The following is a 52,351-nucleotide window of genomic DNA, read 5'->3' on the forward strand; positions in this document are numbered from 1 at the left end:
ATAATAAATAATAAATTCATTTATAAATTCATTCATGAATTCATTAATAAAATAATCAATACAAATTAATTAATCCATTCATTTTCTAATAATATTATTAATAATATTATCATATGTACCATAATGTTTACATTGACTTAATGTTAAGTCTTTTTAAAGCTACATGTGTATAATAAATAATAAATAATAAATAATAAATAATAAATAATAAATAATAAATAATAAATAATAAATAATAAATAATAAATAATAAATAATAAATAATAAATAATAAATAATAAATAATAAATAATAAATAATAAATAATAAATAATAAATAATAAATTCATTTATAAATTCATTCATGAATTCATTAATACAATAATCAATACAAATTCATTCATTCATTCATTTTCTAATAAATAATAAATAATAAATAATAAATAATAAATAATAAATAATAAATAATAAATAATAAATAATAAATAATAAATAATAAATAATAAATAATAAATAATAAATAATAAATAATAAATAAATTCATTCATTCATTTTCTACCGCTTTTTCTCACGAGGGTCACAGAGGGTGCTGGAGCCTATCCCAGCTGTCTTCGGCTGAGAGGCGGGATGAATAATAAATAATAAATAATAAATAATAAATAATAAATAATCAATAATAAATAATAAATAATAAATAATAAATAATAAATAATAAATAATAAATAATAAATAATAAATAATAAATACATTCATTCATTTTCTACTGCTTTTTCCTCACTTTTTCCTGGGTATTTTGAGTGTGAGTAGTAAGCTGATGATACATACTCAATATTTCTGGCGAATGCAGTATGCAGTATAACTTCTCGCATACTCAAAAATCGCATACTGCCAGTGTAGACACACTGCATACTTTAGTATGAGTATGAGTTAGTATGAGTAGTAGGTAATTATGCGGTTTCGAACACGGCCTAAGTGAATAAGTATACTTGAGTGAATATAGATAGGTCAGAGGTCAGTTTCATATCTTGATGTTTTATTCGTCCGTGGTTGCAGAGGCTTGCGGTGGCCTAGTATTGCAGTACTTGAGTCTGGTGTGTTTCTCATCCTTTTTCCAGGTAAAAAAAAAAAAGGAAAGCCTGCAGTGTGCCTCGGCCATCTTTGAAGGAAAGCAACGAAAAAGCGACTCCTTTATGTCTTTGCCTCATTCAACAGCAAAAAAAAAAAAAAGGCAATTAGTTTGTCACTCAAACTGATGCTTTGGAATGTTTTCAAGTGCACGGAGCTGTGGATCGATGCTCAATGATACAACATACAGTACACGGTACACGGTACGCAGTACACAGTGTACAGTAGTGTGTGCTGCAGCCTCCATGGTGTGTATTGTAAGTGGCAACCATGGCCGACCCCCTCCTTTGTTGTACGTTGATGAATGTAAGACAACATATTTCATTCTTATGTGCTTAGGAGGAAAAAGTCCTACATTTGCAAGAAAAAACAGCATAACTATGAGAATAATAGAGGAAAAAAGTCAAAATATTACAAAAATAAATGTACATATAAACTTTTCTCATAAATCTACAACCTTTTTTCTTGGAAATTTATTTTCCTACATTTTTTTTATTTTTTATTTTACTCCATTCTCGTACATCTATGTATACATTTTTTTTCCTAAACGTACAAACTTTTTTTTTTTTTGTAAATGTACAACTTTATTCATTTACATTTTTTACATTTACCAAAATAAAGTTGTACATTTACAAGGAAAAAAAGTTCCACTTTCATGAGAATGAATATTACATGATGCCGTGTAATATTAGGACTTTTTCCACGAAAATTTACGACATTATTGTCGTAATTTTTTTATTAAAAAATTTACGACATTATTGTCGTAAATTTCAGACTTTTTTTCTTGTAAATTTCTAAATTATTTCTTTTAAATTCACGACTTGATTCTTGTACACATTTTTTTTTTTTAAATGAGATTAAAGTCAGGAGTTTCAACAAAAAAAGGTCATTGACGAGAATAAATTTGTACATTTAGGAGAAAAAAAAGTTGTAAATTCACAAGAATAAAGTTGTTCACGTACAAAACAAAGTTGTAGATTTCTATATCACAGGATAACATGTAATATTTTGTCTTTTTTTACGTTTATTTAGAAAAATGTTCTCCTAAATGTATGCTTTTTTTGGTATATTTTCACATTTATTATCAGATTTTTTTTGTAAATGTACGACTTTATGTTCATAAATGTACTACTTTTTTTCTTGTAAATTTCCACATTATTTCTCGGAAATTCAAATAATTTTTTTTTCTTGAGAAAAAAAAATAAAAATTAAATTGACAGGAATAAATTTGTCCATTTAGGAGAAAAAAAAGTTGTAAATTCACGAGAATAAAGTTGTTCTTGTACAAAACAAAGTTGTACACTTACAAGAAAAAGTCAAACAAAGTCGTAGATTTCTATATCACAGGATAACATGTAATATTTTGTCTTTTTCTACATTTATTTACAACATTTTTCTCCCAAATGTACGTTTTTTTTCTTGTATATTTTCACATTTATTATCAGATTTTTTTTTTTTGTAAATGTACGACTTTATGTTCATAAATGTACTACTTTTTTTCTTGTAAATTTCCAAATTATTTCCTGGAAATTCACGACTTGATTCTTGTACACAATTTTTTTTTTTACGTGATAAAAGTCAGGAGTTTCGAAAAAAAAATAAATTTACAAGAATAAATTTGTACTTTTCAGAGAAAAAAAAGTTGTAAATTCACAAGAATACAAGAATAAAGTTGTTCACGTACAATACAAAGTTGTACACTTACAAGAACAATTAAAACAAAGTCGTAGATTTCTATATCACAGAATAACATGTAATATTTTGTCTTTTTTTACGTTTATTTAGAAAAATCTTCTCCTAAATGTATGCTTTTTTTTGTATATTTTCACATTTATTATCAGATTTTTTTTGTAAATGTACGACTTTATGTTCATAAATGTACTACTTTTTTTCTTGTAAATTTCCAAATTATTTCTCGTAAATTCACGACTTGATTCTTGTGCACAATTTTTTTTTTACGAGAAAAAAAAATTAAAATTAAATTGACAAGAATAAATTTGTACATTTAGAAAAAAAAAGTTGTAAATTCACAAGAATACGAGAATAAAGTTGTTCACGTACAAAACAAAGTTGTACACTTACAAGAAAAATTAAAACAAAGTCGTAGATTTCTACATCACAGGATAACATGTAATATTTAGGTTTTTTTTCTATGTTTATTTACATAATTTTTCTCCTAAATGTATGCTTTTTTCTTGTATATTTTCACATTTATTATCAGATTTTTTTGTAAATGTACGACTTTATTTTCATAAATATAAGCGAGTATTAGGCCACATTGACAACAAAATAATCATACATTTCCAAACAACAAAAAAATAATAATGTAATGAGTTTATGAAAAAAAATCGCAATTTGAAGAGAATAAAGTTGTACATTTAGGACATAAAAGCTGTAAATTTACGAGAATTAAGTTGTCAAGTTACAAACAAAAAAAATTAATAAGTCACAAATATTCATATGATTTTTTCCATGTACATTTACGACAATTGTTTCCTAAATTTTTCCTAAACAATTAAAAATTATAAATCCACATTTATTCTTGTCTCTTTTTTTTGTAAATGCACAATTTTTTTTATTGAAAATGTACAACTTTATTCTCCTAATGTGTGACTATTAATACCTACAAGCGAGTATTAGGGCCATGTCAGTTTAGGAGAATTATGTTGTAAATGTCGGGGAAAAGTCGTACATTTACAGGAAAGAAAAAGCTCATAACATTATATCATAAACATCCTGAAGATGTTGTAATATTTAAAAAATTAAGTTGTAAACTTACAAATGCAAGATTTTTCTCATAAATTTACTATTTTTGGGGGGAAATGTACAACTTTTTTCATGTAAATGTACAACTTTATTCTCATAAATGTACAAAGTTGTATATTTACATGAGAAAAATGGTCATTTGACAGGAATGAAGTGACAAAAGTGGTAAATGTAGGAGAATAAAGTGTTGAAAACAATGAATGTAAGAGGAACAAAGTGTATTTCATGATGATGTGCTTTGTGGTTTTGTCTCCTTCCACACGCATACTTTGTACTTTGTGTTGCTGAAAGATATGTGATATTTTCTATTTTGTATTTGTGGCTTTATTTTGTTATTTTTTTGGGAATAAATGTGTTCCCCATGAAAAGATACGGCAGTTGTTTAAGAATTCTTTGACATCGCAAAGCGCAGCCTGACAAAAAAATGTACAGTTACAATTTTATTCTCGTAAATGTACAAAGTTAAACAAAATCTTAATATTCTGAGAAAATAATCTTACATTTACGAGAAAAAACAGTTGTAAATATACAACAAAAATAAATATACAATAAAGTTGTAAATGTACAAGAAATTTGTGAGACAAAAGTCATACATCATACAAGAAAAAAAGCATACATTTACCAGAAAAAAGTTTTAAATTTACCAAATAGAGAAAAAAAAACTTGGAGAATTGCAGGAAGAAAGTTGTAAATTTACAAGAATAAAGTTTATGAGAAAACATTGACATTTAGGAAAACAGTTTACAATAATTTACGATAATTTCCAAGAAAAGAAATTAATTAACTCAAAATTACAAAACACAAGAAAACAAAACAATAATTAATAATAATTATTATTATTATAATTTAATAATAATTTAAGTTTAAATAAAGGAACTAAAGGAACCACGTGATGTACCGTAATTTAACTGAATGAAATAAAGCATAGCGTACCATACGAAACCAAAGTAAACAGAAGTAATAGGAGTTGACCTTAGTGGGCGGAGCCGGTGACCCATCCAGGAAGTGCCTCACCGTGACGTCACGTAAGCCGGAAGTGCGAATGTCAGAAGCGGCTAGTTCAACGCTGAACAAGCTCGACAAAACATCCAACTTGGAGACGACTCTTAGGGGATTAAATCGTTACATTCAATTCGTTAAATTGTTACAGACCATATAATTGGTTGTTTAGACCCTTCGTTTGAGTTCTCGACCGTATTGTGAGTATTGTTTTTTCAACTCCCCCCCCCCAAAACCGCCTGCTATTAAAGCAGCTGCTAGCTTGAAGTTTGCTGCAGTTTGTCTTTGTCTCGGAATCACAGTCAGTTCAAGTTATGGGAGAAAAGGAAATAAGTCTCATTGACAAGAATATTTCAAGGTAAGTCTTGAATTCCAATGATGGGAAGCTACTTTTAAGAAAGTAATAAGTCACAATATAGGAATTAGTCCTTCATAGATATTAATTAATTACCAGGGAGAGTATTAATTGCGTTACTTGGGATTTAGCATTGTTGTGACACGAGCCACCGCGATTAGGCGGAGGGTTGAGCTCGTGACGTGCGATTGTCGCGTTTCGTGTGACGTCACGTCGCTATAAACGCTATTACTAAAAAAAAACACAATTGAGGCCAAAATCAAAGTTAAATCATTGTTGGAACTGGGAAATATGAAATGTAGACACTTGGAACAATGGCCAAGACATGGAAGTGCTAGCTAAGCTAGCTAGCTTTTCCAATACACAAACATACTATGTGATGATTTTGATGGTTGAAACCCAGCCATTCTCTACCAGAACCCTAGGGGGCAGTGTTTTTTTTCTTGTTGACTAGTTATTTTGCTTCCTGTGTAGTACTGCTTAACCTTCCTCTTGTGTTAGATTTCTGGTATCATTTCTTATGTTAACGGGTCGGTTTTGACCCATGTATTAAATCAGCTATAAAATACACTAAAAACAATAAGTTACCATCAAATTTGCTTCTCAGAAAAAAAAAGTTGTAAATTCACAAGAATAATGTTGTTCACGTACAAAACAAAGTTGTACACTTACAAGAAAAAGTCAAACAAAGTCATAGATTTCTATATCACAGTATAACATGTAATATTTTGTCTTTTTTTATGTTCATGTAGAAAAAAATTCTCCTAAATGTATGCTTGTTTTGTATATTTTCACATTTATTATCAGATTTTTTTGTAAATGTACGACTTTATGTTCATAAATGTGCTACTTTTTTTCTTGTAAATTTCCAAATTATTTCTCGGAAATTCACGACTTGATTCTTGTACACAATTTTTTTTTTACGAGATTAAAGTCAGGAAAAAAAACAAGCAAAAAACAATAAGTTACCATCAAATTTGCTTCTCATGTCTTGGTTACCTTCTTAGGCTTTCTCATCCATGAAAATATTGGTTTTAATACTTTTGGTGAGGGCATGTAGGCCTTTTTTTTGTCACTATACTCCTCGATTTCAATTTCCAAAAATGGTAAAATGAACCTCAAAAGAATCATATTGATAAATTGAATTATTTTGTTACCTGGCTATTACTGAGAGCTATAGAACATATCTCTTAAATCAATTAGTTTTATTTATTTTCTCATTTTAGTATTAATCACGAAAGAAACATCTATGGTGTTGGGGTGAATTTTGACCCATATATATTAATGTCAAGAAAAGGTAGAAAAAGTTATTGTTTTCAGTTACAGAACTTTAGTATCAACTGAAATCAAAAAGCAGAACAGGTCCAGATCTTGGTTCACTGGACTTCTTGCCATTCTTTCCATGATCCAAATTGTAAATGTGAAATCAGCCAATCAAATGAGTGAATTCACCTCACACGTCTGGACTTTGTTTTTCTGCCGGTATATTGGAAAAGCGGTCAAAATGAGAATCCCCTGAAGTATACATGATGAGAAGAGGAGCTGGTTGTCATTGTGTTGGCTAATTGTACACTTATGATTTCAGTTTTGGCTCAAAATATTGCTTTATAGTCATATTATTATAACCGGGTCGAAACCGACCCTATCAATACAGTGGTCATAATTTCAACCAGACCATTTTAAAATGTAGTAAAAATTATTTTTTGGGTTTTATTTTGTTGAAATAGAGTTTTCTGACAAAGTCAAAAAGCCTTGATGCAATAAACAAATGTTATGTGATTCTTTTTATGCATTAAAATTAAAAAACACAAGAGGAGGGTTAATAAAGTGCCGCATTTAGCATCGTTGTAACACTTAAAATAGTAATTCATTAGATTACACATGACTGGAAAATGATGATTATTATTGTTAACGCTATTACTCCCAGCTAGCTATTGTGTTTTGTGCTTGTTTGACGATTGCGTTTTTGACGAAGGGGTCTCCTCTTGTCCTGTAGTTTGCTTACGGTTCCCTTTCATCCCTCTGCAACGTCCCTCATCCTGCACTGCAACAAGATCCCGAGGATCGAGGGCCTGACCTCGGCATGGCACCTGAGACACTTGGACCTTTCCTCCAACTGCATCTCCAAGATGGAGGGTCTCAGCGCTCTCACATCCTTGCGAACTTTGAATTTATCCTGCAACACAATAAGCAGGGCCGAGGGTGAGCCGCCCCGTTGCGTTGTCCAGTAAGTCTGTGTTTTAACAGCTTTTCCTCGCCATCGCAGGACTGGACGGACTTGTCAGTTTAACCCGATTGGATTTATCCTTCAATCAGATTAATGACCTTGCCGGTGAGTTGAATAGAAGCTTTTAAAGGAGCAATGTGACACATTGGGTTGTGTCGGCTCATACTGTACGTGTTCACCAGGTTTGTTGCATCTTCACGGCCCGGGAAGCAAGCTGAAGTACCTCAGTCTCCACAGCAACCACCTGGGCAGCATCGACCACCTCCTGCAGTGCCTGCTGGGATTGCAAGGTCTAAGAGAGCTCCTTTTGAGCCGAGACGGCAAAGATAACCCGCTGTGTCGGTCAGCAGGTGAGGCACTGACTGTCATTACGAATAAGATGATTCATGCCTGCTGCTGTACGTCCACAACAGTGGAAACACCACACACGCTCAACAGGGGCCTAGGAAGCACCCAAAAATGGCAGAAAATGGCAGTGTTTGAGGGCGCTGATTTTTGACAAAAAAACGTAAGGGGTTAGTGTGTCGTTTTTTTCTGTTTTTTTTTTCAACTTGCTTCTAATGTACTTTTATGGTCGAAAAAATAGAGTGGAAACATCACACACACTCTAAAGGGGCCTAAGAAGCATCCGAAAATGGCAGAAAATGCCAGTGTTTGAGGGCGCTGATTTTTGACAAAAAAACATATGTCGTTTTTTTCTGTTTTTTTCAACTTTCTTCTCATGCACTTTTCTGGTTGAAAAAATAGAGTGGAAACATCACACACACTCAAAAGGGGCCTAAGAAGCATCCAAAAATGGCAGAAAATGCCAGTGTTTGAGGGTGCTGATTTTTGACAAAAAAACGTAAGGGGTTAGTGTGTCGTTTTTTTCTGGGTTTTTTTTTCAACCTGCTTCTAATGTACTTTTATGGTCGAAAAAATAGAGTGGAAACATCACACACACTCAAAAGGGGCCTAAGAAGCATCCGAAAATGGCAGTGTGTTTGAGGGCGCTGATTTTTGACAAAAAAACGTAAGGGGTTAGTGTGTCGTTTTTTTCTGTTTTTTTTTTTCAACTTGCTTCTAATGTACTTTTATGGTCGAAAAAATAGAGTGGAAACATCACACACACTCAAAAGGGGCCTAAGAAGCATCCGAAAATGGCAGAAAATGCCAGTGTTTGAAGGCGCTGATTTTTGACAAAAAAACGTAAGGGGTTAGTATGTCGTTTTTTTCTGGTTTTTTTTTCAACTTGCTTCTAATGTACTTTTATGGTAAAAAAAAAAAAAACAGGGGAAACTTCTCACACACTCAACAGGGGCCCTAGAAGCACCCAAAAACGGCAGAAAATGCCAGTGTTTGAGGGTGCTGATTTTTGACAAAAAAACGTAAGGGGTTAGTATGTCGTTTTTTTCCGTTTTTTTTTTCAACTTGCTTCTAATGTACTTTTATGGTCGAAAAAATAGAGTGGAAACATCACACACACTCAAAGGGGGCCTAAGAAGCACCCAAAAACGGCATAAAATGGCGGTGTTTGAGGGAGCTGATTTTTGACGATAAACTCAACAGGGGCCCAGGAACCACCCAAAAATGGCATAAAATGGCGGTGTTTGAGGGAGCTGATTTTTGACAAAATGTCGTTTTTTTCTGGGATTTTTTCAACTTTCTTCTCATGCACTTTTCTGGTTGAAAAAAAGAGTGGAAACATCACACACACTCAAAAGGGGCCTAAGAAGCATCCAAAAATGGCAGAAAATGCCAGTGTTTGAGGGCGCTGATTTTTGACAAAAAAAAACATATGTCGTTTTTTTCTGTTTTTTTCAACTTGCTTCTAATGTACTTTTATGGTAAAAAAAACAGGGGAAACCTCATACACACTCAAAAGGGGCCTAAGAAGTATCAAAAAATGGCAGAGAATGCCAGTGTTTTGAGGGCGCTGATTTTTGACAAAAAAACGTAAGGGGTTAGTGTGTCGTTTTTTCCGTTTTTTTTTCAACATGTGGAATAGTCGGAATCGCCAAATTGGACAAGAAAAACGGAATTTACTGTACTAATCTGGCATCAATAATATTGTTATTTGGATCGGTCAGCCCACACTGAGTAAACAGTGGAACATCTCAGCCAACAACATACATACAGACAGGGCCATCTGGTGCTTCACATGTGAATTACACCTCTCATGACGATGAATGAAAAAAAGGTCTTAAAAAACATTATTCTTAACACCGTATCTTCAAACTGGTCCTTGTTTTTGATGATGCAAGTCATCTTTTGATGCTTTGGCTTGTTTTTGTGCAGGATATCGGGAGATGATCATGCAGTCGCTTCCTCAAGTGTTGGCTCTGGATGGCCTGGACTGGCAGGGGAATCTATGCCCCTCACAGGCTGACAGTCTGTGTGACATTCCTGGGCTGGAGAACTACATGGACCTCCTCTTCTCGTCAGACGCGGTGATTTCAACGACCTCTACATGTGTAGATGATGTTTTTTTTTTTTATTCATTTGTTCCTCCGTAGGACGCTCCTCTGGCCACACCGGGCATCAGTGCAGCTCTGGAGGTTCCAGCGGCTCCGCTCCACAGACAGCTCGCCCAGCACGTCCGCATCGTCGCTAATGATGGAGCACTTAACGAAGAACGGGTGAAGAAACTGGAGCAGCAGGTGTCCCGCCTCATTCTGCAGGTGCTCCGTTTCAAACACGACTTCTCCATTCAGACCTAAGTAACCAAATGTAGTTCCTTGCTTTATTAAGGCTACAAGATATTTTTTTACGATACTGTATACAAAATAATAGATCCAATTATCCATTTATGACTTACTAAAAATGATGGAAAAATTATCTCTCTCTGTTCTGTGCCTTCTAAAGATATTAAAACGGATCAAAAGAGGCAGCTCAGAATGCACGTAGAGACATGCGTGTTCATGTCTCACATTGTGATGATGGACAAAATTCCAAAAAAATATACTTTTCCTTTCAGCACAGACAAGTATTAGTCATAATAAGGAAAACTACATGTGGTAAAATTGTATTCTAACTGAATCATTATATTTTTTAATCTGACGACAGCTGGGATAGGCTCCAGCGACCCTCGTGAGGAAAAGCAGTAGAAAATGAATGAATGATTATATTTCCTTATTTAACTCAGGCTTCTGCAAGGCACAAGTCAGATCTCCCTAGCAAAAAACTACGGAAAGCTGGGAAGGATGCAGACCACACATCGGAGAGTGATTGCGACAGTGCCAAGGAAAACTGCGGGCGCCGCACTGGGATCCCAAAATATCGTAAAAGTGCAACGACAAGGAGATCAGACAGGTGATTTCTTTTTTTTTGGAGGCGATTAATGATCTTTTCCCCCCTGTCTGGTAGGGATTTATTTCTGCATATTTCCACCTCATTTAGCCCAGTTCACTCAATATCATCAGGTAGAGGAATTAATTTCCTTCCGAGACAAGAGAGGACGTCCTCCTGTGAGTAACGATCGTGTCACTTGGGTCAACTCCCTCATCTTACTTCATCAAAAAGCTAATAACTACTCAATTCCAAGTTAGATTACCTCACCAAGGACGAGGGTCCTGCTTTTTGGACTTTTTGGGGGCAAAACAACATCAAGGTTGCTTACCTGCTGCTGGTGTCTTTGCAGCGATCAGGAGAATCTCAAGCAGAAGAGTTCAAAGTCCGCTGTCAGGCCCAGGAGGTCCCTTTCCACGAGCAAAGCAGGCACAGTGGCGTCGGGGCTAACAAGGAGGGTGCCGCCGAGAGCTTCAAGCGACGTGAAATCCAAGTTCAGTGAGGAGGAAACCTACAGGGTACACAGTGGTGGGGGATGAAAGATCAATGGTGGCATGGAAACCTTCTTTTTCTTCTTTGTGACTCTCATTTCATCTGCTGTTTACTCAGGCTATAGTGGAGGAGCGCGACCAGGAGAGGGAGAGGCGCTGGAAGGCAGAGCAGGCTGTCGTCAAGCTCACAGAGGAACTGAAGTGCCTGAAGACCAAAGCCGGTGAGGAGAAAGACCTGCAGAGTTTGGCCATGCACACCACAGACAGGTATACCCTGCACACTCCCATGTAAAATCTGCACCCTTGCACACTCCCGTGTACACTCCTCCCTTTGCCACCCCACTTTCATGGCTCCAATCTATCACACTATGACCTCAATATTCATTCATTCATTCATTCATTTTCTACCGCTTTTCCTCACGAGGGTCACAAAGGTGCTGGAGCCTATCCCAGCTGTCTTCGGGCTAGAGGCGGTGTACACCCTGGACTGGTGGCCAGCCAATCACAGGGCACATATAGACAAACAACCATTCACACTCACATTCATACCTATGGACAATTTGGAGTCATGTTTTTGGAATGTGAAAACCCACGCATGCACGGGGAGAACATGCAAACTCCACACAGAGGTGGCCAAGGGTGGAATTGAACTCGTGTCTTCTAGCTGTGAGGCCTGCACACTAACCATTCGAACGCCGTGCAGCCTAAAAATATAATCATATTCATTTTCTACCGCTTTTCCTCACGAGGGTCGCGGGCGGTGCTGGAGCCTATCCCAGCTGTCTTCGGGCGAGAGGCGGGGTACACCCTGGACTGGTGGCCAGCCAATCACAGGGCACATATAGACAAACAACCATTCATACTCACATTCATACCTATGGACAATTTGGAGTCGCTAATTAACCTAGCATGTTTTTTGGAATGTGGGAGGAAACCGGAGTACCAGGAGAAAACCCACGCATGCACGGGGAGAACATGCAAACTCCACACAGAGATGACCGAGGGTGGAATTGAACTCGGGTCTCCTAGCTGTGAGGTCTAGGTGCCAAATGTGTAAATGTGTAAATATACCAGTGTACAGTGACAGTTATGATGTCGTCACTACCAACAGCACTAAATTCATCACATAGCAACTTGTCTGTGCTAATAAAAATGGCTCTGAATAAAGAGCATTAACCTGCACCATGGGCGGCACGGCGGTCTAGTGGTTAGCGTGCAGACCTCGCAGCTAGGAGACCAGGGTTCAATTCCACTCTCGGCCATCTCTGTGTTTGCATGTTCTCCCCGTGCATGCGTGGGTTTTCTCCGGGTACTCCGGTTTCCTCCCACATTCCAAAAACATGCTAGGTTAATTAGCGACTCCAAATTGTCCATAGGTATGAATGTGAGTGTGAATGGTTGTTTGTCTATATGTGCCCTGTGATTGGCTGGCGACCAGTCCGGGGTGTACCCCGCCTCTCGACCCAAGACAGCTGGGATAGGCTCCAGCACCCCCGCAACCCTCGTGAGGAAAAAGCGGTAGAAAATGAATGAAGGAGTGATTCCATCTGGCTGGGAGATCAATCTGTATTATGATGGCAATTAGATGCATATGTCACTGCAGAAGGTCACCATGCATGAACATACCGCATCTTCATCCAGGCTGAAAGACTTGTTGCTGAAGGAGCGATCGGGACGCTGTGAGCTCCAGACACGTGTGGAGGAGCTGCAGGGCAGGTGTGGGTCTCTGACGCAGCAGCTGCAACAGGCCCGCGGCGGCGAGGAGCAGCAAAGGAATTCACTGCGCAGACTGGAGGAGATCATCTCCCAGGGAGAGGCACGGCGGGCTCAAGAGGTGAGACATTTTGGACCGGGCTTCCAACTAGATGAGCGCTGAGGTTCATGCGGTCGTTCGTTGCCTTCTCATGGTGTTCCAGCAACACATGGTTCAGATTCGCTGCCCTCTTCCCGTCACTCCTTTCAGTTGAAGCGCCACCAGGAGCTGGAGAACAAGGCGGCGGCCCTGAAGCAGGAGTTAAACATCCAGAGAGCCAACGTGTGCCAGCACAGGGAAAAAGTGCAGCAGCTGCAGGAACTGCTGGCAAACAGAGAACAAGAGCACAGGTACTCCTCGGGGGTTCCTTTTCTTTGTCGTCTTTGTGTTTGTGTGGATATGTGGCCAACAGGTTCTGAAGAGTAACCACAAAAGGACAGTAAAAGCGACTATAGGGCTGTTATTTTATGTCTTGAGGGCTCTAATGATGTTACAACCATATTTAGAAGTCAGTAAATATGTTTTCTTAATTATGAAAATAGGAATCCTACCTCATGCAAATTCACTCATCACAGTCAGGTCTGGAACCAATTAACTGCGATAAACGAGGGACTACTGTATGTCTATATATTTTATATTATTCATTCATTCATTTTCTACCGCTTTTCCTTGCTGGAGCCTATCCCAGCTGTCTTTGGGCGAGAGGCGGGGTACACCCTGGACTGGTCGCCAACCAATCACAGGGCACATATAGACAAACAACCATTCACACTCACATTCATACCTATGGACAATCACCAATTAACCTAGCATGTTTTTGGAATGTGGGAGGAAACCGGAGTACCCGGAGAAAACGAGGGTGGATTTGAACCCTGGTCTCCTAGCTGTGAGGTCTGCACGCTAACCACTCGACAACCGTGCCGCCCTAGAATTGAACCAGGGTTCAATCCTACCCCCGGCCATCTCTGTGTGGAGTTTGCATGTTCTCCCCGTGCATGCGTGGGTTTTCTCCGGGTACTCCGATTTCCTCCCACATTCCCAAAAAAAAAACAAAAAAACATGCTAGGTCAATTAGCGACTCCAAATTGTCCATAGGTATGAATGTGAGTGTGAATGGTTGTTTGTCTATATGTGCCCTGCGATTGGCTGGCCACCAGTTCGGGGTGTACCCCGCCTCTCGTCCCAAGACAGCTAGGATAGGCTCCAGCACCCCTCGCAATCCTTGTGAGGAAAAAGCGGTAGAAAATTAATGAATATTATATATATATTATTACTATATATTCCATTATTGTTTTATTATTATAAGGCATATCCATCTTTTATGCTGCTTAATCCTCACTAGGGACGCGGGGGTATGCTGGAGCCAATCCCAGCTGACTTTGGGTGAGTGTCAGGGTAGACCCTGAACTGGTCACCAGCCAATCACAGGGTATACTGCATATAATAAATGATATGATTTCAATATAACTTGGGCTTCCCAACTCTACTCAGCCGAGTCTCCTAGTTTTAGCAGGCATTACAGGATATGTCAGTCATGTTGATGTTCTGTCCACAGGAAGCAGCTGGAGATGCGGCTCCAGCCGGGCGGGGCCGACTTCCTGGCAGCGGTGGCGAAAGAAGTGGCGTCCCAGATCCAAACGCACAATCAGAGGGAGTCGCAGCTGAAGGAGACGCTGGAGGAAGGCAAGCTCGCGTACGCAGCCCTGGAGAATGAATTCCGCATGGCGCTGACCATCGAGGCTGCGCGCTTCACTGAGGTCTGCCGTACACATGACCCCCCCTCCCCACGCCATACTGTCATCCTGGATGACTCATCCAGCGTTCTTGCAGGTGAAGAAGGCGTGTGATCAAATGAGCGCAGAGCTCTCGGAGCTCAGAGTGACGCTGGCTGACTCGCAGCTGAAGGAGAAGAAATCTGCCTCCCTGGTGCAGGATCTCACAGCCGTGGTCAAAGAGCAGAAGAGCCGCATTTCAGAGCTCGTCAAAGCCAAGAGGGACACCGTAACGGAGCTGAAGGTAGCGAACAGAACTCTCTCTCAGGCCAGTACGGAGGTGCTAATGCATGCTTTTATTTCCTGTCGCTTAGATCAGTGATTTTCAACCTTTTTTGAGCCACGGCACGTTTTTTTTACATTGGAAAAATCTTGTGGCACACCACTAACCAAAAATGTTACAAAATGTCACCATGACCTCACACGTGTATCAATAAGTCTATCGGAGGAACAAGCTAGGTGTTGCCACACGACCAATATTACATTGCTATGCCAGTCTTTACACCACAGACACTCCACAGTAGCCACGTTTTTACATGACCAGTTTTTCTCTTTCCAAATGACTTTTCGGGAAAAACAATGGTATCCATATAAAGGAATATTCCAATCTCTTGTCTACATGCGCCGTGAAAATCAACCAGAATAGTCAATAGGGCATGCCCAGTAAAACGTAAACATCAACATCACGTGATACTAGCTTCCCCGAGTTGTTCTTTCACTTGTTGGAATAACTCCGTATTGCCAGTTTTTCGTCTGTCTGGTCTTGGAATTTTGTTTGAATCAAAAACAAACTTTGCTTAGTCCAGTGCCGATTGCTGGCCTCCATTTTTAAAACTGAAGAACGTCTGGATCTGCGTGTTTACATCATATCTGAGCATGCGCTGAAAGAACGCACCCGGGATAAATTTAAACAGGAAAAGATCAAATTCAATCTTGCTAATATTTTATAATTAAACTCGGGACATGTTTTATATAGATATATATTTTCTTTTTTAATAAAACTGCACTTGTGAATAAAGTATAAAAGGGTTTAGATTCTGTTCCACAGATGGCGCTAAAGCACACAAAAGCTGCTTGCCAACCGCCAATAAACAACAGAAGAAGAAAAACACCACGAAGAAGAACGCACCCTGACAACTTTCCGTTTGAGCGGGTACAAGATACCTCAATCGGATTGGTTAAAGGAATATTCCAATATTCCATCCCTGTTCAAATATACCAAATGCAATTGGAATATTTGGGTCCATATATTCATGGCTATTGACATAATATTTGCAAATGATGATTAATCAATGTTAACTATAAAAAGTGATATTGGATAATTCCTCACGGCACACCTGACGGTTTCTCAAGGTACACTAGTGTGCTCGCGGCACAGTGGTTGAAAATCACTGGCTTAGATTACTGTAATGCCCTGCTCTCTGGTCTTCCCAAAAAAAAAAGTATTTTAAATCTCCAATTATTACAGAACTCAGCCGCACGCGTGCTGACGAGGACCAGAGGGCGGGAGCACATTACAACCAGTTTTAAAGTCGCTACATTGGTTCCCCGTCCCGCTTCAGGATCCATTTTAAGATTCTCTTACTGGTTTTTAAATGTCTTAACGGCGTTGCACCTTCTTATTTATCTGATCTGCTTTTACCATATCAACCCCCGCGGACCCTGCGGTCCTCCGGCACTGGCCTTGTAACAATACCAAAAACCCACGGTGAGGCAGCATTTAGCCACTATGGCCCCCACCCTGCCGGAGAACCTCAGGACTGTGGAGACTGTTGATATTTTTTTAAAAAAGATTAAAGACACACCTTTTTAATCAGGCTTTTAACTCATATTTTTTATCTCTTTAGTCCTATTTTATGCTCTTAGTTTTTAGCTTTTAACTCCAGTATTTCCTCAGGGGGGGGGTCATCCACATCATCCTTGGGTCCCTTCGACCCGGCCGGCTGGGCGTTCCTCTCCTTTTGATGTGGGGGTCCGCCCGTCTGTTAGAGTCGGGGGGGGGGGGCCCGGGTGTGGTAATTGTTTTTAATTCTGTAAAGCACTTTGTGTTGCATGTCTTTGCAGGAAAAGTGCTCTACAAATAAAGTTGATTTGATTTTCGAACGGGTAATGGCTTTTTTTTTTTTTAATACTGCGTATGTCTTTCTGACAGAGGCACGCTCACGCTCTGGAAGCTGAGCTGGATCAGGACCGTCACCTGGGCCTTCAGGTGGAGATGCTGAAGAAAGAGAAGGCGCGGCTGACGTCTCAGCTCACGGCGCAGGAGTCTGTCATGGAAGGCCTCAGGGCAGAGAGAAAGCTTTGGGGACAAGAGCTCGCTCAGCAAGGTGGGAGGACGCCACGATTGGGGCCCGGCACACATTTGCATGCATCTCTTTAGTTTGTACTGCCTTTCTTGTCCTGTCCATCTAGCAGGCGTGCATGGAGATGGAATGTAAACATGTGCAATAACAATAGATTTGCTGCATGTCATTACTGAGTCTTTCCAACATGTTTACCAGGAGCATCCCTAGCTCAGGACCGTGGCCGCCTAGAGGCCAGGGTAGAGGCGCTGGGCGCCGAGCTGGAGGCGCAGAAGAAGCAGACTGAGAGGGACAGTGACGCCCTCAGAATCAAAGGCAAAATCATGGAGGATCAAACGGAAACCATCCGCAAGCTCAAAGAGGTACAGGAAGTGAAGCTAATATGAGTACAAAACCTGGTCAACGGGCCATCATTCCGTGCTCTCCAGACCCTGCAGGAGCGTGAGGAGCTGATCCGCAATCTGCGCGAGGAGGAAGCTCAGGCCCAGAAGACGTTCCAGCTGCAGCTCCAGGAGGAAGCGTCTCGGCTTTCGGATATGAGAGAACGCGTGGAGCACCTCAGCCTACGCAAGGAGGAGCTGATGCAGCAGTTGGACGACAAGGAGGTAGAGATGGAGGAGGTGCAACGAGTTCACAGGTACATTTTTGCAGGCCAGGTAGACAAACGCACATGTGAGGCTGTTTTGTTCAGCAGCAGTGTTCTCCTCTCTTGGTTTTATTTAGCGAGGCCAGTCAAAAGTGGCAGGAGAAGGCTGACCTCCTGACTCAGCTGGAGAGCCAAGTGAAGCGCATGAAGGACAACTTTGACGTCAAGGAGCGCTCGCTCCTGGAAGAGAGAGACAAAGTGACGGAAGCGCACAGGTCCGTTGGCAAGCGGGGTTGCGGATGGGTCTGGTGACACATCATGTTTCACGATCGCGTCATCCCACAGAGCCGCGACGGAGAAGCTACGCTGCATGGACGACGCCTTTCAACTGCAGCTGGAGTCTCTGCAGGCCGCCCATCAAGCCGAGCTGCTTCAGCTGGCCAATGATAAGCACAGCCGGGTAGAAGCAGCCAATCGGAAGGTAACCTTCTGTGTTAGAAGTGGGGCACTTCCACCCTTTGTTAGGAGCGACTAAGTTATGTTGTGCAATTGACAATTAAAAAGGAGACAAGAGAAAGAATATAAATCGATATATCCATTATTCCACCCTCGGCCATCTCTGTGTGGAGTTTGCATGTTCTCCCCGTGCATGCGTGGGTTTTTTCCGGGTACTCCGGTTTCCTCCCACATTCCAAAAACATGCTAGGTTAATTAGCGACTCCAAATTGTCCATAGGTATGAATGTGAGTGTGAATGGTTGTTTGTCTATATGTGCCCTGTGATTGGCTGGCCACCAGTCCAGGGTGTACCCCGCCTCTCGCCCAAGGACTAACGCTTTTTCTTACGAGGAAAATGAATGGATGAATGAATATCCATTATAGGGTTTGACTGCTTTTGTGTTTGTGTTGTTTACCTCAGGTGTTTGAAGTGGAGGAGGAGATGCGTCAACTGCTGCTGGAGACGGAAGCTAACAAGAGAATCACGGAGGAGAAAATGAAACGTCTTACAAGTGCACTCAAAGACTTCAGCTCATGAATTCAATTTCACATATGGCCATATTTGGAGTAAATGTTAAAATTTTAAAATGTCTATTTTTTTAATAAGTTCTTAAAGTAAATTATATTGCATTAATTATCATTTTGAATGTTCATTCATTCATTTTCTACCACTTTTCCTCACAAGGGTCGCGGGGGTCTGCTGGAGCCTATCCCAGCTGTCTTTGGGCGAGAGGCGGGGTACACCCTGGACTGGTCACCAGCTAATCACAGGGCACATATAGACAAACAACCATTCACACTCACATTCATACCTATGGACAATTTAGAGTCACCAATTAACCTTTTTGGAATGTGGGAGGAAACCTCATGCACGGGGAGAACATGCAAACTCCACACAGAGATGGCAGAGGGTGGAATTGAACCCTGATCTCCTAGCTGTGAGGTCTGCGCGCTAACCACTCGTTCGCCGTGCCGCCCCTATTTTGAATGTGTAATTTTTTTAAACTTGGCAGTAGAAAAAACACTTTATTACTTTAAAAAAATGAGTACAAGTGGTACAGATACCACAGTAGAAGATTGTTTTCTATATCTTTTAAAAGTTTGACCTGATTATTTTGTTATTTTTTGTTAGCCATATTGATGTCTCTTTGCACGGGGTCTCTCAGGCGGAAAATGCAGGGATTTTGATTAAGGAGGGGCATGGTGACAGGGAGGGCACGTGCGTGCAGCTGTTACCATGGCAACTGCAAGCTAACGTAAAGTCGGTTCATTGGGAAGAAGAAGGTCCAAACAGGTAGACCATTTTTTTTTTCCCAGGAGTAAAAGTGAAATGTTCGAGAGTTGAAGTTTTGACGCCTGGCGGCTCGTTCGGATACTTCCTATTATTGACGCCGAAATGGAGTTGGACAGGACGGGAACGGGACCCTCGACGACACCGAGTCGCCACGAGAAAAGCTTGGGGCTCCTCACCATGAAGTTTGTCACTTTGCTTCAAGACGCCAGCGATGGCGTTCTGGACCTGAAAGTGGTCAGTGTGAGCGAAGGAGGAAGATGTGTTTTGAGTCATGGTGGTGTTTTTTTATGTAGGCGCTGGACAGCTGACATGAACAAAGGGCGACCTCTCTGTCAGGTGTCGCTTTTTTGTGTTCATGTGGTATAGCTAGCCGGCGCCGCCATTACTCTTGAGGTTAAAAGTTTTAAAGGGAACAACGACTAGCGACCAAAACAGTATCTTTCTATAGCACATTTTAACCCCAAAATGTTAATTATTACAAACAAAACTTGTATTTACTTTGTAGTAGGGGGTGCCCTTGCTTTTTTGCTGTTTTAGAGTACCGTCAGGTTGACGTTCCACCATCTTTGCTGTATTAATACATCTGTGTCACGCATGCTAGTTGTACCAAACACGTCAAAAACAAAAAATTATCAGCCACCTGAAACACCAATTAATTGTTTTAAAAAGTGGAGAAAGTTTGCCAGATTGACCGCTGTGACGTCACACCGGCTGCTCCAAGCGCATGCCCGAATACAGTGCACCTTTCTGCGCCACGCCAGGTGGCTCCTCCCGCTCTGTTCCCTGGTTCTCCTGATAGTAGTGATGTGGTAGTAGTAATGTTATGATGTGTTATGATCTTTGATTTTGTCTTTCAACGGACAGGCTGCAGACAGTTTGGCCGTGAAGCAGAAGCGGCGCATATACGACATCACCAACGTCCTGGAAGGCGTGGGCTTGATTGAGAAGAAGAACAAAAATGTCATCCGCTGGAGGTTTGGTGAAGAACAAGGTGAAATGTAAGGTTAGGAGTTTGCTACATGTGGGTGCTACATGTGCATTCAAGGGGGGAGAACAATGCCAGTCAGACCCAGCACGATGCGGACCAGGTGAGGTTTCTGAAAGCTCAGATCTCTGAGCTGGAAGCCCAAGAGAAAGAGCTGGACATCCAGAGGACGTGGCTGGAGGAGACCACCAAGCGCTTGAAACACGACCCCATCACCAGCAAATATCCTTCAAGGTGAAAGGTTCTTAGGCCACATCTGTGTGCTAGTGTCTTCAAGCAGGCTTTTCTTTTATTCATTCATTAATTCATTTTCTGCCGCTTTTCCTCATGAGGGTCGTGGGGGGTGCTGGAGCCTATCCCAGCTGTCTTTGGGTGAGAGGCGGGGTACACCCTTGGACTGGTGGCCAGCCAATCACAGGGCACATATAGACAAACAACCATTCACACTCACATTCATACCTATGGACAATTTGGAGTCGCTAATTAACCTAGCATGTTTTTGGAATGTGGGAGGAAACCGGAGTACCCGGAGAAAACCCACGCATGCACGGGGGAGAACATGCAAACTCCACACAGAGATGGCCGAGGGTGGAATTGAATCCTGGTCTCCTTACTGTGAGGTCTGCGTGCTAACCACTCGATCGCCGTGCCGCCAGCTTTTCTTTTAATTCTAATTTATGCTACTGACAATATTTTCCCTTATGACTTTATTCTCCTAAAATTTCCACTTTCTCGTTGCAGTACAGCTTTTTTCTTTTCCTGTTTTTTGTCTTGCAGATTTTTTTTTAAATTTCCAACATTTTTTCCCATGTCAATTTTCTTCTCTTAATTGTTGTATTTGTCCTTGTCATATTTTGGTCCTTAGCATCCTATTAGCTAGCTAACAAAACAGCATAGCCCTAACATGATTCAAGAATTCTACATGACACTTCTTAGCCAATGCTGGACTTGCTTCATCCATAGCTTTTTCATCCATATAGTAGTCATGCCAAAATGTTGCGTTGCTGCTGGATGTTCATCTCATTTCCCCCAAAAAAAGGGAGCTTTCAGACAACTATAAATGTTGTAAACAGGTTTTCTATGTCCTAAATGTCTTATTTCTTTGATTTTGGTAATGGTAATGGTTTAATTTCATTTCAACATGCATCAGATTACAATTGAATGCATCACATAATCAGTTCACAGTTCCACATGTCCAAAAGGAGTAGGAAGAAGCAAAGCTTATTAAATCCTACCCCTCCATCTGGTACTTTTACAATCAGTAACTGTTACATTTGTTCACTTCCTGCTTTCCATAATACAGTTTAAGGTTTTGTTTTTTTGTTTTTTTTAATTAATGTACCTCATACCAAAATACAGGGTGATATTTTGACTTTCACTAGAACTTTTCCCAGAGCTGTTGTTTTGTTTCCCATAACAATATAGTATTTTTCCGGAATATTTGCTAATGCTAATGAAATGAGGGGATTTTTCGTCATCATAATAGGAGTTTATTCTCCTAAAATTGCGCCATGTTTTCTTGTTGTGATACAACTTTTTTTCTGTTAATATTTTTACTTGATTGGAGTTTATGGTAAGATGACGGCATATGTTTGAGTTGTGGATGTTTTTAGTGTTCTTGTTAAATACTATGTTTAGAATGTGGTGCGGGCCACACTTTGGACACCCTTGCCTTGACTATACATTTTTCCCGGCATCTGCTCTTTCACATGTGCTTTGCTCTCCCAAGTCTTCCTGGTTCATTGAGGCCCTCCTGATCCTCTGAAAGCCGGGCGGCAGAGAAGAAAGGCGCCGAGGAGCGGATTAGAAATAGAATGGCTGTCGTCAACCAGGCTAATCTCAAATTGCTTGTTTTTCCACTTTGTCTCGGGTGTCCCCCCTGGCTTGTAATCCTCTTTGCTTAACACGCTCCCCACTTATAAATTTGTGACGCATGAGGACATTTGCAACGCGTTCAGCGGCGACACCGTTCTAGCTGTGGTGGCGCCATCTGGGACTCAGGTGGAGGTGCCGCTGCAAAAGGTCAGTCGCTGCGACAGCGCTAATGTAGGCTTTTTGACTCATTCAGGATTTTCTGCTTCTTTTTGTGGCAGACGGGGCAGAGGAACTACCAGGTCAACCTGCGCAGCAATGCGGCACCCATCAAGGTCTTGCTCATCAACAGGGACTCAGACCGCACTGCGCCGGTGGTCTTCACCGTACCCCCCACCGACGAGCTCCGCCCCGTGCTGATCCCGCCCATGTTCGACTCCTGCAGCCGGGACTCCCTGGGCTCAGACCACCAGATGGCGCTGGCGGATGACCAGGAAGTGCTGACGCCATCATCCTCCCCTCCAGATGCACACCTAGGTAAGGGTGGGGGGGGGGGGGGTACATAAAGTGAGAGAGCATGCAGAAGTTAACATATTCACACGAGCACAGGTGGTGCTGGAGCCTATCCCAGCTGTCTTCGAGCGAGAGGCGGGGTACACCCTGGACTGGTCGCCAGCCAATCACAGGGCACATATAGACAAACAACCATTCACACACACGCATGCACGGGGAGAACATGCAAACTCCACACAGAGATGGCCGAGGGTGGAATTGAACCCTGGTCTCCTAGCTGTGAGGTCTAGATGCCAAATGTGTAAATGTGCAAATATACCAGTGTACAGTGACAGTTATGATGTTGTCACTACCAACAGCACTAAATTCATCACATAGCAACTTAACACCCAAAAGTTGCACCTGATACAAACGTGTATCAGGTACACCCTGGACTGGTGGCCAGCCAATCACAGGGCACATATAGACAAACAACCATTCACACTCACATTCATACTTATGGATAATTTGAAGTCGCTAATTAACCTAGCATGTTTTTGGAATGTGGGAGGAAACCGGAGTACCCGGAGAAAACCCACGCATGCACGGGGAGAACATGCAAACTCCACACAGAGATGGCCGAGGGTGGAATTGAACCCTGGTCTCCTAGCTGTGAGGTCTGCGCGCTAACCACCCAAACGTGAAAAGCGTAAATGGTTATTTTGTAATTTGTAAAACAACCCCAACATATTTGCATCAAAGTGAATTTTTTTTTCTCCTTGTTTTAGTGAGGAGCTGATATTTCCCTGAAATATTCTTGTCACGCCGCTTCTGCAGGGTGTCTCCATCGGCCGGTGTCAGTGTTGGAGGTGGAGCAGATGGACCTGGCTGGCCCGGAGTTCCAGTCTGTCGTGGACGTGAGCAGCCTGCTGAGACACACCACCATGGGGGAGTCCACCCTGAAGGTGGACCGAGACGGTAGGTGATGGAGGAGCAGCCCACTTCATACACAAGTATACTGTTATTTCCTCTCCCATAGAAGCTGTAGGCCTCTTGGATGAGCTGATGTCCGCTGATGGTAAGCACCTTGAACACTGTAACATGGCTGGTGTGTGTGTGTGTGTGTGACGGGTGTTTTCACGCAGGCATGGACTACAGCTTCCACCTGGATGATAACAGGGCTGTGTGTGACCTCTTTGACGTGCAGAGCCTCAACTACTGAGCTCAGGACCTCGCCTTTGTTTCCGCCGTGAAAGATAAAGTATACTCCCCAGTTTGCCTTTCCTCACGCACACACTTTACGTTGTCCACTTGGACCCACTCAGCACATACGTTGTGGACTTTTTTTTATTTATGACATTTCTAAAGTCAGTGCGTCTAGGTTCGGATGGTTTCCATGGCGACAAACCTGCGTCAAAAGTTAATTGTGGGCTTGACACTGCCTTGTCTTTTGCTTTTTTTTTCACATTTAAAAAAAAAAAAGTCATTTCAAAGAAACTGATGTTTATGTTCTCGTTTGTGGACTGGAGAAGGTCCCACCCGCCTTCATTGTCACTGAAGCTCTCGCCTCAAGTGGCCGTCACCAGACTTTTGTTACACCTGCTTGTTTGCACTTTCTCAATAAATGGGTGCAGTCTCATATCACTCCCCCTCCTCTCTATACCACAAACACAGTAAATAACATTCTTACATTTATATATATACAGTAAAGTCTCGTTATATCGATATTGTCGGGAGTCGGAAAAAATATCGATATAACCGGACTGTCGATATATCCGATCCTGCGCCGAACTGCATTAAAAGTGGGCAACAATGCGAGCAGCTTAAATCAATCTTTGCTTAAGGATTTCAATACTAAAAAAGAACACGGCGAACGGCTGCTTCCAGTCAACTTTATTTTTCACACTTCCACCACCAGAGCGCAGCACACACACACCGATTCCCGCACTTCCTGGTTCTCAGGTCATGCTCAACCCGCCCCACATAGCTGGCCAAACACATGCCTGCATGTACATATGAAAAACAGTGATTATTGCAAGCGATAAAAAGATATCTGAATACAACACAATTAAATACATGTATTTGTACGCTTGTGTCTTCGTTGGAATAGGTGTGTATGCTATGTCAGTTGGTTCTTCTGTTGTAGGCATGTGTTTGGCCAGCTATGTGGGGCGGGTTGAGCATGACCTGTGAACCAGGAAGTGCGGGAATCGGTGTGTGTGTGCTGCGCTCTGGTGGTGGAAGTGTGAAAAATAAAGTTGACTGGAAGCAGCCGTTCGCCGTGTTCTTTTTTGGTATTGAAATCCTTAAGCAAAGATTGATTTAAGCTGCTTTTGTATCGATATAAGCAGACCAAATTGGCTGGCGGGAGATGAAAAGGGCATCGTAGTAACCGGATTATCATAATAACCGGGTATCGTACTAACGGAGCTAATTATATCATAAAAGACTAGAAATTTGCCGGGAAATGAAAATAGTATCGTAATAAGTAGTAATTCGTTATAACCGATATAACGAGACTTTACTGTGTATATATATATATATATATACAGAAATGTATTCATTCATTTTCTACCGCTTTTCCTCACGAGGGTCGCGGGGGTGCTGGAGCCTATCCCAGCTGTCTTTGGGCGTGAGGCGGGGTACACCCTGGACTGGTGGCCAGCCAATCACAGGGCACATATAGACAAACAACCATTCACACTCACATTCATACCTGTGGCTAATTAACCTAGCATGTTTTTTTGGAGTGTGGGAGGATACCTACGCATGCACGGGGAGAACATGCAAACTCCACACAGAGATGCCCGAGGGTGGAACTGAACCCTGGTACCCTAGCTGTGAGGTCTGCGCGCTAACCACTAGACCGCCGTGCCGTCCAATGGATCAATCAATGAATATAATGAAAGAAAAAAAGCATGGCCAAGGGTTCTTGTTGCATAGTTTAATGATCAGTGCGTGTCACTGGGGCTGCATGGGTGCAATCTTCATTCCTGCTTTTGCGATGAAGGGGCTTTGGGTTACTCCTCTGGCTGGCTAAAGAGACGGAGAGCAAACACGTCATGAGTGAAAGACAAATTTACAAAGCACGGTAGGTTGAGTAAGAATGAGAATGTACTTTTACTAAAAGGCTGCACGCTCCTGGTCGCAGGTAGCAGTAATTGTAAAAGTATCGACGTGCAGGTCGTCCCTTCTAAGGAAAACACAAGCAGAATTCACTATCGTCATCTTTTTTTAACGCTTGCAGAGATAAAGCGCTTCTTACCCGTGGAGGAGACCGCCGTGCGTCGTCCGTCATCAAAGTGGCGGCGGCTTCCAAAGAAGCCAACGCCGTGATGACGAGCAGGACCAGCAGAACGTTCTTATACATGGCTGGTGGAGCTCGGGCCTCAGGGCTCTTATATACGGTTCTCCGGCAAGACCACTTCCTCACATCTGTAATATTTCACATCACTGGACTTTCCCAAGACCATCAAACCTCAAACACGCACGTCATTGTCTTTTCCTATTGCAACTTTCTGCCGTAATATGACTTTATTCCCATATTGTTCGAACTTTATTTAGGCTTCCTTACTACGCGCGTCTAGAAAGGTATGGGATTTGATTTTCTCATAATCTCAAAAGTGCACTACATAGCATCTTACATGACACTCTTCATTGTACGTGCGTCGACCTAGAAGTTATCCCTCATTCAATGCGATATTTAACCTTATTAGAGACCTTTAGTCATGAATTAACACCCCTATATTCACCTTTACACTCCTATTACCTAATAGAGAGAAAATGACATAGAAAAGCTGTTTACCACCTTCTAAAGACACTTTTTAAATTAAATTAAACACATTTAAATTAAACATTAAACACCCGTATTAGCCAATATGGTAGACGGACTAAGAGAAATAAGGCTATAGACGTTAGCATTGACAGGCTACTTGGTGGCTCATCAATACTGACACACAATCCTGACCCCTAGTGGCCAGTGTAGTAGAATACTACTGCAATGGTGGACTAAACGGTTGCATGGCAGACGAGCAGTTAGCACGCAGGCCTCACACCTAGGAGACCCGAGTTCAATTCCATCCTCGGCCATTTCTGTGTTGAGCATGCGTGGGTTTTCTCCGGGTACTCCGGTTTCCTCCCACATTCCAAAAAAACATGCTAGGTTAATTAGCGACTCCAAATTGTCCATAGGTATGAATGTGAGTGTGAATGGTTGTTTGTCTATATGTGCCCTGTGATTGGCTGACCACCAGTCTAGGGTGTACCCCGCCTCTGGCACGAAGACAGCTGGGATACGCTCCAGCACCCCCCACGACCCTGGTGAGAATAAGCGGTAGAAAATTAAAGAATGAATGAAGTTTTAATGCGAAAAAAAACACTCATTTGGGCGCTGCAGTGACATCAGCCTCCTTCTATTTTCTCCCTCTCCCGCTATATTTTCAAGTGAAGCTTAGTCCCAAGTTGTTGTTTTCCTCTGCGGTTGCGTACTCAATTTGAACCACACCTTGTACTTAAACGCCTTTTTAGTGTGGCGGAATGAAAGGAATTGCATCAAGGGTGGGTGGCGTTTACTGAAAGAGGAAGTGGCACAATTGGCTGTGACACCAGGAAGTAAACAAGCCACTTGGTCACTAGGTGATGCAACATTGGCTTCCTCTTTTGCTCATCTGCGTTTGATGTACAGTATTCATTATGGCTGCACTCATTTGCTTTGCTTCCATCACTTTATAAAACATAGCAAGTACTGTAATACATCCTGTCTACGTAAAAGCTCCTCAGGCCTTGCCTACAATATACTATACATATAATACTCGTGTATATATACTGTATAGAATATGTTCTACATTGTTTGGAATTTTCTACATTGCTCCTTTTCCTCCCAGCACTAGTCCTGCTCAGTGAACTCGGGCATTCCATAAGTGATGCCATAGGAGTACTATCACTCGATAGTATCACTGTACTGTACTGTACTGTATTGTACTCAGACACACAGGATGTTTACTGTCATTCTGGCCAACATTTCTCACTTTACATGACATGGTACACAGCATACACAACTTTACCCTCAACAACACTACTACTACTACTACTACTACTACCGGTAGAAGCTTTTCTGTGTCTTGTTGTCTCTTATGTGTACTATATCGGGTAATATGAGTGTACGTAAAGGTGACTATAGGGGTGTTATTTCATGTCTGGAGGGCTCTAATCATATAAAAAAGCATACTTAGAAGATGGTAAACAGCTTTTCTGTGTCTTGTTGTCTCTTATGATGTGTACTATATTGGGTAATATGAGTGTAAAGGTTACTATAGGGGTGTTATTTCATGTCTGGAGGGCTCTAATTATATAAAAAAGCATACTTAGAAGATGGTAAACAGCTTTTCTGTGTCTTGTTGTCTCCTATGATGTGTACTATGTTGGGTAATATGAGTGTAAAGGTGACTATAGGGGTGTTATTTCATGTCTGGAGGGCTCTAATCATATAAAAAAGCATACTTAGAAGATGGTAAACAGCTTTTCTGTGTCTTGTTGTCTCTTATGATGTGTACTATATTGGGTAATATGAGTGTAAAGGTGACTATAGGGGTGTTATTTCATGTCTGGAGGGCTCTAATTATATAAAAAAGCATACTTAGAAGATGGTAAACAGCTTTTCTGTGTCTTGTTGTCTCCTATGATGTGTACTATGTTGGGTAATATGAGTGTAAAGGTGACTATAGGGGTGTTATTTCATGTCTGGAGGGCTCTAATCATATTAAAAAGCATACTTAGAAGATGGTAAACAGCTTTTCTGTGTCTTGTTGTCTCTTATGATGTGTACTATGCTGGGTAATAGGAGTGTAAAGGTATCTTAAGGACTGTAGGGTTGCTATTTAATGTCTTGAGGTCCCTTTTGTGTAGCTAATAGAAATGCAGTATTAGTGAGTGTAAATACGTAAATATGAGTGTCATGGTTTATGTATGCAGCCACTGTAGCCCACAGGAGTGGATAGGAGGAGGCGGTGGTGGTGGTGGTGGTGGTGGTGGTGGTGGTGGTGGCGGCTGCTGCTGCGGCATGGTAGGAGGAGGCGGCGGCTCCTGCTGCTGCGGCATGGTAGGAGGAGGCGGCGGGGGGTCCTCCATTACCTAATAAGAGAGCCAAAGAGAGATCAGGTTGAGGAAAAATTGATTGATTTCTTTGAAACCTTGTGAAAGAAAAAGACTCCGACCTCATAGGCGCCTACTGCACAGGCTCCAGGTCTCCAGATGCAGTTGGAGTTGGGCCTTCTTCGCCACATTGGCGGCCTTTTCGCCTCCTGTACGACACATCACACATTATTGTCTCTCTGTACTTGCCACCTTCTTTTCTATTGCACCCTAAACACAACTTGACTAGTTAGGACCCTTCCATCGACCCCATGTTGACTCCTTTCCAGCATTCATGCTAACACCATAAGCTACAGTAATTCATACATTAATCCATATCCACATCAATAATCCAGAACATTGATTATTGACAGCACTAAATGACCAATAACCAAAAAAAAAAAACAATAGGAAGTGATATCATGGAAGGAATGAATGTGGTCTTACCTGGGGAGGGGAAGGGGGATACGGCGGTCTCCACGCGGTGCGAGCGTCGGCCAACCGCAAGGCCGACAGCAGCAACGCCAGCTGCACGCACAACACGGCCGTCAGCACCCGCGTGTCCATGTTCGAATCTGTGGCCCGTCGTCACGCCGCCTGCTTATAAAGCTTGTTTACATCCGTCTCCCAGACATGCTAAATGGGGTCTTCCTTTCACGTCCCTAAAGACACCACGCCTGTTTACATAACTTCCTTGGAATCTTCAAATCTTATTTTACATACTCTATCGGAATGTTATGTAAGACTTACCAGAGGATTCCACAAGAAAGGCTTGGGTGTCCAAAGTGCGGCCCGGGCAACTTAACAAGTAAAACAAAAAGGAAGAAAAAATTTAAAAATCTGCAGTAATTTAAGAATAAAGTGAAAAATATTAAGAGGAAAAGGTTTTCATCTGAGAAAGTCATAATTTAATAAGTAACGTTTTTTAAATTTTAGTAGCATAAAAGGCTACTAAGTCCTAACAACCAAAACAACCAATAAAGTTGGAATTCTTGAAAAAGTTTGAACATTACGTGAATAAAAAAGTATTATGGAAATAAAGTCTAAATTATGAAAACATTACATGAAGAAAATTGAAACAATTTGATATGTTTTTTAAAACAGCAGCAGAAAGGAAAAAACAGCAATAATTTCACCAGAAGTAAAAAAAAAAAAAAATTGAAAAATGTCACAATTTTATGAGAATAACCTTGTAATAATATACGGTAAAATAACATTAATTGCATAAAGCTGAAATATTTAAAATATATATATATTTTTTAAAAAGATATAAAAATATATATTTTTTAAAAGGAAAAAATATATATTGTTTAAATATATATTTTTTTTAAGGTGCAATTATTATTCACATTGAGGGGGGGAAAAGTTGTAAATTCGAAGTTGTAATTTTTCGAAAATTAAAGTTGAACATTTGAGATTAACATTTACAAGAGAAAAATATAGGAAAAAGTAGTAAATTTACTGAGAAAATTTGATACATTTACAAGAAAAAAAATATCTTTATCTACAGCCAAAGTTGTAAACTGATGAGGAAAAAAACTAAATTTGCATTTCAGAAATGTTGCAAAAAAAACATTAAACAAATTGCGTCACGCTAAAAGAAAAAAAAATGTACAAGGAAAAAAATATATACATTTACAAGGAAATGTTATATTTATGTGAAAGAAGTTGTACATTTAGGAGAAAACGTTTTACATTTACATTGAAAAAATGTAAATTTACAAAAAAAAAAAACACTCATTTGGGCGCTGCAGTGACATCAGCCTCCTTCTATTTTCTCCCTCTATATTTCCACTATGGACTCCTCTGTTTTAAAGGGTTAATTCGTTAATTCTGAGACGTATTTGGAAAGAAAACTATTCTTTTTTTAATGAGCAACATTTTAAAGCCATCAAGTTCCCCACGTGAAAGTAGCAGTAGAGACAAGATTGGCTTCTGGAGCTGCACAGAAGAAAAGCCAGAGATGAAATCTTGTATAAATAGTCTTGCCCTGGGAGCGTCTTTATTCCTTCAGTTGTCATAGCAAAACCACAAGAGAAATGCATGGTCACTACACGGTGACATCAGGCCTGGAAGCATGGTGGTCGTCATTCTAGGCAGTGATTGATCAGTAACATTTCTTAGTACGCAACACAATCAGGCAGATGACAGGACAACATTTGTCTTAGCATTTTCAAACAGGGCCATGGCGTACATGTTAGGGTTTGGGGACCTTTTTGGCTAAGAGAGACATTTTAAAATGTACTTTATTTCCATGTCATATGTTCTAACACCCAATATGGCTAGGGTTAGGGCCAGGGCCTGGGGTTGAGTTAGGGCCAGGGTTAGAGCCAGGGCCTAAGGATCGTGTCAATGCCAGGGTTAGGGCCAGGGCCTAAGGTTAAGGCCAGATCCAGGGTAAGGGTTCGTGCCAGGACCTGGGGCTTGAGGTTGGAGTCTAGGATTTATGCCAGGACCTTGGGTTTAAGCCAGGGTTAGAGCCAGGGCCTAAGGATAGTGTCATGGCCAGGGCCGAAGGTTAAGGCCAGGTCAAGGGTTAGGGTCTAGGGTTCGTGCCAGGACCTTGGGTGTGGGCCAGGGCCTTGGGCTTGAGGTTGGAGTCTCGGGTTCATGCCAGGACCTTGGGTTTAGGCCAGGGTTAGAACCAGGGCCCAAGGATAGTGTCATGGCCAGAGCCTAAGGATAGTGTCATGGCCAGGGCCTAAGGTTAAGGCCAGGTTCAGGGTTAGGGTCTAGGGTTCATGCCAGGGCATTGGGTGTGAGCCAGGGCCTGGGGCTTGAGGTTGGAGTCTAGGGGTCATGCCAGGACCTTGGGTTTAGGCCAGGGTTAGAGCCAGGGCCTAAGGTTAAGGCCAGGTTCAGGGTCTAGGGTTCGTGCCAGGACCTTGGGTGTGAGCCAGGGCCTGGGGCTTGAGGTTGGAGTCTAGGGTTCATGCCAGGACCTTGGGTTTAGGCCAGGGTTAGAGCCAGGGCCTAAGGTTAAGGCCAGGTTCAGGGTTAGGCTCTAAGGTTCGTGCCAGGGCCTGGGGCTTGAAGTTGGAGTCTAGGGTTCATGCCAGGACCTTGGGTTTAGGCCAGGGCCTGGGGTTGAGTTAGAGCCAGGGCCTAAGGATAGTGGCATGGCCAGGGCCTAAGGTAAGGCCAGGTTCAGGGTTAGGGTCTAAGGTTCGTGCCAGGACCTTGGGTGTGGGCCAGGGCCTAAGGTTGGAGTCTAGGGTTCATACCAGGAACTTGGGTTTAGGCCAGGTCCAGGGTTAGGGCCAGGGCCTACCACTAACCCTTTTTTAAAAAAAGTGAAATGGTTGAAGTCAACATTTAGTGAAAGTTGCATTTGTGGGCAAAACCACAAGAGTACAGTTGCGTATGGAAGAATATGTCTTGCATAAGTACGTTGTGGACTTGGGCATGAATCCAACACTTGCAAAAAACCTAGCAGCTTTCTTGAACGTGAAGCCTAGAGTACATTTATTCCTTATGATGGTGTAACCAGTACACACTAAAGTACAACTGTGATGTACATGATGTGTTGTGTGGAGAAAACACAACCACTGTAGTACAACACTAATGCATGTTCCTTGAAACACAAATACGACTTTCAACTTGTGTTTTTCATCATCTGCTGTTTTCACTTTGCATTCTCATCTTCTACCACCAGGTGGCCCCATTCCATACAAAACCTTCTGTTAGAAAGCCATGTACACAATGCCCCATGTATTCAGGAAAATATGTTTGGGTTAGACTTTGAACCTTCTAGCGGGGACTAAGATGAGTACTGCATCCTGTTCTTGACATCTTACCTTACAGTAGAACCTCAGTTAGCATCCTTCACGCCATCCCAAACGTACTAATCAGAAATAATGCAAAGCCATTCTTTCCAAATATGTTATATAACACTAAACTCTTTTTATATGTTTACGTTTCAACTGTTTACATGCAGACATTTCAAAAACAAAAATGGCGTATGAAAGGGATATGCTGCCACTCGCCACTTTTTGTGTGTCTCATTTTGAGGATGAAGAGAAAAGCAGAGACTTGTAGCATAAATTAGCCAACATTAGCATCAACCCAATAGGATGCTAACAAGTATGTTTCTGTGATGAAGAAGACAGTTGGACTCAGGCAGTGGAAGACAGGCGCCGTATTGTATGCTAACCGGAGAGTGTACGCAAACCAAGGCAAAAATGTTCGCCGTAAACCAAAACACACGTGCACGGGGTTGTACGCTAACTGAGGTTCCAGTGTCCTGTACGCCAGTTAACAAGTAATGTTCTCTCGTCAGGAAATAAGCCATGCCACCACAGCGGAACGGATGGATTGAGGCTTGCAGGATGAGAGGTCTTGGTTCGATTTCCACTTTTGTGGTCATCTGCGTTCGTTGGTTGGTTGGTTGCACCCAAAAGACGTTAAAACCTCCTCACACATTCATGACCGCAGTCATACTCTAGGCGTCTACACGACTGGTAGATGGAAGCTTCAAGGACCAGAGCAGGACGAGGTTACTTGGGGGGGGGGGGGGGGGGGCGGAGCCTATAGTAGACCGTCTCCAATATGGAGGCTTGGTGATGCTTGCTGGATGTCAATCGTTTCTTGTAAAAGTCATTGACCTTGAAAGGGGACGAACATTGGTGGATTCGTCCGCCAACACGTCTCCCACTCGTCCTCACGCACGTAACAGTTTTTCTTGGGAGTCGTGAGGGCTGGTGAGGACAAACCAGGAGGGTTACCATATGTGGGATTCACAGTGAGTCATTTTAATCACGCCCACTCCGCCACCGAGTCGCCGGTAGTTCATTCCTCCGTACAACCTGCGAACACGTCACACAGTCAAAATACAAGAAAGGTGCACATAGCATTTTATCTTTGTCAGTGTTCATACACCAGCATTTCATCTTGAGAAAACATTTATGGGCCTGCAAAGCACAGCAGTCCATCCCGTTATTCCTCTCACTTGTCCATTGTTCCTTAGTTGTTATTATGGGCCTGCAAAGCGCAGCAGCCCATCCCATTATTCCTCTCACTTGTCCATTGTTCCTTAGTTGTTATTATGGGCCTGCAAAGCGCAGCAGCCCATCCCATTATTCCTCTCACTTGTCCATCGTTCCTTAGTTGTTATTACAGGCCTGCAAAGCACAGCAGCCCATCCCATTATTCCTCACACTTGTCCATTGTTCCTTAGTTATTATGGGCCTGCAAAGCACCGCTACCCGTCCTGTTATTGTTCATACATGTTATTATGGGCCACATAGTTCTTATGGGCCAAAGCGCAGAAGCCCAACTTATTCCTCATAGTTATGTGTTATGGGTCAGTAGCCCGCCCTATTATACTTCATACTTGTTATGGGCCTGCAAAGCGCAGTAGCCCACTGTATTATTCTTCATAGTTGCTGTTATTGGCCAGCACCCCAGCTTGATGATGGGCCTGCAAAGCACAGCCACTCACCCTATTATTCGTCATACTTGTGATGGACGTGCAAAGCGCAGCAGCCCATCCCATTATTCCTCTCACTTGTCCATTGTTCCTTAGTTGTTATTATGGGCCTGCAAAGCACCGCTGCCCGTCCTGTTATTGTTCATACATGTTATTATGGGCCAGGAAAGTGACAGTAGCTAAACTTATTCCTTACATCCTATTATTGACAGCTGCCCGTCCCATTAATCCTCATAATTGGGCTGCTGCGCTTTGCAGGCCCATAACAAGTATGAAGTATAATAGAACGGGCTGCTGACCTATAATACATAACTATGAGGAATACATTGGGCTGCTGCGCTTTGGCCCGTAACAACGTATTCCTCATAGTTATGTGTTATAGGTCAGCAGCCTGTCCTATTATACTTCATACTTGTTGTGGGCCTGCAAAGCGCAGCAGTCCACTGTATTATTCTTCATAGTTGTTATTGGCCAGCACCCCAGCTTGATGATGGGCCTGCAAAGCACAGCAGCATACCCTATTGTTCGTCATACTTGTGATGGACGTGCAGAGCACTGCAGCCCATCCTTGAGGAACCCTTAAGGCCACTCTGTGCACATAACATGCTAGCTGTATGATCCCACAGGCACCGTAGAGTCCAGCAGGACCAACTGGACTTTTACTACTCGGACATTTGAGTGTAAGAAGAGAGGCACCTACCTCCAAGTGTTGGCATCAGGATCGTAAACCTCTATCGTTTTCAAATACGTCGTCCCATCAAATCCTCCCACGGCCATCAACTGACCATTCACGACCGCCAAGCCCACCTGCGGGTGCATATCAAGTACACACGTGAACACCACGTGACCACGGCAACGTGAAGTCGAACTGAAACCCCGGGCATACCCCGCTCCGTCTGGACGTCATGGCGACTACGGGAGACCACTGATTGGTCCTGGGGTTGTAACGCTCCGCACTGCTCAGCTCCGTGGTGTCGTCTCGGCCTCCGACCGAGTAGATCATGTCCTGGTAGACGGCACAGCCCAGGTGTTTCCGCCGCGTTCCCATGGGCGACACCGTGTGCCAGCGGTTCTCCTGAGGATTGTAGCGCTCCACTGGAGGACAAACGGGACACGATCATTTCAACGGCAACAAGTCCATCATCTCTGGAAAGTTCATTACCTGTATTCAGCGGCGACGTTCCGTCGGAGCCTCCGACAGCGTACAGGAAGCCTCCCAGCACAGCCACAGCCACGCCCAGTCGCCTGGTGCTCATGGACGCCACGCGAGTCCACTTGTTCTCCTTGGGGTCGTACCTGCACGCCATTCATTTTCATTCAAGGGCATTTAAATGCGTGACCGGGAAGTGCTAGAAAAGGGTACCTTTCCACTATGTTCAGACAGGAAACGCCATCTTGTCCTCCCACGGCGTACAAATAACCGCCAAGAACAGCCACGCCTACGCTTGTGCGACACGTGCTGGTCGGCGCCACGTCGCTGCTCCACTGGTTTGTCTTTGGATCGTATCTACGAACAAAAGATATCTCATTCGCTGGTGCACTCTGACAATGTATGTTTGTCTGCAGTGTCGTCATGACAACATTAAAAGACGGTCCCAGGATAGATTCCTGCTCACCTTTCGACAGAGTTGAGGTAGGAGGAGCCGTCGTGGCCCCCAACGGCGTAAAGCAAGTCGTCCAGGACGCTGACGCCGACTCCGCAGCGCCGTTTGCTCATGGACGCCACCATGCGCCACTCGTTGGTCTGAGGATCGTAGCGTTCCACGCTGGATATGGCGTCCCCGCTGCACCAGCCCCCCACTGAGAGATGAAAGATGACAAGTGGTGATGATGGCGGGCCAGGAACAGCGCATTAACATCTGCTGGGGGGGGGGGGGTTGTCTTTTGTTTGACTGACCCGCAAAGAGAACTTCTCCGCATCGGATGGGTTTCCGAGGCCGGGTTCTTGGGCCCTGCATCAGGGGTCTCTCCTGTGGCAGCAGCAAGTAGTTCTTGGCCTCGTCAACCAGGTCTCTAACGAGACAAAAGGGGCAGCGTTAGGAGCACAGATACTCACCAACATGGATTCCCACCTCAGCAGTTGTAGACCTGCCAACCTGATTGGAGGAATGTGATGACTACTATCCCCACAAGAACAATTAATTAATGAATTAATTAATAATTAATAAGCTGTAGGGAAATTATAACGCAAAAAGCACACCCAGCATAGCCTAGTATAATAGCTCTAGTATGGCAGGTGTGTTTTACCTGCACTCTTCATCACTCTTGATAAGAGGGTCCGACCCCACGGTGCCCACCAGGAACTTGGGGCTGAGGAGGGGTAGTCTGACATGTTGGAGAACCTACAATGAGAAATATTCCCGTGTGGTTTACATGCCAACTTAGGGGGCAATTTCCATCATCGAACCTCTTCAGTGTCTGTACCAACCTGGGGTAGTTGTGGTCTGCGTTCCTGGATGCTGTATTTCACCCACGCCATCACCGCGTTAAAAACCTGCTCTTCGCTCCTCACGTTGAGTTCATCGCTAGAAATGATGTCAATCAACTGGTTGGCAGGTAACAGCATGAACTCTTCGCTTTCCATGACCTGAGATGTGGACGCAGCAAAATGACTGACAGCTCTACCTTTATTTCATCATTTCATCAAGAACATTGTCTTACCTCCTGAAAGTTGTGTTGGGTGAATTTATCCGCAATGCGGAGCAGCTCTCGGCAGGAGTGGGTGTCAGCGAAGGCCCTGATGCCCAGACAGTTGGAAGGGTCGAGCTGCCTCTTCAGGAACTCGCAGCAGGCCTCCTGGATCTCAGCAAGCTGGAGGAGACAAGCCGCGGGCAGCAGCGTCTGGACATTCCCTTCCTCCACGGTCACCTACCAGTGAGACGGTACGCTGTTGGACTTTCTTCTATCCAAACTTATACCACAGCAGCAGACATCCCAGTTACCAAGAGTCAAATGCAAACTGAATGTGATATCATGCTAGGTGTTAGCATTGCTAGCATGCTCTATTTTCATGGATATATATATAAAGTGGTATGTGTACATGTAAGTGTCTACCCACGAAAATTGCAAAAAATGCCATGCTAATATTAGCATGCCAGCAACGCTAACATGCTAACTGTAGCAAGTAAACACCGAGCATGATAGTACATCATGGTACATGGTACATCATGGTAGGCACTAGTATGCTAATATTAGCACCGTGGCTTTTTTGTCCATTTTTATACAGTAGGTAGACAATACTATGCTATGTGTTAGCATGCTACAGTTAACATATTAGCATTGCTAGCATGCTCTATTTTCATGGGTAGACACAAAAAATAGTGCTAAGTGTCTACCCACGAAAATTGCAAAAAATGCCATGCTAATATTAGCATGCCAGCATGCTAACTATAGCAAGTAAACACCTAGCATGATAGTGCTATCATGGTAGGCACTAGTATGCTAATATTAGCACCGTGGCATTTTTGTCCGTTTTCATACAGTAGGTAGACAATACTATGCTATGTGTTAGCATGCTACAGTTAACATATTAGCATTGCTATCATGCTCTATCTTCATGGGTAGCCACATATATAAACACTTACCACCATCATGCTAGGTGTTAGCATTGCTAGCATGCTCTATTTTCATGGGTAGACACAAAAAATAGTGCTACGTGTCTACCCACGAAAATTGCAAAAAATGCCATGCTAATATTAGCATGCCAGCAATGCTAACTGTAGCAAGCAAACGCCTAGCATGATAGTACTATCATGGTAGGTACTAATATGCTAATGTTAGCATTGTGGCATTTTTGTCCATTTTCATACAGTAGTTAGACAATACTATGCTATGTGTTAGCATGCTACAGTTAACATATTAGCATTGCTATCATGCTCTATCTTCATGGGTAGCCACATATATAAACACTTACCACTATCACGCTAGGTGTTAGCATTGCTGGCATACTCTATTTTCATGGGTTGACACAAAAAATAATGCTAAGTGTCTACCCACGAAAATTGCAAAAAATGCCATGCTAATATTAGCATGCCAGCAATGCTAACTGTAGCAAGCAAACGCCTAGCATGATAGTGCTATCACGGTAGGCACTAGTATGCTAATATTAGCACCGTGGCTTTTTCGTCCATTTTCATACAGTAGGTAGACAATACTATGCTATGTGTTAGCATGCTACAGTTAACATATTAGCATTGCTATCATACTCTATTTTCATGGGTAGCCACATATATAAACACCACTATCATACTAGGTGTTGGCATGCTAACATTAGCATGTTAACATTGCTAGCATGCTCCATTTTCATGGATAGACATATATAACACCATTATCATGTTAGGTGTTAGCATGTTAACATGAGCAAACTGGCATTTTTTGCCATTTTCATGATTAAGAACTTAAGCAAACACTTAATGCTATCATGCTAGGTGTTAGCATGTTAACATAATTATACTTTTTTTTTACATTTCCAGAGGTTGGTACTTATACAAACACTTAGCTGTATTAGTTTAGGTGTTTAACAATTATAATAATAGTAATAGTAGTAGTTATAGTATGCTAAGTGTTAGCATGTTTCATTCTTTACCTTAGAGATGTTACATAAACCATTTTTTTTGTTCAGTAGCAAAACAATATTCAAGTAATTCTCTAAAACGTGTTTTGAACAGAAACAGCGTTACCTGTGACGTGTAGGCAAAGTCGATCAAAAGCTCCATCGCTCTCTCGTCAATGTCTCGAATAACCACTTCAGTTTGTCGGCTTTCTGCAAGCTCCCCAGTAAACATCGCCCTGGAAAAAAGCGAGAAAAACCATTCGATAAACTGATGCACATTTGACTGAAGCAACGTCTCCACCCGGCGTGGCCTTCATATACCTGAAGTACGGACTGCAGGCGGACAGGATGACACGGTGAGCATAGATTTTCTTAGCGCCCACCACCAGCACCACGTCACACAGCTCACGGTGCTTCCTCAGCAGGTTGATCACTTCCAGCGTCTGCCGAGGGTGTTTGTCTGACACGTATGGCATGCGCGCAGGCTGGGGTACCCCTTCAGGGAGCTTATTGGGGTCGCCCAGAGTACAGCGGCTAGTGATGTCCATTCCTGTGGCGTCTTGGCGTGCGCTGGTGGCCCTTGAAGCAAACCAATACACACTGCCAGGTGAGTGATCATCACCCTTTATTCATCACTGTTTCCTAAGGAAACCATCCAAAAACATCCATGCTTCCACACGCACACGCAGGAAGTCATTAATAAAATCACATGCATATTTTTATTTCTATAAAAAAAATTATAAAGAAAATCTAAAATGTTATTTATTTTTTATATAAATAAATATAAATATTAAATATATATATAATAAATATTAAATATGAATAAAATACATATTTTATATAAATAAATAAATTAATATTTCCCATTTTTTCTTTCAAATCTTTTTTGGATAAAATTTTTTTTTTATTTAAAAAATGTGATATTTTTCTTTAGATAAAAGTAAAAACAAAATGAGATTTATAATTGTATCTAAAAAGTGTTGTTTAATGAGATGCATTTTTTTATTTCTATAAAGAAATTATAAAGAAAATCTAAAATGTGATTTATTTTTTGTATAAATAAATACGTGTTAATATTTCCAATTTTTTCTTTCAAATTTTTTGGGGATAAAATATTTTTTTTTTATTTAAAAAAAGTGATATTTTTCATTAGATGAAAGTAAAAACAAAATGAGATTTATAATTGTATCTAAAAAGTGTTGTTAAATGAGATGCATATTTTTATTTCTATAAAAAAAATTGAAAAAAAATCTAAAATGTGATTTATTTTTTATATAAATAAATACGTGTTAATATTTCCAATTTTTTTTTCAAATGTTTTTTGGATAAAATATTTTTTTTATTTAAAAAAAGTTATATTTTTCTTTAGATAAAAGTAAAAACAAAATGAGATTTATAATTTTATCTAAAAAGTGTTTACTGAAACACTAAAATGTAAAAAATACATCACATTTATTTCTATTAAATGTGGTGTATAAAATGTGATCTGTATTTTTGTATTTAAGAAAATGACACTTTTTTGGATGAAAAATATCTATGACGTTACTTTTATTCGTCTTTTTTTTTTGGAAGCGGCAATGATGTCATACCGACCTGCGCATCAGCTTTGGGTCCATGCAATGTAGAACAGTGTTTGGTAGCACGCCTCCCAGTGAATCTAGACAGAAAACGAAACCGATATCAGATCATCATTATTTCTTCCTCTTCACCAAACCAGTTAGAGCAGGAAGAGGCGGGCTTTAATGCCAGAATAAAATTGGATTGATTGGTTGCATTTAGTTTGCAATGCAGTGAGTGACGCCGTCTGTGAGCATGCACCATTTTGTATTGTTTTGTTTATATTTACATTACTGACTTATACCGTATTGTCGGGATGACGGCTCTGCTGCCCGAGGTACCGCCATCGATAGTTCATGAAAAATGGTCTCCAAATTATTTGGACAATAATGTTTATGGGATAACGTAACGCTATCATGGCTACCTACATGATGGGTAAAAACGTTTTTTTTTTAGTGAACTTTTCCTTGAAGACACGAATAGACATGTGGTGTGGAGTTATTTTGAGGGGTGCAGTAAACCGACACGGTTACACAAAGCTGTACACAGACTACTTTACACTGTATGAAAGTCGTTCCCTTGTCAGTTGCTACGAGTAGTTTCAGCAAATAGACGCATCCCATTTTAGCATACATAACATGTCTACTCTATTTGATGTCAAATCAAAAGCACTATGACGGAAATGGTGTGCTGGTCGGAAACCACCTTGCATGTCGAGTGGCCCGAGTGACACACAGGCTAGTAAGGTCCCCACGTCGACTCCTATTTCATCCAAAGCAACTCCACTCCACGACAAAGACTCATTTAGTGCGTTTTACAATGGTTAAAAAAGGTCACGGCCACGTGCACTAGCAAATTAAAACAGCGTGATGTCACGAGAACGGCTATGATTGAAACATAACACAACATCCTAAGCTAACTTGAACAGAAGCCGAGACTAAATCGCCATGAAAATGCCGAGTACTCACAGAGGAGATGATATAATTGTATACGGATTGTATTTTTTACCTTATATTTCCATCTCCAAACCCGAGGCGCAAACCGCAACCATGACAAATGTTTACAAGTTAATGGTTGGATACGCAGCTTTTCTTCATTGGTGTCTTCTGCGCATGTCAAATGCCATGTATAGCTTCCGGATAGGCGCTTTCAAAATAAGGGGATAGCATTACGTCATCAGGTCACCTTTTTTTTCCTTTTATCGGAGAAAAGTATTTAAAAACACTGTAGGATCATTTTTCAAATATTTTTCATAATATGAAATAATATTTTGCAGATGACTATGGCCTATTTGTAAAAATATGCATATTCAATTATATTTTCCGTACTTTTGGCCTTTAAGCCATATAATTGGCTTAATGAACTAACATACAAGTATACATGTGTAGTTATGTATTATGTCTTATTTTGTCTTATTATGACTACTATATTACTCTAATCATGTTAAAAATCTTATTTAGGAATACAAGTTTTGTATGGCTTACATTTCCTGTTTTCTCTTAGGTATATATATTGTGTAATAGGATTGTAAAGGTGATTATAGGGGTGTTAATTCATATCTGGAGGTCTCTAATGATAAAAAAAAATGTTTATAAGGTTGTAAACAAGTTTCCTATGCTCCAACTACATCAATATTTTGATGTATAATTTAGCATTTCAATAATATATATATATTATATAGTATTTTCAATGCAGTGAATTGTATTTTGCTATGACTTCTGAATCCCCAACATTGTGCTGCATTGATATTGTGTCAAAATACTACGTGATGCAAGCTTGTTTCCTTTGTCAGCTCATGATGGCCATTCAGCAAAGTTTAGCTACTAACGTTAGCGGTCACTGTACATTCACACGTGAAAATCAAAAGAGCCAGCGTTGTACAGCAGCATCCTTTATCAATTCATTTGGGAGACGAGTTCATCCCGTCTTCCTGCATCGCCGTTGGACATTTAGCATTATTGACATATTCTGTGGTTCGGCATCCTGTCACCACTCAGTAACCAAGGTAGCATTTGTAGCGCCATGCTACTCTTACACACCAATATCAATGGAAAACTTCAAATTAAATATGACATTTCTTCAACAAAAACACAAAAATTCATATGATCAGTATAAATTCAATAAATTTAGAACATATTTTCCTTAGTAAATATTAATACTATCATTTTCCAGCTGAAGAATGTAAGTGCATTAGACACGTTAGGAAGCGTGATTTAGTCGGCAGTCATCTTCTCGGTCATCTTCTTCCCAGCCATGGACCTCCTCCTAAGCGTTATGGCCGATTGGCAGCGACGTCAGTGGATGGGAAACGAGGGGTTGCAGCAACAGCGGGTCTGCCGCTTGTACTGAAAAAGGCATATAGCATCAACATGCGTCTCTTTTTTTCTGTGCCTTCTAAAGACATAAAAACAGTTAAGAATGCTCGTAATGGGACACAGCTATTCCACTTATAAAGCTTAAAAAAAAGCAAAATACATGAATGAATGTACACATTACTACATGCTCACAGCCTTAGAGGTCTTTTAATAGCACCTCTTTTTACAAATTTTTATGTGTATAATTACTGCTACTGCCACTGTTTTTGTGTAATTAAAGCATATGGATCATGTGGCTACAGATGTCGTTTACCACAACCAGTCTGTGGCTGAGGAGGAATGAATCATGGCTTCATTGGGTCAGTAAGCATAATTCATAATGCCGCCTACAGAGAACATACTAACTCCTTATTTCTAAAATCACAAATACTTCAACTTGCTGATATAGTTCATCTTCAAACAGCTAAAATAATACATAAGGCTAAAAATAACCAATTAGCTAAAAATGTCATCCAATACTTCTCTACAAGAGAGGAGAAATATGATCTCAGGGAAGAACTACATTTAAATAAAACACTTATATGCTAGGACTACGTTAAAAAGCCATAGCATTTCAGTATGTGGAATCAAACTATGGGATGGATTGAGTAAGACCCTCAAACAATGCACAACGATGAGCCAATTCAAGAAACAATACAAGCAGTTGATGTTTGCTAAATACAAGGATGAAGAGTCTTGAACCAGTCATGATGTGCTATATATATATCACTATATTGACACTTACTATGGTACCCATTACGTCATTGGATGGTCATATGACCTCATACTTCGGTAAAATAAGATAAAATAAAATAATTTAATTTAATAAAATTTTATTTAAAATTAAATTAATTTTATTTAAAATTTTAATTTTAATTAATTAATTAAATTAGGAAAGCAGGAAGTGAACAAATGTAACAGTTACTGATTGTAAAAAGTACCAGATGGAGGGGTAGGATTTAATAAGCTTTGCTTCTTCCTACTCCTTTTGGACATGTGGAACTGTGAACTGATTATGTGATGCATTCAATTGTAATCTGATGCATGTTCAAATCAAATAAAACCATTACCATTGTGAACTGCTTTGGGTGCCTTGAAAGGTGCTATATTTATTCTGACCTGAATACATCAACAGCCATGCAATTACGTATCTCAGACTCAAATCCTCATTGTCACCTGATGACCGGTAAGATGCATTCACAGACACCCCGACCATCACAACAACGTCTTATTACGCGTGCATGTGTGGTCTGAATAGGCAAAGACAAAAGAAACTGTTAAGTGGATATTTTTATCTCTCGCTGACATAATTACAATCTGCTGCATTCAAGTGTCATGGGAAATCCCAGGAAATACACAAAACATGCGTGTTCAACTCAAAGGACGTGGAACGCAACACTTCATGGTTTTGTTCAATAAAGTACAGTAAAAAGGGGCATATCTCAGTTAAAAATGGTGATTAATCATGAATTAATTTGGAAAGTGTGATTAATCTGATTACAAGCAGTTCTTGGCAAGACATGCGCGAGTAGCTTACCGTCCATGTAGGTGAGTGTGGTGAGGAGTGGTACATCCGGGGTGACGTAGGTCGCGTATTGCAGGTCATCCAGCGCCGCCGTCATCTGGCCAGCGGGAAGCGACATCAACGCGGTTGAGCTGGAAGAATTCGGGCCGACATGTTTCTTCTGACGAGCTCGGCAGTTCTGAAACCAAACCTGCAGAAAATGGAAGAGGTGGGCTATTCAAGGACGCGATGATTGCTGTGCACAAAACATTTTTGGTCTTTTTTTTCATTTGCCAAACATTTCAACTTCTTTGCAAAACAGGAAGCTGGTGTCCATGTGGTGTCTCGCCGCCACATGGTGTCTCTGGGAACAATCACGTCTTCAATGAAGGTAAAGGTAAGCTTGAATGTTTAACTTCCTTTCTAAGCATTTGGAGTTCCTTACTGCATGTAAAAGTGAACATTATTGGCTTTCTGGTAGGAAAGAATAGAACTGACATGATATATGCTCTAAAGCAGGGGTCTCAAACTCACGGCCCGCGGGCCGGACGCTAGTTTGAGGCCCCCGCCTTGATATGAAAGTTTAATTTGTTTAATTTGTTTGATTTGCTTATTTATTTTTTCATCTTATTTTGTGTTGAATAAAAATTAACATGAAACATTTAATAATAAATGAAAATTAACATTAAACATTTAATAATTTAATAATAAATAAAAATTAACATCAAACATTTATTTAATAATTTAATAAAAATTAATTTGTTCATTTGTTTCATTTGTTTTTTGATTTGCTCATTTATTTTTCCATCTTATTTTGTGTCGAAAAATAAAAATTAACATTAAACATTTATTCAATAATTTAATAATAAATAAAAATTAATTTGTTCATTTGTTTTTTGATTTGCTTATTTATTTTTCCATCTTATTTTGTGTCGAAAAATAAAAATTAACATTAAACATTTAATAATTTAATAATAAATAAAAAATTAATTTGTTCATTTGTTTCACTTGTTTCATTTGTTTTTTGATTTGCTTATTTATTTTTCCATCTTATTTTGTGTCGAAAAATAAAAAATTAACATTAAACATTTATTTAATAATTTAATAATAAATAAATAATTTATAATAATTTATTATAATTTAATGTTTTAGCAGAGCTTTTGCAGAGAACCAAAGCACTGAAAAAGTGGAGGGCATAGCATTGAAGACTATTATTATATAAATATATATATTCTTTTTATTTTTATTTTTTTTATTATTATTTTTTTTAACCTGATGCGGCCCAACCTCACCCAGACCCTAGCTCCAGTGGCCCCCATGTAAATTGAGTTTGAGACCCCTGCTCTAAAGTGATTGGCTTAGCATTGTAGGGCCAGCTAGCTCTCACCCAGCATGTACAACACTGCCCTCTGCAGCCCACAGGCTGAACAGCAGCCTGGGAGCACACCTAATTCATCCCACCCAAGTAAACAGCACACAGGACAGGAAGGGTGGAGACTGCGTGGCCCACCTGGATGACCCTGCGACTTAGACCCGTGCGCTCCGACAGCCTTTGGAGAGTCTGAGCATCCGGATTGTTGTCCTTGGCAAACTGGGTCTGCATCACCTGAACACATCACGTTGGTACACGGGAGCCATCATCAGCATCATCATCATCATCATCACTTCCACTAATACATTAGCACACTCATTCTTCTCCCAGCCACAGCCCCCACACATACAGTACTAGTAGTACACATACTCACCATTTCTACTAGTACTGCTACATACTCATGACTGTCATCATAATGTAGTAGTAATGCTACAATAGCAATTGTAATGTAGTCAGTGATAGTAGTAGTCACAATAATAGTAGTACACAGTGATAGTTGTATTACTTATCGTAGTAGTAATAGTTGTAGGAGTATGAATGGTAACAATCATAGTAGTAAAAGCAATAGTATTAGTAGTAGTCATAGTAACAGTAGTAAACGCAATAGTAATAGGAGTAACAGTCGTAGTTAAAGTAGTAATAGTAGCCATAGTGGTACACAGGAGTAGTAGTTGTGGTATATAGTATAAGTAATAGAAATAGTAGTACATAGTAGAAACAGTCAAGTAGTATTCGTCAGTGTTATATAGAAGTAGCTACAGTGGTACATAGTAGCAGTAGTCGTAAAGTTGTCACAGTAGTGCATAGGAGTACTAGTAGTAGTAGTAATGTAGTCACAGTAGTACATAGTAGTAAGAGTCAGTAATAAAAGTACTAATAGTAGTACATAGTAACAGTCAGTCTGTGGTAATGTAGTCACAGCAGTAGTAGTAGTAGTAGTCGTAGTCGTCGTAGCAGCAGCAGAAGAGTCATAACAGTAATAGTAATAGTTGTGCGTAGTAGTAGTATGAGAAGTATGCATACTTTGATATTACAATGCATGATTAAGTACTGCATGAATATTTGCGTACTAGCGCAGTGGGTATCACTGGGTACAGAGTAAGATGGCTAAGATTCTACACATGCAGTAACCACGGTGTATTCAAGGACGATGGGATGAAGTAGAAGTACCTGAAGCTGGTCCACAGTGAAGCTGGTCCTGGCCCTCTTAGCAGGTCTGGACACAGTACTGGAAGTGTCCTTATCCATCTCCTCCTCATCCAGTTTGGATTGCTCTATAGAGAAGATCCAGAAGGTAAGACCCTGGTAAGACCCTGAAAGCTCACCGCCTTGTGTGGGTGTACCGCCCACCGTTTTCTTTGGAACGTTTGATGGTCTCCATCATGGTCTCATAATGGGGCCTGCAGAAGACCCTCTTCTCCAGCAGTCCACACTCCTCGCCAGTGGACAGCTGACGCTTGCAGGTGGCGCAGGAGAAACAGGCCAGGTGGAAGGTGCTGCCTCTCGCCCGTCGCACCCAGTCACTGGAGTGGATGTTACGGCCGCAGCGAGCACAGCGAGTGCCGTACTTCCTGACGTGGGGTACAGAAACAGGTTAGTAGTCACCCCCTGGATGGCGGAACAATCCTGGTCCCCAAATAGAGCCTTGTTGGACCCCGGGATGCTCTAGCATGGTTCCATTCTTACTAGTCCAACACAGTAGTCCTGTCAGGGTTGGCAGTACTATGCCTCACCTTGATGCTCACACAAGGCTGATTTTGGGTCCCGTATTCTCCACAGAGACAGTACAGTTCTCCCTCCTTTTCAATGTGCCAGAGATACAACAGTACTCCCCTTTATATTATCGAGAGATACAGTACTCTCTCCTATATGTTCTCCACCGAGACAGTACAGTACACCCTCCTTTAATGCGCCACAGATACAACAGTACTCCCCTTTATATTCTCCAGAGACAGTACAGTACTCCCTCCTTTTGAATGTGCCACAGATACAACAGTACTCTCTTTATATTATCCAGAGATACAATACTCCCTCTTATGTATTCTCCACAGATACAGTACAGTACTCCCTCCTTTTCAATGCGCCAGAAATACAACAGTACTCCCTTTTATATTATCCAGAAATACAGTACTCTCTCCTATATATTCCCCATAGAGACAGGACAGTACTCCCTCCTTTTCAATGTGCCAGAAATACAACAGTACTACTCCCCCTCATATTATCCAGCAATACAGTACTCTCTCCTATATATTCTCCACAGAGACAGTACAGTACTCCTTCTTTTTTAATGCACCAGAGATACAACAGTACTACCCTTCATATTATCCAGAGATACATTACTCTCTCCTACATATTCTCCAGAGACAGTACAGTACTTCCTTTTGAATGCTCCACAGATACAACAGTACTCCCCTTTATATTATCCAGAGATACAATACTCTCTCCTATATATTCTCCACAGAGACAGTACAGTACTCCCTCCTTTTCAATGCACCAGAGATACAACAGTACTCCCCTTTATATCACCCAGAGGTACAGTACTCTCTCCTACATATTCTCCAGAGACAGTACAGTATTTCCTTTTGAATGCACCAGAGATACAACAGTACTCCCCTTTATATCACCCAGAGGTACAGTACTCTCTCCTACATATTCTCCAGAGACAGTACAGTATTTCCTTTTGAATGCGCCACAGATACAACAGTACTCCCCTTTATATTATCCAGAGATACAATACTCTCTCCTATATATTCTCCACAGACAGTACAGTACTCCCTCATTTTCAATGTGCCACAGATACAACAGTACTCCAGAGATACTGTACTCCCTCCTCACAGATACAGTACAGGAAGTTAGGAGGTAGGAGGTTAGCATTGTAGGGCCATTTTAACGCATGCATGTGTTCCATACATACATATACTACTACTAATAATAATACATTTACTTTATTAAGTAAGTTTTCACAAAAAGCTCTCGCTTTTTTTAGTTGGGAACTGATATTTCCCTGAAACATAGCTATGTTCTACTGCTGATTACTACAGAGCGGAAGAAGGTAGCATCAAACTTTCTGTCGGGAGGTTCCATGTTGATATGGCCATAGAAGACAATATTCAGTCCAAAATGGCCGCTACGGAAGAGGCCGGGATTGAGAGGGTTCACAGATGGGGTGCAGGTTTACCTGAAGTAGTCCAGTTTGCAGAAAACCTGCTTGTCTTTGATGTAGCAGCTCACGTGGCGCCCGAGGGATGTTTGGCACACGCAGCAGGACAGGCAGCGCACGTGCCAGCACAGGTTGCTCACCTGGAGGGACAACAACTTGACATAGTATTCTACACACGGTAATAGGACTGTAAAGGTGACTATAAGGGTGCTATTTAATGTCTAGAAGGCTCTAATGTTAAAAAGCATATTTAGAAGGTGGTAAAAAGGTTTTCTATGCTTAATGTGTCTTATTTTCTCTGATTATGTTTACAATATTGGGTAATAGGAGCGTAAATATGACTATAGGGGTTCTATTTAATGTCTAGAAGGCTCTAATGTTAAAAAGCATATTTAGAAGGTGGTAAAAAGGTTTTCTATGTTTAATATGTCTCATTTTCTCTCTGATTATGTTTACAATATTGGGTAATAGGAGCGTAAAGGTGACTATAGGGGTGCTATTTAATGTCTAGAAGGCTCTAATGTTAAAAAGCATAACTAGAAGGTGGTAAAAAGGTTTTCTATGCTTAATATGTCTTATTTTCTCTGATTATGTTTACAATATTGGGTAATAGGAGCGTAAAGGTGACTATAGGGGTGCTATTTAATGTCTAGAAGGCTCTAATGTTAAAAAGCATAATTAGAAGGTGGTAAAAAGGTTTTCTATGCTTAATATGTCTTATTTTCGCTGATTATGTTTACAATATTGGGTAACATGAGTGTAAAGGTGACTATAGGGGTGTTATTTCATGACTAGGACTCTAATAATGTTACCAGATAGATAATTAGAAGGTTGAAAACAAGAAAAAAATTAATGAAAAAAGCAGTCATTGTATAAGAATGAAAACTAAATATTGAGAATAAAGTCTTAATATTAAGAACGGAAATAGCATAAAGTTGAAATATTGAAGACAAACATACAAAAAAGTAGTAATTTGAGAATTTTGCATTTCTCCATGGCTTTATATTTTGTCAAGGTCAAAGTGCATCTTTCCATATCTCATCATGCAGGCCTGACTGGAATACGTTCAACCAGTTGGAGATCAACGTCTCATCTCATCTTACCTTGAGAAGGTATCTGTCCAAGATTTCCTGGCCGCAAGAGCTGCAGAAGATCTTCCCCGCCTGGGAGGATCTCGTGGGGATGGAGGAGAGGGAGCAAGGAGAATAGGAGTCCTCAAAAATATCATCCGAGCCTGAAGAAGCCTGTCAGAACACCCGGACAAGTAAGTATGGAAGCCAATGAACCTCCAAATGATGATAGAAACCACACCCAGTGTCATGTGACCAAGACTCCTGGCACCACTTCCTACTCTTTAACTTATCATCCCAACATTTCCTCTTTTGTCCCATCATGCTGACTTGTAATCTCAATTACGACCTTTTTTCCTAGTTTGCACTTTTTACCTCATAATTAGGAATTAGAAACGTTCTCAACATTACGACTTTTTACTGTATTTTATCTTCTGATTATATTTTTTATGTAAAAAAAATACAACTTTCCTATGTCGACTTTTTAGATCACAATTTTCAATCTCATATTTATGACTCATAATTCAGATATTTTAACCTCATGACTTTCAAACTCATGATTTACATTTTTGTCATGATCGTGACTAATACTTCTCATATTCATTTTTAATAGATTAATTTCATATTAATCTCATAATTGAGTAACCTGATAATTGACATTTTAATTGACTCATAATTTTGACTTTTTACATAATATTTTTTAATCTACTTTTATTTTTAAATGAATCTCATTATTGACATTTAACTCATAATTTAGATTTTTCGGTTTAATTAATGACTCATTCAGAATTTTTCAAAAATTATAATCATAATTTATATTTTTTTACCTTATAATGATGACTTTTTATGTCATAATTTAGATTTTTTTTATCCAATAATTTCTACATTTTATCTCACAATTATTAGTCATGATGATTTATTGCATCATTTTTTTTGTAGATTGTGACTTTTTAATGTCATAATTATGACTTTTTAAGCTCATAATATCATAATTATGTTTTTTTAATCTCACTATTATGACTCGTAATTCGGACATAAATTAATTTGGATCTTTTTAATCTCGTAATTTTGACTGTTCATCACATAATTATGACTCCTTAGTCTCTTCCGATTTATTTTAAAAATGTCAGACAGTATATTACTTTTTATCTCGCAATTTCTATTTTGTTAACCTCACAACTATAACTATAAGGTTTGATTTATGACTTTTAATCTCGTAATTTTAACTGCTTATCTCATAACTACGACTTGTTGAGATAATTTCGATGTTTTAATGCCATCATTTGGATTTGTTTTTAATCTGATAATTATGATTTACCATTGGGAGATTTTGTCATTCAGTGGCGGGAACGTGCTTCCGTGTTTAGGCACTATTCCCTTTATGAAAAACAGAATAACTTCTTACTTAGTGTCTTTTGTAGTAATGTTTTATGAAAAGCTTATAATATATACATGTATATTTATATTTAGGCCTTTTTGTTGACGAGTCAAAAGGCGGCGCTTTGAAGAGGAGGACCTCACGAGAGGTCATTTTATTTTAGGGTTTTTTTTTTTTAATAACAAAGCACACATTGAATTGACACGTCACGTGCGTGATATTAATAAGTGATTGAAAATGGAAAACAACCTACGGTGTCCACCAGAGAATATCCGTATTGGAGTTGACTAGCAAGAATCTCCGCCGGTAGCCGTCGTGCCTCCGACATTATCAACCAGTCAATCAATCAATCACATTCAAATGGAAAAAAGGAAGGAAGGGAAGAGGAAAGAAGGATGGGAGGAAGGCACCTTCTTTTTTCTTCTTCTACGTTCCTATTTGCCATGACGACCGCTTAGAATCGCACCAACTTCCGCTCAACTTCCATTTGGAAGAAGCTCACAGCTGCAAGCAATTCCATGGGCTTAATTAGCGTCACACCTGCACGTGACTCAGACGCTCGCGCGCGCCCTCTTTTTCGCGGCATATACTGGAAGATCAGCCTTTAAAAATAACTTAATAATTTAAATCAACAACTAAAGAAATATTTTTAAAAGAAATGTGTAAAATGAGCAATACAAATAATTTTACAAAGAACTATACTATAAATGTTTTTAAAAATAACCATTAAAACGTACAAAATAAATATAAAAATTAAAAATCACAATAAAAAAATATAATCTATATAATATAATATATATAATATAATATATATATAATATAATCATAATAATAATAAAAAATCTATAGAAACAAAATATTAAAAATATTTTAATATAAAAACTACAAATTTAAAATTAGCTCTAAAATGTAAAAAATTATGATAGTGTAAAGGTATTAAAACATGAAAAATAAACACTAAATACGAGCTCATAAAAATGACAATGTTTGTTTGTTTTTTACAGAGTCGCCACATTTCGCCAAATTTTTGAATGAAAAATAAAACTAATTTTACAAAGAACTATACTATAAAGGTTTTTTAAATAACTATTAAACATACAAAATAATATACAAATAACTATTAAAAATCACAATAAAAATAATC

The 52,351-nt window shown here is 40.6% G+C and overlaps 5 protein-coding genes and 1 long non-coding RNA gene across 7 annotated transcripts; 2 read left to right on the forward strand and 4 right to left on the reverse strand.

Moving 5' to 3' along the window:
* The first annotated feature begins 4,928 nt into the window (after positions 1-4,928).
* Positions 4,929-18,706, forward strand: lrrcc1 (leucine rich repeat and coiled-coil centrosomal protein 1). Its single transcript, XM_058069139.2, has 19 exons — positions 4,929-5,227; positions 7,221-7,426; positions 7,491-7,556; positions 7,634-7,801; positions 9,729-9,880; positions 9,947-10,111; positions 10,576-10,742; positions 11,071-11,236; positions 11,328-11,476; positions 12,851-13,043; positions 13,173-13,312; positions 14,518-14,719; positions 14,793-14,978; positions 16,887-17,061; positions 17,236-17,399; positions 17,466-17,674; positions 17,761-17,898; positions 17,969-18,104; positions 18,542-18,706. The coding sequence occupies exons 1-19, from the start codon at positions 5,184-5,186 to the stop codon at positions 18,656-18,658; spliced, it is 2,943 nt and encodes a 980-aa protein (XP_057925122.2). The 5' UTR covers positions 4,929-5,183; the 3' UTR covers positions 18,659-18,706.
* A 626-nt stretch (positions 18,707-19,332) lies between these two features.
* On the forward strand, positions 19,333-24,342 carry e2f5 (E2F transcription factor 5). The gene is made up of 8 exons (XM_058069155.2): positions 19,333-19,648; positions 20,279-20,388; positions 20,460-20,621; positions 22,316-22,421; positions 22,493-22,748; positions 23,541-23,681; positions 23,743-23,781; positions 23,849-24,342. The coding sequence occupies exons 1-8, from the start codon at positions 19,517-19,519 to the stop codon at positions 23,923-23,925; spliced, it is 1,023 nt and encodes a 340-aa protein (XP_057925138.2). The 5' UTR covers positions 19,333-19,516; the 3' UTR covers positions 23,926-24,342.
* Positions 24,343-25,630: 1,288 nt separating this feature from the next.
* On the reverse strand, positions 25,631-26,305 carry LOC144898610 (uncharacterized). Of its 2 annotated transcripts, none has more exons than XR_013627508.1 (3): positions 25,969-26,305; positions 25,822-25,893; positions 25,631-25,739 (listed from the first exon to the last, which is right to left on the reverse strand). It is a non-coding gene; the product is annotated as an uncharacterized LOC144898610 (long non-coding RNA). The 2 variants fall into 2 exon arrangements; XR_013627507.1 differs by having other exon boundaries at positions 25,822-25,896.
* A 739-nt stretch (positions 26,306-27,044) lies between these two features.
* Positions 27,045-29,435, reverse strand: LOC131126528 (uncharacterized). Its single transcript, XM_078791367.1, has 3 exons — positions 29,280-29,435; positions 28,916-29,002; positions 27,045-28,832 (listed from the first exon to the last, which is right to left on the reverse strand). The coding sequence occupies exons 1-3, from the start codon at positions 29,397-29,399 to the stop codon at positions 28,662-28,664; spliced, it is 378 nt and encodes a 125-aa protein (XP_078647493.1). The 5' UTR covers positions 29,400-29,435; the 3' UTR covers positions 27,045-28,661.
* A 1,368-nt stretch (positions 29,436-30,803) lies between these two features.
* Positions 30,804-41,504, reverse strand: klhl20 (kelch-like family member 20). The gene is made up of 15 exons (XM_058066068.2): positions 41,378-41,504; positions 40,406-40,469; positions 39,134-39,391; positions 38,940-39,048; positions 36,922-37,128; positions 36,689-36,847; positions 36,508-36,602; positions 36,158-36,273; positions 35,877-36,060; positions 35,624-35,767; positions 35,423-35,556; positions 35,147-35,355; positions 34,961-35,067; positions 31,938-33,637; positions 30,804-31,169 (listed from the first exon to the last, which is right to left on the reverse strand). Exons 2-14 carry the CDS (start codon positions 40,426-40,428, stop codon positions 33,553-33,555), a joined length of 1,830 nt encoding a protein of 609 aa, XP_057922051.2. The 5' UTR covers positions 40,429-40,469; positions 41,378-41,504; the 3' UTR covers positions 30,804-31,169; positions 31,938-33,552.
* Positions 41,505-42,244: 740 nt separating this feature from the next.
* Positions 42,245-51,603, reverse strand: LOC131125004 (LIM/homeobox protein Lhx8-like). The gene is made up of 8 exons (XM_058066069.2): positions 51,461-51,603; positions 49,863-50,003; positions 48,778-48,899; positions 46,950-47,170; positions 46,770-46,873; positions 45,738-45,833; positions 44,261-44,438; positions 42,245-42,714 (listed from the first exon to the last, which is right to left on the reverse strand). Exons 1-8 carry the CDS (start codon positions 51,533-51,535, stop codon positions 42,635-42,637), a joined length of 1,017 nt encoding a protein of 338 aa, XP_057922052.2. The 5' UTR covers positions 51,536-51,603; the 3' UTR covers positions 42,245-42,634.
* Positions 51,604-52,351: the final 748 nt, after the last annotated feature.

This window comes from Doryrhamphus excisus, linkage group LG6 (assembly GCF_037039965.1).
Source record: "Doryrhamphus excisus strain RoL-2023G ecotype Guam linkage group LG6, RoL_Dexc_Guam_v1.1, whole genome shotgun sequence".
In the NCBI taxonomy this organism is placed as follows: Eukaryota; Metazoa; Chordata; class Actinopteri; order Syngnathiformes; family Syngnathidae; genus Doryrhamphus; species Doryrhamphus excisus.

Bases quoted from the DNA above. Each gene is read 5' to 3' on its own strand.
- lrrcc1 (XM_058069139.2), top strand. From the start codon at position 5,184: ATGGGAGAAAAGGAAATAAGTCTCATTGACAAGAATATTTCAAG. The intron at 9,881-9,946 runs GTGATTTCAACG...GTTCCTCCGTAG, and splicing joins TCCTCTTCTCGTCAGACGCG to GACGCTCCTCTGGCCACACC. The intron at 17,675-17,760 runs GTACATTTTTGC...GGTTTTATTTAG, and splicing joins GAGGTGCAACGAGTTCACAG to CGAGGCCAGTCAAAAGTGGC.
- klhl20 (XM_058066068.2), bottom strand. From the start codon at position 40,428: ATGGACCCAAAGCTGATGCGCAG. The intron at 39,049-39,133 runs GTATATGAAGGC...GCTTTTTTCCAG, and splicing joins GCCTGCAGTCCGTACTTCAG to GGCGATGTTTACTGGGGAGC. The intron at 36,848-36,921 runs GTAAGACAATGT...TCCACATCTCAG, and splicing joins CCCAACACAACTTTCAGGAG to GTCATGGAAAGCGAAGAGTT.
- LOC131126528 (XM_078791367.1), bottom strand. From the start codon at position 29,399: ATGGACACGCGGGTGCTGACGGCCGTGTTGTGCGTGCAGCTGGCGTTG. The intron at 29,003-29,279 runs GTAAGACCACAT...TGTGTCGTACAG, and splicing joins ATCCCCCTTCCCCTCCCCAG to GAGGCGAAAAGGCCGCCAAT. The intron at 28,833-28,915 runs GTCGGAGTCTTT...CTCTCTTATTAG, and splicing joins GTGCAGTAGGCGCCTATGAG to GTAATGGAGGACCCCCCGCC.
- e2f5 (XM_058069155.2), top strand. From the start codon at position 19,517: ATGGAGTTGGACAGGACGGGAACGGGACCCTCGACGACACCGAGTCGC. The intron at 19,649-20,278 runs GTCAGTGTGAGC...TTCAACGGACAG, and splicing joins GCGTTCTGGACCTGAAAGTG to GCTGCAGACAGTTTGGCCGT. The intron at 20,389-20,459 runs GTTTGGTGAAGA...TGTGCATTCAAG, and splicing joins AAAAATGTCATCCGCTGGAG to GGGGGAGAACAATGCCAGTC.
- LOC131125004 (XM_058066069.2), bottom strand. From the start codon at position 51,535: ATGTCGGAGGCACGACGGCTACCGGCGGAGATTCTTGCTAGTCAACTC. The intron at 48,900-49,862 runs GTAAGATGAGAT...TTGTCCCTCCAG, and splicing joins TGGACAGATACCTTCTCAAG to GTGAGCAACCTGTGCTGGCA. The intron at 44,439-45,737 runs GTGGGCCACGCA...CATTTTCTGCAG, and splicing joins TAAGTCGCAGGGTCATCCAG to GTTTGGTTTCAGAACTGCCG.